Source organism: Macaca mulatta, chromosome 6 (genome assembly GCF_049350105.2).
Source record: "Macaca mulatta isolate MMU2019108-1 chromosome 6, T2T-MMU8v2.0, whole genome shotgun sequence".
Classification (NCBI taxonomy): Eukaryota; Metazoa; Chordata; class Mammalia; order Primates; family Cercopithecidae; genus Macaca; species Macaca mulatta.
Genome location: NC_133411.1, coordinates 143,096,759 through 143,168,847, shown reverse-complemented (window position 1 = coordinate 143,168,847; position 72,089 = coordinate 143,096,759). Strand labels below are relative to the sequence as shown.

The following is a 72,089-nucleotide window of genomic DNA, read 5'->3' as shown; positions in this document are numbered from 1 at the left end:
GGCCGGGCGCGGTGGCTCAAGCCTGTAATCCCAGCACTTTGGGAGGCCGAGACGGGTGGATCACGAGGTCAGGAGATCAAGACCATCCTGGCTAACACGGTGAAACGCCGTCTCTACTAAAAAATACAAAAAACTAGGCGGGCGAGGTGGCGGGCGCCTGTAGTCCCAGCTACTTGGGAGGCTGAGGCAGGAGAATGGCGTAAACCCGGGAGGCAGAGCTTGCAGTGAGCTGAGATCCAGCCACTGCACTCCAGCCTGGGCAACAGAGCGAGACTCCGTCTCAAAAAAAAAAAAAAAAAAAAAAGAATAACCCTGGGAAAGGAATGCATTCCCAGGGGGAGGTCTCTAAAATGGCCACTCTGGGATTGTCTGTCTTATGCAGTTGAAGACAAGAGATGAAATACACCCTGGTCTCCTGCAGTGCCCTCAGGCTTGCTAGGATTAGGAAATTCCAGCCTGGCAAATTCTAGTCAGACTGGTTGTCTGCTGTCGAACCCTGTTTCCTGTTAAGATGTTTATCAATGACAATGCGTGCCCAGCGGGATGTGGAACCTCATCAGTAATTCTAATTTTGCCCTGGCCTTGTGATCTTGCTCTGCCATTTGCCTTGTGATCTTTTATTGCCTTTTGAAGCATGTGATCTCTGTGACCCAATCCCTATTCATACACTCTCTCCCCTTCTAAATCCCTAATAAAAGCTTGCTGGTTTTGCAGCTCAAGGTTGCCATCACGGTCCTACCATTATGTGATGGTCCCCCGCAGAGGCCCAGCTGTAAAATTTCTCTCTTTGTATTCTTTCTCTTTATTTCTTAGACCGGCTGACACTTAGGGAAAATAGAAAAGAAAAGAACCTACGTTGAAATATTGGGGGCTGGTTTCCCCGATACTGACCTTGTGATCCATCTGCCTTGGTCTCCCAAAGTGCTGTGATTACAGGTGTGAGTCACCACGCTCAGCTCATATCTCTTTTCTTTTCTTTTCTTTTCTTTTCTTTTCTTTTCTTTGAGACAGAGAGTCTAGCTCTGTAGCCCAGGCTGGAGTGCAGTGGTGAGATCTCAGCTCACTGCACCCTCTGCCTCCTGGGTTCAAGCAATTCTCTTGCCTCAGCCTCCCGAGTAGCTGGGATTACAGGCATGCGCCACCACACTCGGCTAATTTTGTATTTTTAGTAGACACGGGGTTTCTCCATGTTGGTCAGACTGGTTTCAAACTCCCAACCTCAGGTGATCCACCTGCGTTGGCCTCCCAAAGTGCTGGGATTACAGGCGTGAGTCACCGCGCCCAGCCCATCTTTCTTAAATAAGACACCAAAAGCAAAAGCAAAAAGGAAAAACTGTTGACCAAATGTAACTGTATGTGGGCCCAGTGGTGCATGTCTATAGTCCTAGCTCCTCCAGTGCCTGAGGTGGGAAGATCGCTTGAGCTCAGGAAGGTCAAGGCTGTAGTGAGCTGAGATTGTGCCTCAGAGCTCCAGCCTGGGGAACAAAGGGAGACTCTATCTCAGAAAGAAAAAAAAAACTATATTAAAATTTAGGACTACTCCTCATACCAGAAGAGTAAAAAAGTGAAAAAGCAAGTCACAACTGGGAACTTAGAGAACTTACGTAACTTACATAATTATACCTCAAACACATGGTGAATTCCTAAAAATCCACAAACAAAAAACACAAGATACCCCAAATAAAAGTGAGCAAAAGATTGATATGTCACAAAAGCAAGAAGGTGAATGGCCAAAAATATGGAAAAAAAAAAAAAAAAGCCTCAGCTTTATTAGTAAGCAGGGAAATGGAAATTAAAACCACAGATTCTAGTTTTCATTCTCACCCAGTTGGCGAAAGTTCATTGTCAACACCAAGTGTTGGTGAGGACGTGGACCAATGGAAATGTTCACACTCCGCTGGTGGGAGTGTAAATTGGGAAGACAACCTGGCATTATCTAGTACATTGTAGATGGGCACACCCCGTGACCAGCTATTCCTCTCCTTGGTTTTTATTCTGGAGAAAGTCCTGCACGTGGACTTCAGAAGGCATGTAAGGATGCTCCCAGCAGTGTTGTTTGTTACGGCAAAATCTGGAAATAGTCCAAAAGTCTATCAACAACAGACTGGATAAATAAACTGTCATATATTATTAATATATATACACACAGACACGAACATGAATGAACTATATACATCAACATGAATAAATCGCAAACATTTTTCTTAAGAAGAGCAAGTCATATTATGGTTCCACATATGTAAGTTAAACACATACAAAGCTAAATATATTTTAAAATATACAATGTATGTTTTGATTATAAAGAAAGTCAAGGAATAATAAATACAAAATTCAGCACAGCATACCTGTCTGTTGGGGATGTGATCAGAGAGAGCATACCTGGAGCCTCAGTGTTACTGGTAATGTCATGATTTTTGAGTCAAGAGTGCAAGGGAAGGCTGGGCGCGGTGGCTCATGCCTGTAATCCCAGCACTTTGTGAGGCCAAGGAAGGTGGATCATTTGAGGTCAGGAGTTCCAGACCAGCCTGGCCAACATGGCTAAATCCAGTCTCTACTAAAAATACAAAAATTATGCATGGTGGCACGCACCTGTAGTCCCAGCTACTCAGAGGCTGAAGCATGAGAATCACTTGAACCCGCGAGGCAGAGGTTGCAGTGAGCCGAGATTGTTCCACTGCAGTCCAGCCTGGGCAACAGAGAAAGACTCCATCTCAAAAAAAAAAAAAAAAAAAAAAAAAAAAGTGCAAGGGAACTTGTTTCATTATTGGTCTTTAAATATGTTAATTGTATTTTTGTCAATATTATTTTTCACAATAGTATCTTAACAAAAACAAATCTTACAAGCTACAGGGTTGTGGGGCAGGCAGTGGGAAGAGATGGGCATAGTAGTCAATACAAGAAATGCAAGAATCTTCTAACTCATTCCTCTAGGTGATTAGTAACCTTCTGTTTCACTTTTTAATTTAAAATTTTAGTTGTGTATTTTTTCTTATGAAATATTTCATAAATACAGAAAGATATAGAGGATAATATAATCACTTATGTGTCCATGACCCAATTTAAGGTGTAAGGCTTGGCCAAGTGCAGTGGCTCACACCTGAAATCCCAGCACTTTGGGAAGCCTGAGATGGGAGGATCACTTGAGGTCAGGAGTTCGAGACCAGCCTGGGCAACATGGTGAAACCTGGTCATTACTAAAAATACAAAAATTATCCAGTTTTGGTGGGCCACTGTGCGACCCAGCTACTTCAGGGGCTGAGGGTGCTTGAGCCCAGGAGTTGGAGGTTACAGTGAGCTATGATCACACCCTGCACTCCAGCCTACGCCACAAGATGGAGACTCTGTCATAAAACAACAACAATAACAAAAAGGTCTAAGACTTTACAAAAATAGTGGAAGCCCTTTGTGTAACCCTCCCCCATGGTATTCCCCTTCCTGCATCCCTAGTAACCACATTTCTGAAATTGGTACCACTCCTTTCTATGTTGGTCTTCCTACTTTTACTGACATATGCATGTACCCTTAAAGGTTCGTATTGTATTGTTAGGCATGTTTGGCATTATATATATATATGAAATTATGGCATCATTTGGTACCTATTCTTCTGCAACTCTTTTTTCCAATGTTATTTTTAAATTTTTACTTAGAGACAGGGTCTCACTTTGTCACCCAGGCTGGAGTGCAGTGGCCTGCTCACAGCTCATTGTGGCCTGTAACTTCTAGGCTCAAACGATCCTCCTCCAGAGCAGCTGGAACTATAGGCAAATGCTACTATGTCCAGATAATGCGTGGATAATTTTTCTTTACTTTCTTTCTTTCTTTCTTCACAACACAAGACCAGGTCTTGTGTTGCCTAGCCTGGTCTCAAACTCCTGGGCTCAAGCCATCCTCTTGCCTGGGCTTCCCAAAATTGCTGGAATTATAGGTGTGAGCCACCACGCCCCACCCTCCATATTTTTCTTAATGTTTGTCCATGTTGATGTGGTAGGATTCTTTATATCCAGTTTTAATTTATGTTTCCAGTCCTCCAAAATTTTACAAACTTTTTGTTATGGGAAATTTCAAACATATACAAGAGTAAACAGAATCTCATAATAAGATTCTCATAATTCCTCCTGTTACTCATCACCGAGCTTTAACAATTAATATAACATGTAGTCAATTTTGTTTCACCTATTCCCTCACTCATTTCCCACCCTCTTGTATTATTTTGAAGCAAATCCCAGACATCGTATAATTCTTTCCTAAATATTTCAATACGTGTTTCTAAAAGCTTAGGGTTCTTTCTATAAAGATATAATCACTTATCACACCTACAAATAATTAACAGTTTCTTTTTTTGAGACAAAGTCTCGCTCTGTGGCCCAGGCTGGAGTACAGTATCGTCATCTCGGCTCACTGCAACTTCCACCTCCTGGGTTCAAGAGATTCTCTTGCCTCAGCCTCCGGAGTAGCTGGGATTCCAGACGTCTGCCACCATGCCTGGCTAATTTTTTGTATTTTCAGTAGAGATGGGGTTTCGCCATGTTGGCCAGGCTGGTCTCAAACTCCTGACCTCAAGTGATCTGCCCGCCTTGGCCTCTGAAAGTGCTGGTATTACAGGCGTGAGTCACTGTGCCCAGTCAATTAACAGTTTCTTTTCTTTTCTTTTTTTTTTTGAGACAGAGTCTCACCCTGTCGCCCAGGCTGGAGTGCCATGGCACGATCTTGGCTCACTGCAGCTGGGTTCAAACGATTCTCCTGGGTTCAAATGCCTCTGGGTTCAAATGATTCTCCTGCCTAAGCCTCCCAAGTAGCTGGGATTACAGGCGCCTGCCACCATGCCCAGTTAGTTTTTGTATTTTTAGAAGAGACAGGGTTTTACCATGTTGGCCAGGCTGATCTCGAACTCCTGGCCTCATGATCCACCCACCTCGGCTTCCCAAAGTGCTGGGAATACAGGTGTGAGCCACCGTGTCCAGCCAACAGTTTCTTTTTCTTTTTCCTTTTCTTTTCTTTTCTTTTTTCTTCTTGTTTTTTTGAGATAGAGTCTCGCTCTGTCGCCCAGACTGGAGTACAGTGGCAGAATCTCGGCTCACTGCAACCTCCACCTCTCAGGTTCAAGCAATTCTCTGCCTCAGCCTCCCGAGTAGCTGGGATAACAGGCGAGCGCCACCACACCTGACTAATTTTTGTATTTTTAGTAGAGACAGGGTTTCACCATCTTGGCCAGGCTGGTCTTGAGCTCCTGACCTCATGATCCACCCACCTCAGCCTCCCAAAGTGCTGGGATTACAGGCGTGAGCCACTGCACCCGGTCAACAGTTTCTTAATATCATCAAATATCCAGTGTTGAAATTCCCAAATTTATCATGTGTCATTTTTCACATTCTGTTTGAATCAAGTCTTTATTTTTGTTTTGTTATTGTTGTGGATTTTTTTGTTTTGTTTTGTTTTGTTTTTTTTTTTTGGAGACAGAGTCTCGTTTTGTCACCCAGGCTAGAGTGCAGTGGCACAGTCTCAGTTCACCGAAACCTTCGCCTCCTGGGATCAAGTGATTCTTGTGCCTCAGCCTCCCAAGTAGCTGGGACTACAGGCGCATACTACCATGCCCAGCTAATTTTTTGTGTTTTAGTAGAGATGGGGTTTCCCCATGTTGCCCAGCCTGGTCTAGAACTCCTGACCTCAGCAATCTGCCTATCTCAGCCTCCCAAAGTGCTGGGATTATAGATGTGAGCCACTGTGCCTGGCCAAGTCTTTTTTTTTTTTTTTTTTTTGAGACAGAGTCTTGCTCTGTGCCCCAGGCTGGAGTGCAGTGGCTCACTGCAAGCTCCGCCTCCCCGGGTTCACGCCATTCTTCTGCCTCAGCCTCCCGAGTAGCTGGGACTACAGGCGCCCGCCACCTCGCGCAGCTAATTTTCTTGTATTTTTAGTAGAGACGGGGTTTCACCGTGTTAGCCAGGATGGTCTCGATCTCCTGACCTCGTGATCCGCCCGTCTCGGCCTCCCAAAGTGCTGGGATTACAGGCTTGAGCCACCGCGCCCGGCCAAGTCTTTGTTTTATTTGTTTTATTTATTTATTTTTTTAACTTGCTGATATGCTACCCCGTGCTGAAGATCTCACCCTGAGTGAAGGGCAGTTTTCTCACTCCATTGATGGGTTAAGAATATAGACTTCTTCAGGTGGCTTGTGGGACCCTAGAGCATTTTCCACAGATACCTGGTTTGTACATCACTGATTTATTTATTTATTTATTTATTTATTTATTTATTTATTTTGAGGCAGAGTTTCCCTCCTGTCACCCAGGCTAGAGTGCAATGGCACGATCTCGGCTCACTGCAACCTCTGCCTCCTGGGTTCAAGCGATTCTCCTCCCTCAGCCTCCCAAGTAGCTGGGATTACAGGCACCTGCCACCATGCCCAGATAATTTTTGTATTTTTAGTAGAGACAGGGTTTCACCATGTTGGCCAGGCTGATCTCAAACTCCTGACCTCAGGTGATCCCCAGATCTTAGCCTCCCAAAGTGCTGGGATTACAGGCGTGAGCCACTGTGCCCAGCCTCATCACTGATATTTATTAACTCTTTAATGTTGTTGGTTTTTATGCTTCCTGTGGTCCTTGTGTAAAGAGCTCCTTTAAAGTCTTTTTTCTTAACATCTCATTAGATGGTTAGGCAGTTACTCAGTATTTACCGTATTGAGTAAAATAAATAATACTTGTTTATTAATAATTCATGCTAAGCAACTACTGATTTCCATAATCTTACCATCCTTGCTCTTCCTTAAAAGTGAAGGGTGTGGGGTGAGATGAAGGAATGAGGAAATAACCAAATAAGACAATGTTGGAGTAAGTAGACTGTGACCTGAATGGTACTGTGCAGTGCTGACAGCTTCTTAGCCTAGTCTTACATTCAGGCTCTCATCCATCATTTAGGCTGCTGCAGCGTGGCCTTAGACAATGCATGTCTAATGCATGCAGTCTTGCCAGTTGCTCTCAGTATTGTTGGCACAGTGGTGTTTCAATGACAATTTCATTATTTTCCTTTTTTTTTTTTTTTGAGATAGTCTCGCTCTGTCACCAGGCTGGAGTACAGTGGCATGATCTCGGCTCACTGCAACCTCTGCCTCCTGGGTTCAAGCAATTCTCATGCCTCCGCCTCCCGAGTAGCTGGGATTACAGGCATGCGCCACCACACCCAGTTAATTTTTTTGTATTTTTAGTAGAGATGGGGTTTCACCATATTGGCCAGGATGGTCTCGATCTCCTGATCTCATCATCTGCCTACCTTGGCCTCCCAAAGTGCTGAGATTACCAGCATCAGCATAAGCCACCGTGCCTGGCCTATTTTCCTCTTTTTAGTAAGAATAAAAATGAGTAGAATTGGAAAAAAAAAAATGAGGCTGCTGATGCTAGTGATTGGAAGCACTGCTCTCATCACAAGTGTGCTGAAAGAAGACAAAGACAAGCTCCTCAGAGGACCAAGAGCAATGAATCTTTAGCCTCATCTGAACTCTTAGTCACGTGCCAGCTGACATATATTCCGTTGTTAAGAATAAAAAGAGGCTTATGCCTGTAGTCCCAGCATTTTGGAGGGCTGAGGCGGGCAGATCACTTGAGCCCAGGAGTTCAAGACCAGGCTGGGCAACATGGCAAAACCCCATCTCTACTAAAACTATAACAGATTAGCTGGGCATGGTGATGTGCACCTGTAGTCCCAGCTACCTAGGAGGCTGAGGTGGAAGGATGACTTGAGCCCAAGGAGGTTAAGGCTGCATGGAGCTGTGATGACACCACTGCACTCCAACCTGAGCAACAGAGCAAGACCCTGTCTCAAAAAAAAAAAAAAAAAAAAAAAAAAAAAAAAAAATCTACAAATGCTAAAAATACATTGTTCAATGCTGTGACTAAAATGTGAAATACAATTGGGCATTTTATAATATTTTTAGCTTTCTGGGAATGAACTGCCCTTAACACATTTAAGCCTATTGTTTGACTTGCATACGTTTGTCTATTCAATATGTTTCAGAAACACATTATGTTCAGAAACATGAAGGGCCCATATGTGAGTAAAGCTTCCTCTCTCACAGTTACCCACAGAATTACAACTCTAGAGATAGAGTGAGGAAACCAGCCTAGGCCTATCACAAGGTCGTCATGCTCAGCCAGCCTGGAGAGAAGGACGGAGAAGAAAGGGGATGAATACCTTGCCCAGGAGAACAAGCCACTTTTTCTCCAGCAGCCCAGGGCAGTCATTTCATGAGAGGCCAACCTGAGGACATGTGCCCTGTTCACATGGTCAAAATATGCTGTCCAGCTGCTCTGTTTCCTCATGTGGTAGGCGCCACAGGTGTCATCTTTTGGTATTTGGGTGAGGCAGGAGCCTGAACAGCCTCATTTGAAGTATTGATGACATGCAGAACCTGGCAGTGACTTAAAGTGTCATTTAGTACAAGACAGAGGACCCCTTCAGCAGTTAGGATTGGAAGCCCAAGGGGGCTGTTTACCTCATGGCCTTGAGCATCTACAGACAGGATCAGAGGATGCAGTACGGGCATGCAGCCTTCACCATCTGCTCTGCCTTGAATTACAAGTATACCAAGAATGCTCATCACAACTACCTCCTTGGGAAAAGGAGGCTAGAAGTGATTTATAGCCCTATGCAATATTTTAGGTCCAACACTTTTTGTATTTATTTTGGCAAAAGCTTTGGGAGCAGAGGAAGTCGTAGTACAATGGTATCACTTGACTCTGACATCGCCAATATTACTTTTCCCTGGATAGTACACTAAGCTCAGCTATGTTAAATTATATTTCACTGTATTTGCCCCCTGCTTAATAGTAAGGAAATGGTCCTGGGCCTAAAATCTAGCTTACACTTTGAGATTCTTCTATAAAAGAGAACCTCAGAGGAACAGAAACCTATATGATGATTATGAGCCTCAACTTCATTCAACAAACATTGGTGAATTGTATTTGAATTGCTCTGTTTGCTAACTAGAAGGTGAACATTTACAAAGCAGAGAACCAAGTTTTCTTCATCTTTCATTCCCCCATGGAACTTATGGCACTTAGCACATAGCAGGGATTCAGAGCAGAGCAGAGAAGCAGAGCCTAGAGAAGATGTGTATCACAGTACAAGGCAGAAGGTAGTTAGGGCTGAGAAAGAGACTATGCATGAGCTGTGGGATCCCAGAAGAGGAGAGAGATGACTTCCAGCTGGAGGAACTAGAAAGGCTTCACAGGGTGGTATCAGCTAAACCAGGTCTTAACAGATTGAAATGTAGAGGATAAGAGTTATCATATATTGAACTGTGCCAGGCATTGTGCTAAGCATTTGACATGCCTAATCCAACTGAATTCTCCCAGCAACTCCATGAGAAATATACCCTTATCCCATTTTATTTAGTTAGTTTTCCATAAATTTAATAAATTAGAGATGGGTGGTCTTGCTATGTTGCCCAGGCTGGTCTTGAGCTCTGGGGTTCAAGCAGTCCTCCTGCCTCAGCCTCCCAAAGTGCTGGGATTACAGACATGAGCCAATGTGCTCAACCTCACCATCCTATTTTAGAGCTGAAGAAACTTGTGGCTCAGGCAAATTAAGTGATTTTATCAAAGTCACACAGCTGGTAAGTGACAGAGCCAGGATTCTACCCAGTCTGAAATAAAGGGTAGTTCCTTTTTTTTTTTGAGACAGAGTTTCGCTCTTGTTGCCCAGGCTGGAGTGCAATGGCACAATCTCGGCTCACTGCAACCTCTGCCTCCTGGGTTCAAGCAATTCTCCTGCCTCAGCCTGCCGAGTAGCTGAGATTATAGGCAGGCGCCACCATGCCTGTGTGCTAATTTTGTATTTTTAGTAGAGACAGGGTTTCTCCATAATGATCAGGCTGGACTCAAACTCCCGACCTCAGGTGATCCATCTGCCTCGGCTCCCAAAGTGTTGGGATTACAGGCATGAGCCACCACGCCCGGCCTAGGGTAGCTCTTAAATACTGCGCTATACTGACCCTAGTTCTGTAAATACATTCAGTGGTTCAGTGTTTGGAAAAATATGGACTATGTTCTAAAAGCATTTACTAGTGATATGGCTGGAGGATGGAGGATGTGGAGGGTGGAGAGCAGAGGGAAAAAAAGTTGTTTGGTAAGTCAGGGACAGGTCACAGAGAACTTTGAATGCTATGCTAAGGAACAGGGATTTTTGGAAGGTGATGGAAACATTAAATGCCTATTAGTGAAGTGGCAGGACTAGGTATGTACTTTAGGAAGACAACTCAGTATGACGGGGCGGGATCAGAGGCATAAAAACCAGTTGGGTGGCTATTGCAGTAGTGGCGCAGGAGTGCAAAGGCATGCATAGCCCCAGGAATATGTAATCCTGCCAGCCTAGTTGAGATTGTTTCATTTTAAGACAAAAAAACCCCAAAAAACTGTGTTCAAAAATCTAGACTCCAAACAATATAAATTAGGGAATAATTATTAGTTTTTTATGTGCTCTATTTTAAAGCTTTTAAAATAAGATTTGGCTTATAAAATTTTTTGCACATGAATCTTTAGGAACTGCATAAATTGACCTCTGTTTATATAACATTCTTTACTATTTATTTATTTATTTGAGACAGAGTCTTGCTCTGTCGTTCAGGCTGGAATCCAGTGGTGAGATCTCAGCTCACTGCAACCTCTGCCTCACAGGTTCAAGTGATTCTCCAGCCTCAGCCTTCCTCAAGTAGCTGGCATTACAGGCGCATGCCACCACGCCCAGCTAAGTTTTGCATTTTTTAGTAGAGACAGAGTTTTGCCATGTTGGCCAGGCTGGTCTCGAACTCCTGACCTCGGGTGAAGTGCTGTCACTTCACCTGAAGTAATTTTTCATCCCTCACTCCCCTCCCATCCTCTCACCCTTCTAAGTTTCAAAAAAGAGTTTTAGTTATAAGGGATATATGGAAATTTGCCATAGTCCTCGGTAATAATTGATTGGCAATGTTCCTTTAAAGAATGTTATGTAGGCTCTCCAGTGGCCAGCGTTTTTCATTTGCTGCCTAAAACATTATCATCTGGACATTATAGGATTATTAATTTTAAGTGTTGGAGTGATTTCATTAAAATGAGTTTTTAAGGCCGGGCGCGGTGGCTCAAGCCTGTAATCCCAGCACTTTGGGAGGCCGAGACAGGCGGATCACGAGGCCAGGAGATCGAGAGATGATCCCGGCTAACACGGTGAAACCCCGTCTCTACTAAAAAATACAAAAAAACTAGCCGGGCGAGGTGGCAGGCGCCTGTAGTCCCAGCTACTCGGGAGGCTGAGGCAGGAGAACCCGGGAGGCGGAGCTTGCAGTGAGCTGAGATCCGGCCACTGCACTCCAGCCTGGGTGACAGAGCAAGACTCCGTCTCAAAAAAAAAAAAAAAAAAAAAAAAAAAAGAGTTTTTATTCTTTAGAGATAAATATTAAAGATTTAAGTTGAAATTATGATGCCTGAGATTTGCTTCAAAACACCTTCCTCCTGCCTCAGCCTCCCAGAGTGCTGGGATTACAGGTGTGAGCCACCACGCCCAGCCTATATAACATTCTTTAAAGGAACATTGCCAAGCAATTGTTACAAAGGACTATGGCAAATTTCCACATATCCCTTATAACTAAAACTCTTTTTTGAAACTTAGAAGGGTGAGAGGATGGGAGAGGAGTGAGGAATGAAAAATTACTTAATGAGCCTGATGTGCACTATTCATGTGATGGTTACATGAAATAACCCAGACTTCACCACTACACACTATATCCATGTAACATAACAACACTTGTACCCCTAAATCTATAAAAATAAAACAACAAAATCTTCTTTCACATGACTCCATGTTTTCTTCTAACCCTTATGAATGGCACTAAATAGGTTAAATAAACCTATAAATAAAAAAGTCAAATAGATTCTTAAAATATTTTCAACAAAACAGAAACCAGCAGCATCAGGCCTGGGGAAACTCCCATAGACTGTTGCTTCTGGACTGTGCTCTGGAGGTGCAAGTACTGCCCTTGTCCACTGTGCTCACTCACATTCCTGAGCTATGTATGTAGCTCTGACACAACGTGTGACACCATGGCATTGACTTATGACATGGAATCTCTACTTCTCCAAAGGGAAATTGAGTTGTTCATGAGGAGGCAGGTTCTCTAATCTTCCTTTCATGGAGAGTTCATTCTCATGATTTCCCGCTTGAACCCGGGAGGGAGAGGTTGCAGAATAAACAAAGAATAAAAAATTAGGTTTGCTATGAAGTCTCATCACCTACTTTATGTGGTCTTATCAGTGAAGCTAGAAACATGTCCCATTTAACCGCAGAGGCTGTGAGAGTGACAGCACTTCACATCTCTCCAGTGGCCAGCGTTTTTCATTTGCTGCCTAAAACATTATCATCTGGATATTATAGGATTATTAATTTTAAGTGTTGGAATGATCTCATTAAAATGAGTTTTTATTTTTTAGAGATAAATATTAAAGATTTAAAGTTGAAATTATGATGCCTGAGATTTGCTTCAAAACAGCACAGGATGGAGGAAGTCAGTTGGAGTGCAGATAAAATAATAATGGCCATGAGTGGATGATTGTTGAAGCTGGATAATGGGTACATGGGGGATTATTATACTATTCACTATATAAATTAGTGAATGGCTGGGCACAGTGGCTCATGCCTGTAATCCCAACACTTTGGGAGGCCAAGGCAGGAGGATCACGAGGTCAGGAGTTCAAGACCAGCCTGGTCAACATGGTGAAACCCCATCTCTACTAAAGGTACAAAAAATTAGCTGGGCGTGGTGGCGGGCACCTGTAATCCTGGCTACTCGGGAGGCTGGGGCAGGACAATCACTTGAATCCGGGAGGCAGAGGTTGCAGTGAGCTGAGATTGTGCCACTGCATTCCAGCCTGGGTGACAGAGCGAGAGTCCATCTCAAAAAACAATAATAATAAATAATTTAAAAATTACTGAATAATTATTAGCTTTACAAAAGGTCTGCTGTTATCTATGTTTGAAATTATAAATAACTTAAAAATGATCACTCTTTAGGTATAGAACAGAATTAGCAATGTTTAGATTTGGGGTGGAATACTAATGAATTGTTTCTAGAAAAATGTGCATGTTCAGTAATTTCTCTTCTTTCTCCTTTTTTTTTTTTTTTTTTTTTTGAGACGGAGTCTTGCTCTGTCACCAGGCTAGAGTGCAGTGGCACAATCTGTTCACTGCAACTTTGGACTCCCTGGTTCAAGCTATTCTCCTGCTTCAGCCTCCTGTGTAGCTGGGATTACAGGCACATGCTACCACACCCAGCTAATTTTTTTGTATTTTTACTAGAGACGGGGTTTCACTATGTTGGCCAGGTTAGTCTTGAACTCCTGACTTCAGGTATCTGTCTGCCTTGGCCTCCCAAAGTGCTGGAATTACAGCGCTTGGCCAGTAATTTCTCTTCTTAATGCATAGTACACTATTCAATCCACCTACTGTCTCCAAGCCTACACTAACTCTATAGAGCTGTGATTAGTTGTGGATACATTTGTCTGTGCCTTTTATCTGTGTTCTTAGAGCTTTTTCACCTCTGACTTCCCTTTCATTAGATTAGTAACTTCATCGTGGCAGGACTTTCTATTTAACTGGCCACTCACCCTATGGCTCTAAGTACTATGATATCTCAAGTATGAGAAAATAAATTGTTGAAGACAAGATATGAGATCAAACAGTGTAAGTCAACATTTTTCAAAAGGCTGGCAAAGGGATGGTGATTATGTAAATGTCGGTTTATATGTCAGAAACATCTGAGTTCAATTCATTCACCGACAGTGATTCCCTCTGAAGCTCGGGAGAATGTATCACACTTTTTCTTCCTGTAAAATAGAAATAATCTAATCTCAGGGTAGAGAAGTGAGAGGAGAGAAATAGGAGAGAAACAGGGTTGGGGATGGCAGCCGTGTTTTCCAGTGACCCAGTCATTCCCAAGTGGTGGGGACCATGGACCTGTCCTCAGGTGGCTGTGCCCTCCATTGTGGGTCTCTTATTGGTGTGGGTCTTCTGAGTAGGTGGACTTGCCACCATAAGTCTTCTGCAGCAGCTGTAGCCCATTTTCCTCTTTTAGCATAGAGTTGTAGAAAATTTTATTGTTGGCCAAGTGTGGTAGCTCATGCCTGTAATCCCAATGCTTTGGGAGGCCTAGGTGGGAGTATTGCTTGAGGCCAGGAGTTCAGGATCAACCTGGACAACATAGTGAGACCACCCTCACATCTCTATAAGAAATTTTAGGCTGGCTCACACCTGTAATCTCAGCACTTTGGGAGGCTGAGGCGGGTGGATCACTTGAGGTCAGGAGCTCGAGACCAGCCTTATCAACATGGTGAAACCCTGTCTCTACTAATAATACAAAAATTAACCAAGTGTGGTGGCACATGCCTGTAATCTGAGCTACTCGGGAGGCTGAGGCACAAGAATCGCTTGAACCCAGGAGTCAGAGGTTGCAATGAGCCAAGATTGCACCACTGCACTGCAGCCTGCGTGACAGAGTGAGACTCTGTATCAAATAAATAAACAAACAAAATTTAAAAAGAAGGAAAATGTTATTGTTGAGAAAGATCATAGCATTATTTTAAAGGTAATCCAAAGGCTCTGAGTGTGCAGGGACTTGCTCAAGGTCATAGTTATGCACCGAGGCTCAGACTAGAAGCCAGGTCTCCTCAACAGTTCAGTATATGAGACAACTCTCCACCTCCACCCAAGTCCTAGAGACATTCCTTGGGGGCTTATTTTGAAGATCTTAGGCTGATAGGAATCAAGGGATAGGTTAACAGCTGCCCTATATTGAGAACTATAATCTCTAGTTTTGGCTTTCAAAAAGAAGTGTAGAGAGGGTGACTTACCTCCTAAGCAACCTGCTAAGATGACTGCACAAATTGCTGTAGAGGAAGGGTGATGTCATCTTGTCCTTTCTGGCCTCCACACTGAAACTGGGAACTACTCTCTTGGTAAGGAAATAAAGGAGGAAGTGAAGAAGAGTCATCAGTGCTTAAGGAACCTGGTATGTGAGCTAGGATTCCCTAGCTGTCGGCTGAGGCAACAGGGCGAAGCTCTCACTCACGTGTTCTCAGGCCCCAGCTGAGAAGGGATGGGGCACTGCTGGTTTTTGGGACTGGCCCGTTCACCTATGCAGTCTGAGCAGCTCATGGGAATTCTAGAGATGTCAGAACTTCACGGCTGGGCGCGGTGGCTCACGCCTATAATCCCAGCACTTTGGGAGGCCGAGGCGGGCAGATCAACTGAGGTCGGGAGTTCGAGACCAGCCTGACCAACATGAAGAAACCCCAACTCTACTAATAATGCAAAAATTAGCCGGGCATGGTGGTGTAATCCTGGCTACTCGGGAGGCTGAGGCAGGAGAATTGCTTGAACCTGGGAGGCAGAGGTTGCAGTGAGCCAAGATCACGCCATTGCACTCCAGACTGGGCAACAAGAGCGAAACTCCATCTCAAAAAAAAAAAAAAAAAAAAAGAGAGAGAGAGAGAGAGAGAAAGAAATGTCAGATTTTCTCTGTTTGGATTGTTCAATACTTCTGGAAAGTTTTTTTTAGTAGAAATCTTGTATAGTAGTTGGGAATGGATAACTGGCAAGTGTGGCTTGGATATAACAGGTAAGATGTGATTATTGGGAAGTTTTTTCCAACTAAATGGACATTAGCACTTAAGATTCCACCTCCCTTCGCCCTGTAAAAGTGGCTAAGAGGCCAGGCACGGTGGCTCACGCCTGTAATCCCAGAACTTTGGGAGGCTGAGGTGGGCAGATCACGAGGTCGGGATATCAAGACCATCCTGGCTAACATGGTGAAACCCCATCTCTACTAAAAATACAAAAAATTCACTGGGCGTGGCGGCGGGCACATGTAGTCCCAGCTACTCAGGAGGCTGAGGCAGGAGAATCACTTGAACCCAGGAGGTGGAGCCTGCAGTGAGCTGAGATCGCGCCACTGCACTCTAGTCTGAGCGACAGAATGAGACTCTAACTCAAAAAAAAAAAAAAAAAAAAAAAAAGAAAAGAAAATGAGTAGTGAACAGGCCCACACTCCAGGGGCCCAGAAAGCCAGACATGTCAGATCATTTGAGCTGCTGTAATCCTAGGTAGGCTTTCAGTCCTAATTATTACTGTAGAAATAGGTGCTTTTCAATCATTAAGAATACAGAATTATAGCTTGAAAATACAACACCTAGCCACCCTTCTGAAGTGTTTCCCGATATAAAAGGAGCCCTGGCTTTTCCCTGCTTGCAGGCAGGCAATCCTCGAGTCTCGACTGTGTGAGATCCCCTGCTCTGTCTCCTCCTTGAAGGACTCCAGGATGAAATGAAGTTCCCATCAAGTCCTGTGCCCATGGCCTGCTCCAACCTTGTGTTTCCTCTTTTGTCAAATACTTCCTCAGGAGCCAATTCAAATCTTCCTTGCCTTAATTTGGGCCTATTTCTGGGTTAGTCATATGGTAGCATAATAACTTCCTAATCATTATTAAGTAGCTGCTCCTTGAAAAATTTTTATGAGCTTTGAGCCTCTCAGAAGAAAGATATTTGAAATCCAATAAATAAATACACAAATAAACAAACATGGCACACCTTAGACTTGGAATCTAGTAGAAGGGAGGATAGTAAAGGTAGCCTGAGAATCCAAACCCAAACGGAGACCTTGCAATGAGCTACAGGAGCCGATTCTGGTTTACATCATTCTTCTTGATCAAAGAGCAGGGCCTGGGCTGACACGGCAGGGAAAGATGCTGACTCTAGATTCACATGAAGTAGAAGCTAATGCTGACCTTTTTAAAGGGAACATCAAGAGCCCAAAGATGTGAGTTAGTTAATGACTCTGAGGATATAGGGATGGGGATCTAACCAAGAGACACTGCAGGAATAGGTAGGCTCTAGGACCCTGAGGGGGTGATGCATTTCTGGGGCAAGGGATAGAAGGGAATAAAGCTATACTGAGCCCTTCAAAAAAGATAAGTCAGGCACCACTGGATGGTGGATGTCTTTGTCTTAGGGGAACCATCCAGGCCATTTGTGAATCTCTGGGTCTGTCTTGTCACATAGCAGCTGTCTCCAGGTTTTAACCTGTGCTCATCTTTCTGAATGCCGAGCTTATGTTACGGTTTTTATGTTTAGGCCCCCTTGGTAGTAAATATCTTCTGGATTCTGATTGTTTGTTTATGCACGTACCTTTCTCCCTCTGTTCCTTTGTCCTGTTTTACAAAGCCCACCTCCTTGCTTACTTATAATTGCCCATAATAATAGTCATAGCTGTGGTATTCAGAGTGATTCACATCCTTGCATAATGGGCTGTTACCCAGGTAAGTCCTGAGGTGTAATTCTAAGTTCACAAGCACAAGAAAGATAATCATTGTTTGATTTCTGGGATCCTCCTTCAGAAATTGCCTGAAAAATGCATTGATTCCTTCCCAAAATATCATGAATTGTGTCTTCTGTCTTCCTGTAGAAGTTCTCATTGTGATTATCCTCATTTGACATGAGAAAACATCAGCATGAAAATGAGTAACAGCTTTCTTTATAATTTAGATGTTTCATTTACCTCCATACATGGTTGTTTTCAGAGCGTTTAAATGTATCTGAATGGAATTCAGATCAATTCAAGAATTCTAAGAATTTCTGATGGGTTTTAAACCTTACCAGTTTAATAGAACTGTTCTGGATGGCTGAATCTATGCCTGCCCTGGTGTCCTTCAGTGGGAACTGTCCGTCCCTATTTGTGTCTGGCACAGGTGGCTCACCAAAGGACAAAGACAGGATGGCTCAGGACCAGAGCTCCACCACCTGTGGAGTCACTCAGAGCCGCTGACCTGAGTATATAAGGCCAGTCACATTGCCTGTGTCCTACACATGAGAAGACAGTAGTGTTAAGGGAAAAGATGTTTCTCTGTCATCTCCAAGACAAAGTGGGCGAGAGCAGTACCTTGGCCTCAGGCAGGCACATCTGCTCTACCAGCAGTGTGCTGCAGCCATACCTGACTTTCCAGTTCCTGTGGAATGCACATAAACTGTGTTGTCTGCCCATGTGTAAAGTGCTCTTGCAATATGGCACTGCTTGGTCAAATTAAGTATATGCATATTCTATGATGAGATTTTGGTGTCAATTGACACCCTCCCCTTTCCAATATCAACCAGGACAGATGTTGCGAACAGAAACCTGGTGGAAGTGAGAATGAGGGGCCACGTCCTAGTTTTACAGACTGTATCCTCAACTAGGCTCCACCTGAGGGAGTGAGTAGGAGCTGAAACCCAACCTGAGCTCCACATTGTTGAACCTTCAGCTTTACTGTTGGGGCTGCATCCTCCAGGAGGAAAAGGTGCCTTTTTTTTTTTTTTTGAGAAGAAGTTTTGCTCTGTCACCCAAACTGGAGTGCAGTGGCACAATCTCGGCTCACTGCACCCTCTGCCTCCCAAGTTCAAGTGATTCTTCTGCCTCAGCCTCCCGAGTAGCTGGGACTACAGGCATGCACCACCACACCCGGCTAATTTTTGTATTTTTTTTTTTTTTTTTTTTTTAGTAGAGACGGGGTTTCACTGTGTTGGCCAGGCTAGTCTCAAACTCCTGACCTTGTGATCCACCCGTCTTGGCCTCCCAAAGTGTTGGGATTACAGGTGCGAGCCACCATGCCCAGCCGAAAAGGTGCCTTTTCTGAGGCACATAAAGACACCATATAAGCGAGAGACTGCCTAAAGATTCCCACATGGGCACAAAATGAATCACACAAGCAGCTGCTTATGGCAGCATTGTCTTGGTGGTGGGAAGTTGGAGGCACTTGGGAGTGCCCAGTACTGGGGAAGCAAAGAGAACAAATGTGGTGGGTGCACACTATTCAGTACTCTGCAGCAGTCAGAATCATGGACTAGATGTGTACATAGCAACATGTATAGGGTCTTTTTTGTTTTTGTTTTTTGAGACAGGATCTCACTCTGTTGCCCAGACTGGAGTGCAGTGACATGATCTCAGCTCACTGCAGCCTTGACCTCCTGTTCCTCCCACCTCAGCCTCCCAATAGTTGGGACTACAGGCAGGCACCACATGCCTGGCAAACTTTTGTATTTTTTGTAGAGACAGGATTTCACCATGTTGCCCAGGCTGGTCTTCAACTCCTGAGCTCAAGTGATCCTGCTGCCGTGGCCTCCCAAAATGCTGGGATTACAGGCATGAGCCACCATGCCCGGCCTAACATATATAGGTCTTAAAAACAAAGTGAGAAATGAAAAAAAGGAAGACAGAATGAGATACATAGCACAATAATACTAATGTAAATTAAAATACCTGCAAACCAAACAACACACTTGTAAGGTACATGGATGTGCTTTGGTCAAGGATAGGCCAAGGTAAACATCCTGCATGACTCAGCGGGATTGGAGTGCCAGTGCATAACTCCATTTGTAATATAATCACAGCTATGTAGCCATAACATGGGAAGGCTTATCACCTAGCTTGGCGCCACTATTGTTCGTAAAAGGTATAACTGCCTTGCTGACACTGTGCATACAGCACGCACCCAGAGAAGGAGAGAGACAGCCAAAGCTGTCCATCTTGTAGATGGACAGAGAGGAGCCAGGGCTCGGCTTGGCTTGTGCCCAGAGAGAGAAAGAGTTAAGCTGCTGACCCTGTAGGGAGAGCTGGCTGTGCAGCTGTGTGTGGGAGCGGCAGGAGCCGCAGAGCCAGAGCAAGCAGCTGAGACAGAGACAGACAGTGTAAGAGAGCTGCTGAATAAAACCATATTTCATCTGCCTGCAGCCCCCTGAGTGTTCTTTCAGCTATCTGCCACCCATCCACCCACTGCCTTCAGACCTCAGGGCCGGAACCTGACCCTGGGCATGACAACACTTCACATGAACACATACATACAAACCAAAAATATATACATATGCATACATGTATATATAATAATTAAATATATGAGAATGGTTGCCTATGGGAAAGGACAGGAGGGAGGTCTGAGGATAGGCAGATATCTATCCATCCATCCATCCATCCATTAAATAGGAGCCTTAGGGCCAGGCATGGTGGCTCACACGTGTAATCCCAGCACTTTGGGAGGCTGAGGCGGGTGGATCACCTGAGGTCAGGAGTTCGAGACCAGTGTGACCAACATGGTGAAACACCATCTATACTAAAAATACAAAAAATTAGCTGGGCATAGTGGTGGGCGCCTGTAATCCCAGCTATTTGGGAGGCTGAGGCAGGACAATCGCCTGAACCCAGAAGGTGGAGGTTGCAGTGAGCCGAGATTGCGCCATTGCACTCCAGCCTTGGTGACAAAAGAGAAACTCCATCTCAAAAAAAAAAAATAATAAAGAAAAGAAAAGAAAGGGGCCTGGAATGGACTGATCATAGTATAATGAGCCATGAACCGAAAAGTGCGATTAACTTAATACTCTATACCTAAGGCCTAATAATTTCTCTTTTTTCTGAAGTGCTCTGGGCCTTGCCATTTGAGGTTTCCCTCAACCCAGCTGTTGACCACTAGCATGGCTTTAACAGGATAATCATAGCTTTTTAATAATCTCATTGACAGAAATTTATACCTGGATTCTGTAAGCTGCCTTATGCTGACCTTTATCAAACTCAGGGATATATGATGCTATCTTGCTCTTTTGCTATCTTGCTCTTTTTTTAAAGAGACACAGGTCTCACTGTGTTGCCCAGGCTGAAGTGCAGTGGCTATTCACAGGCACAATCATTGCACACTACAATCTCAAACTCCTGGGCTCAAGTGATCCTCCCACTTCAGCCTCCTGAGTAGCTAGCACTACTAGCTGGATGCCACTGTGCTGGCTTTTCCTGCTCTTTAAAATACTTGAAAGTTACCTTGCTTTATCTGTAGTTTTTTAAAGTTTCCTGATGCCATCCTGGCTAACACGGTGAAACCCTGTCTCTACTAAAAATACAAAAAAATTAGCCAGGCATGGTGGTGGGCGCCTGTAGTCCCAGCTACTCAGGAGGCTGAGGCAGGAGAATGGCATGAACCCGGGAGGCAGAGCTTGCAGTGAGCCGATATCGTGCCACTGCACTCCAGCCTGGGCAACAGAGCGAGACTCTGCCTCAAAAAAAAAAAAGTTTCCTGATGCCCATAAACAGAAATGAAAGCATGTACTTTCCTGGGGATCTAACCAAAATGTAAACGCTATGTTAATGAAGAATAGGCACCACCAAGAATAAAAGAAAACCCTTAATTCTGTTTGGCCTGGTTTCCTAGAAATCCTGTGCCCAGTTTTTGCATCGAGCCAAGGCTGGCAAGATGTGGATAGGGCTAGGCCCTCAGGCATTGAGATACAGTGCCTCAGCTTCTTCAAAGATAGGTCTAGAACATTCCAGACCAATGCAATCAAAAAGTACCTGGTGGAACCAGGCATAGTGGTTCAAGCCTGTAATCCCAGCACTTTGGGAGGCTGAGGAAGGAGGATTGCTTGAACCCAGGAGTTCAAGACCAGCCTGGGTAACACGAGACCCTGTCACTACAAAAGATTTTAAAATTAGCCTGACATGGTGGCACAACCTGTAGTCCTCGCCACTTGGGAGCCTGAGGTGGGAGGAGCACTTGAGGCCAGGAGTTCAAGGCTGCAGTGAGCTATGAATTGTGCCACCGCACGCCAGCCTGGGTGACGGAGTGAGACCCTAACTTTAAAACAAAATAAAATAAATAAATAAAAAGTACCTGCTGCTAAAAATTACACCATTTTAGGGCCAGGCGCAGTGGCTTATACCTGTAATCCCAGCACTCTGGGAGGCCGAGGCGGGTGGATCACCTGAGGTCAGGCGTTAGAGACCAGCCTGACCAACAAGGTGAAACCCCGTCTCTACTAAAAATACAAACATTAGCTGGGCGTGGTGGCGGTCACCTGTAGTTTCAGCTACTCGGTAGGCTGAGGCAGGAGAATTGCTTGACCCTGGGAGGTGGAGGTTGCAGTGAGCCGAGATCGCGCCACTGCACTCCAGGTTGGGCAACGGAGCAAGAGTCTGTCTCAAAAAAATAAAAAATAAAAAAAAGTTACACAATTTTAAAACAACATTTGAGTAAACCCAGCATCATTTTTGAGATACTCTAAGATATTTCTTGACCTACTTGTGTGTGCTGCTTAAACTGAAACAAGCCCTAGTATTCTCTGAAGTAGCATGTGTTCAATAGATATCCAATAATTTCAAGTTAGGTTGAATGACCTTTTACCATCCACTTGGGGACTCCCCTTGCCTATATGGTATCTATGCATATTAGAAAAGGTGCTTCTTCATCCTGGAGATGCGGCCCCACGGTAAGGCACAGGTGTGGCAAGTGGAGCTGGATTCCTCTCAGCTCATCTCCTTGGCTATTCATGGCACAGTATGTACAACTGTAGGATATGGCCCTGCAAACAAACTCCACCCTTTCTTTCTTCCACCAAACTTCCACTGTTTGCAACATCTTTCCTGGCTGGTGGAAGAAAGGCAGGCTCAATTGATGGTCCTAATCTCCAATGGGGGCAACAATATTGCCCACCCCACAGGCTCTTTTGGAACTTTGCTACTCTAAAGGTAGAGTCTGATTCCACTCTCTTTGAGTCTGGGGAAGCTTGTGACTTGTACCCAACAGAAGAGCAAACTAACACTCTGTGATTTCTGAGATTAGGTTACAAAAAGTGATAAAGCAGCCAGGCATGGTAGCTCACACCTGTAATCCCAGCACTTTGGGAGGTCGAGGTGGGTGGATCACCTGAGGTCAGGAGTTCAAGACCAGCCTGGCCAACATGGTGAAACCCTGTCTCTACTAAAAATACACAAAATTAGCTGGGTGTGGTGGTGCATGCCTGTAATCGCAGCTACTCGGGAGGCTGAGGCAGGAGAATCGCTTGAACCCGGGAGGCGGAGGTGGCAGTGAGTCAAGATGGCGCCACTGCACTCCAGTCTGGGTGACAGAGTGAGACTCCATCTCAAAAAGAAAAGTGACACAGCATCCACCTTGTGACTAGAACACTTGCATTTGTAGCCCTAAGCTGCCATGTAAGAGGTTTAACTTGCCATTCTGTGATAAAGCCAAGGCACAGAGAGAGGCCATGTGTAGGTGCTGTGGTCAGCAGTCCTAGTTTTTGAATGCGTCAGGCCCAGCTACTGACATGTGAGTAAACAGTGAGCCAAGATGGCGCCACTGCACTCCAGTCTGGGTGACAGAGTCTTCCCAGCTGAGTCCCCAGACAGCTTGGAGCTGAGAGAAGCCATCCCCAGTTGTGCCCTTTCTGAATTTCTGACCCATAGACTCTGTAAGCACAATAAATTGGTTGTTATTTTATGCCACTGAGTTTGGGGTGGCTTGCTACACAGCAATAATTAACTAAAAGACCCATTATCTTCAACAACACCAAAAAGTAGGGCTATAAAAAAAAGGAGGAATTGTTATAAATTAAGGCCAGGCACAGTGGTTCATGCCTGTAATCTCTAGAACTTTGGGAGGCCAAGGTGGGATGATCACTTCAAGTCAAGAGTTCAAGGCCAACCTGGACAACACAGTAAGATCCTGTCTCCAGAAAAGATGAAATAAAAAAATAACCTGGGCATGGGAGTATGTTCCTTAGTCCCAGCTACTAGAGAAGCTGAGGTGGGAGGATCGCTTGAGCCCAAGAGTTTGAGGCTACTGTGAGCTATAATTGTGCCACTATACTTTAGCCTGGGCAACAGGGAGAGATCCTCTCTCAAAAACAAAAGCAAAACAAACAACAAAAATGATACATACACACACATATATACATGCCCACATATATATACACACACACACATATACATATGTACGTTATAAACTAAAAAAGACGTAAGAGATACAACAAATGCAAATGATATTGTTTTGCTCCTGATTAGAATAAACTATTACAGAATGACATTTAGGAAAATCAGGGCAATTTGATTTCTGGCTGGATATCAGTTGACATTAGGAATTATTTTTAATTGTTTTATATGTGACATAGTGGTTATTGAAAAACGTCCTTATTTATCACAGAATTTATAGTATTTAAATATGAAGATAACCATGATTTACTTTAAAATTTGCTTTAAAATGATGATGAGGGAGGGGTGGGGTATAGATAAAACAAGACTGCCATATACTGTTAATCGTTGAGGCCAAGCAATAGGTAATGGGTGTTTATTATATTATTATCTCTACTTTTGTGAGTATTGGAAACTTCCCATAAGAAAAAATTTAACAAAAGAGATGAGGGGAGGACTTACTTCTCTATCCCATTCTTCCAAGCTGTAGTTATGTGCTAACAGGGGCCAATGGTTTAAATAGATTCCCTTCTTCTGAACATGCCTCTATGCATGCCTGGGGGCTTCTAAGACCCAGGATTCTACCCCAATATGGGGGATTTCATGCATGGAAACAGACTAGCAGAGGAAGTCATATTCTTAGGAAAATGTTTTGGGCACTCTTCAAATCTTTGGTGACTAGAAATCCACTTGAAAACAGAATTCCCTTCCCTGACAGTACCTAATCCAGTGTTAGGTACACAGGGCGGGGAGAGGGGGAAATGGATTTGAATTAAGAAACCTGATTAATTCAGAATTAATGCACCAGCTTCCTCTGAAGATTAGGCAGTATTCAATTTTCAGCCTTTCAGAAATATATCCGTCAGCATAAAGACAGGCGAATGGGCTGCATGTTGCTATGCAGACGACACAGTTTGGAAGGGCCTTCTGTTTGCTTATGGATTCGCTCTCCCTTGAAGAAAAACTATTAACTCATGCTGCAGCCTGCTGCTCTCTGCTTGGTGTTGGCTATGTCACCGAGCCCAAAATAGAAAGTTCTTTTACTGCAGAGAGGGAAGGAGGTTTAAATTTATCAATTCAAATAACAAAGGGTAGAATTATACTGGCTTTTCTCGGGTGGGGAGTAGGGGGAGATAATGCCTATTTCATTAGAAGAAAAAGTGATCTGACACTGGCAGGGGCTGGGACCAGAAGACAAGCTTGCACTGTGGTGATTAGGCTCGTTTCCCATCCTGGCTCCCCTCACTCCCTCCTTCCAACAGTGTCACCTCTTTTAGGACATGGGAAAGCATCTGAGCCACTGGGTAATCAGTTCCAGAAATATCACTGAAATTATCAGACTGGGAACGATTCTCTGAACCAAATCCCTTCTTGCTCAGTTTTCGAAACAGTCAGTACCTTACCACAAAGTTGAACAGCAGGGAGATGTTATCTTTCTCCTACCAAATGGTCAAAAATCTTTTAAAGACTCCCAGTGTTGGAAGGAGTTTGGGGCTACGGGCATTCTCCTACATTGCTGGAGGAGAGGCAGACTGATCTAACCACCTGGAAAGCAACCCGACAACATAGATCCCAAACCATGGAAACATCAATACCAGAGGATATGGATCCAGGGGCTCTCTCATCCATGGCTGGGGGAAGCGTCAATTGATTGTCTAGAGAAATGCTTGCACGAGTACAACAGGAGACATTGACAATAATGTTCATAACAGCAGTGTGTGCAAGAACAAAATCCTAGAAACAATGCAATTGCCCATCAGTAAGAGGGTAGATGATAAACTGTGGTATGTTTATGTATTGGATTATTTTATATCAGTCAAAATGAATGAACTACAGTGAAATGCAAGGATATAGACGGATTTTAGCAAAATATCAAGTGAAAAATCCTGAAAGATTACATACAACATAATATCCTTTTTTATGAACCTCAGAACAATTTAAAAACTATTCTTTAGGAATATGTACAGATATTGGCCAGGCACGGTGGCTCACACCTGTAATCCCAGCACTTTCGGAGGCCGAGGTGGGCCAGAGGTCAGGAGTTCAAGACCAGTCTAGGCAATATGGTGAAACCCCATCTCTACTAAAAATACAAAAGTTGTCGGGCTCAGTGGCTCAAGCCTGTAATCCCAGCACTTTGGGTGGCCAAGGCAGGCGGATCACAAAGTCAGGAGTTCGAAACCAGCCTGGCCAGTATGGTGAAACCCCATCTCTACTAAAAATACAAAAATTAGCCAGGTATGTTGGTGCGCGCCTGTAGTCCCAGCTACTCAGGAGGCTGGGACAGGAGAATCGCTTGAACTGGGAGGTGGAGGTTGCAGTGAGCTGAGATTGTGCCACTGTACTCCAGCCTGGGTGACAGAGCGAGGCTCTGTCTCAAAATAAAACAAACAAATAAATAAATATTAAAAAAAAATAAAAACACAAAAGTTACCCAGATGTGGTGGGACGTGGCTATAATCCCAGCTACTGGGAAGGCTGAGGCAGGAACCCAGGAGGCAGAGGTTGCAGTGAGCCAAGATCACGCCATTGCACTCCTGTCTGGACATTAGAGTGAGACATTGTCTCAAAAAAAAAAAAAAAAAAAAAAAAAGAAGGAATATATACAGATATAATAAAACCATATAAAAAGGAAAGCAAGGAAATGAGCACAGGATTCAGGATGGTTGTCTGGGGTGGGGAGCAAGGAGATGGGGCAGTGGGGGCAGCAGGAGCTATGGTTGGATATCGGTTTTGTCAAGGTGCTAGCTTTTGTTTGGGGTTATAAATTCACAGGTACTGATTACATTATTAAACAAATGAATTTACCACTAAATTAACAAAACCAGGCCATCTATATACCAGTTATGAGAGTGGACCATGAACCAAGCATTCTGGTTAGTCTAATTCTGTATACCTGACATTAAAAAAACAAAAACAGGGTATAGCTTTTTGTATAGTCAGTCAATTCACTTCTAAGCATTTATCTTAAGGAAATAAGCAGAGATGCATACAAAAATGTATGAACAAGAACATTTACCACAGTATTTATAAATATAAAAATAGGAAATAATCTAAATAATCTAATACCAAACTAATAGATTAGTTATATAAATTGGGTTATATCAATGTGCTAGAAAACTAGGTAGTCTCTAAAAATATTATTTTCTAATAGTATCTAAGTATATGGGAAAATGCTCATAATATGTCAGTTGAATGACACAGTACACATTATGAACCCAGCTTTTAATTTTCCCTAAGTATGTATATGCACCAAAAAAGCTGGGAAGGAAGGGCTGGGCACAGTGGCTCACATCTGTATTCCTAGCATTTGGGAGGCTGAGGTGGAGGATCGCTTGAGCCCAGGAGTTTGAGACCAGCCTGGATAACACAGTGAGACCTCATCTCTACAAAAAATGCAAAAATTAACTAGGCGCGGTGGTGAGCGCCTGTGGTCCCAGCTACTCAGGAGGCAGAGGTGGGAGGATCAGTTGAACCCAGGAGGTCAAGGCTGCAGTGAGCTGTGAACATGCCATTGCGCTCCAGCCTGGGCTACAGAGCAAGACCATGCTTCAAAACAAACAAACAAACAAAAAACAAAAACAAAAAAATTCAGCTGGTATGGCGGTAGCTCACACCTGTAATCCCAGCACTTTGGGAGACTGAGGTGGGTGGATCACTAGAGGTCAGGAGTTTGAGACCAGCCTGGCCAACGTGGTAAAGCCCCACTTCCACCAAAAAAAAAAAAAAAAATTAGCCAGGTGTGGTGACCTGTGCCTGTAATCTCAGGGAGGCTGAGGCAGGAGAATCACTTGAAACCCAGAGGCAGAGGCTGCAGTGAGCCGAGATTGCACCACTACACTCCAGCCTGGGCGACAGAGAGAGACTCTGTCTCAAAAAAAAAAAGAGAGAGACAAAAAAGCAAGAAGAAATAAAGCTGGGAATACTATATGTCAAAATGATAATAGCACTTATCTCTGTATGTTATGATTGTTCCTTCCTTCCTTAAACTTGCAGTAGTTCACAAATTTGCTATAGTGAAGATTAATTGTTTTTTCTTGTTGAAGATTTTTTGTTGTTGTTGTTGTTTTCGTATTTTTTTTTAGTAGAGACCGGGTTTCACCACGTTGGCCAGGCTGGTCTCGAACTCCTGACCCCAAGTGATCTGCCCACCTAGGCCTCCCAAAGTGCTGGAATTACAGGTGTGAACCACCACACCCAGCCGTGAAGTTTTTTTTTATAACCAAAAATAATCATATTATAAAAATAGATATTAGTAACGACTAATGTAGACAGAGTACTTATTATATGCTAATAATTTTACAGAGATTAATTTAGTTAAAGCTTAAAATAATCCTATGAGGATACTGCTATTATGATCCCCATGTTACAGAAGAAGATACTAAGATTTAAGGGGATAAACAGCTTGCATGAGGACACGGATGATAAGAAATGGTGCCCTCTAGAATCGGCTTCTAGAGAGTTCTTCAAAGAGTACCCAATGGTAGAGTCTTCGTCTCTCAAACCCAGAGATGGCTACACTCAGATGATTTCTCCCAGAACAGTACTGGGAACTGAATGGCCTGAAGAGGAACCTGAAATTCACAAGAGAAAGAGGCCCCCTTGGGGTGCCTGAGCCAGAGCCAACACAAGGCAGCTAACCAGCGAATATAGAGAGGACAGACGTGGAGGAGCCCCAGTGCCCAAGCCCCTGAGGGTTTCTTTTTCTTTCTTTTTTTCTTTTTCTTTTTTCTTTTCTTTTTTTTTTTTTTTTTGAGACAGAGTCTTGCTCTGTTGCCCAGGCTGGAGTGCAGTGGCGCTATCTCTGCTCACTGCAACCTCCACCTCCCAGGCTCAAGCAATCCTCTCACCTCAGCCTCCTGAGTAGCTGGGACTACAGTTGCCCACCACCACACCTGCCTAATTTTTGTATTTTTAGTAGAGATGGGGTTTTGCCATGTTGCTCAGGCTTGTCTTGAACTCCTGAGCTCAAGCTATCTGCTCACCTAGGCCTCCCAAAGTGCTGAGGTTACAGGCATGAGCCACCATGCCTGGCCCCTGCTAAGGTTTTCTTTTCTTTCTTTAAATGTTTATTTCTTGTACCCCTGAGGATTTCTGATGAGCCCTTGAGAGAATAGGAGATCCTACTGACTGGAGAATCAATTGGAGGGCAGAGATGTTTTACTCATGGCTCTGACCAGCCCTGGCTCCCACCAGACATTGCAGGACCGGCTTCTAGAGCCTTCGATGCAGAGGAGGAGAGACCTCTATGGATGGGACAGAGCCAAGGTCTTAGCTTTGGTCTCTTCTCATCACTCATACTTTAAATATAAGCTCTAATGTCATCAAGCCACCAGAGATAAAATGCCTTTCTCAAGCTAAGCAGACAGGATCTGGTATCCAATTTGGACAAGATAGTGGAAAACAGACTCAGGGGGAAAAAATCTCTTGGCCTCAGCACCAGCACACGGGAGTTGAATCTGACACCTTAACATTGTACAATAAACAAATGTAGGCATGGTTTCCTATGTTTTCTTCAAAACATCTAGAATAGATCTGATTAGAGGGAATGATTTTAACAATTAATTCTTCTCTCCTCAGCTGAAAAATTCTGGATTATCCTCCAAGATGTAACTAAACCATCAGCTTCTGTGGAAATACTTCCCCAGCTTCCCCAAGCAACAAGGCCATCCCTCTTCTGTGCATATTTAATAAATAATTTGTTTGCCTGTTGGACTGTGTGTCTCCCCTCAGCACAAGCTCGGTGAACTGTGTAGTGTGCAACTGCAGGCTTCCCCTCCTTTCCCAGAACCCCTCTCTACCACCTCTCCACCACCTCTCCCTCACATGCATTCCCATGCCTGCCGTGGGGTAATTGCTAATTAAATGTTGATTGCTGAAATAGACAGCTATGGAGGTTCAGCAATGGTCTTCTAGATTTCCCAGAGCTGGGACTCAAACCCCTTTTTGGATCTCTGATGCCTGAGATAATCTGATGAAAGCTAAGAACTTTTCCCCAGAAAAAAAAGCACAGGCAAAAGAAAATTCCCAATTGTACAGACTAAATAGCCATACTAACACATATACAATTATGTGCATGTAAAACTGGGGAAATCTGGATAAGATAGGTGAATTGAATCAATATCAGTTTCCAAGTTGCGATATGGTACTATAATACCGCAAGATGTTACCACTGAGAAACTGGGATCTCCCTGTATTATTTCTTATAAATGTATGTGAATCTAAAATTTGTAAGGCCGGGCGTGGTGGCTCACACCTATCATCTCAGTACTCTGGGAGGCCGAGGTGGGCAGATCATCAGAGGTCAGGAGTTCAAGACCAGCCTGGACAAGATGGTGAAACCCTGTCTCTACTAAAAATATAAAAATTAGCTGGGCGTGGTGGTGTGCACCTGTAATCCCAGCTACTCGGGAGGCTGAGGTGGAGGAATCGCTTGAACCCAGGAGACAGGTTGCAGTGAGCCGAGATTGCACAACTGCACTCCAGCCTGGGTGACAACAGCAAAACTCTGTCTCAAATAGATAAATAAATAGATATAATCTCAGCCGGGCCCAGTGGCTCACACCTGTAATCCCAGCACTTTGGGAGGCCAAGGCAGGTGGATCACCTGAGGTCAGGAGTTCGAGACCAGCCTGGCTAACATAGTGGAAACCCTGTCTCTACTAAAAATAAAAAAATTAGCAGGGTGTGATGTTGGGTGCCTGTAATCCCAGCTACTTGGGAGGCTGAGGTGGGAGAATCGCTTCAACCTGCGAGGCGGAGGTTGCAGTGAGCCGAGATCACGCCACTGCATTCCAGCCTGGGCAACGAGAGCGAGATTCTGTCTCAAAAATAAGTAAGTAAGTAAATAATTAATTAATTAATTAATCTCAATAAGAATTTCAATTAAAAAACACAAAATTCCCATACCTTATTTTTTGAGAGTTGATGGACCCCCCGCACTGAACCTACCCATGAATCCTAAATTGAGAACTCTCTAATATAGTCCAATTTTTGCATTGTTGGATGGGGAAACTGATGGGAGAGGATGTGTTCAAAGTCATTCAGATTGATTGTGACGAGGCAGGATGAACCTAGCTCTCCTTATTCTACAACTGGTTGCTAAAAGGAAGAGAATGCTGTCCACATTGTGTTGTTTACTTGATTTAAAAAGGCAAGACACGCCGGGCGCGGTGTCTCATGCCTGTAATCCCAGCACTTTGGGAGGCTGAGGTGGGTGGATCACGAGGTCAGGAGATCGAGACCATCCTGGCTAACACGGTGAAACCCCTTCTCTACTAAAAATACAAAAATAAATTAGCCGGATGTGGTGGCGGGCGCCTGTAGTCCCAGCTACTCGGGAGGCTGAGGCAGGAGAATGATGTGAACCTGGGAGGCAGAGCTTGCAGTGAGCCGAGATCACGCCACTGCACTCCAGCCTGGGAGACAGAGCGAGACTCCCTCTCATGGGAAAAAAAAAAAAAAAAAAGGCAAGACAAACCAATGTAACAGGGCAACTGAGATTCCCTGATGTGCACAGAGAACACTGAGTCTAGATAAGGCAATTTATTATTATTATTATTATTTTTAAACGAAATCTCACTCTGTTGTTCAAGCTGGAGTGCAGCGGCACAATCTCGGCCCACTGCAACCTCCACCTCCAAGATTCAAGCAATTCTCCTGCCTCAGCCTCCCAAGTAGCTGGAACTACAGGCATGTACAACCATGCCCAGCTAATTTTTTTGTATATTTAGTGGAGATGGGGGTTTCACTATGTTGGCCAAGCTGGTCTTGAACTCCTGACTTTGTGATCTACCCGCCTTGGACTCCCAAAGTGCTGGGATTACAGACAAGAGCCACCGCGCCCACCAGCAGTTTGTTTTTAGGATATTTTTTTTTTCATTGCTTCCTAGACTGTCTGTGCTCAGCCTGTGGTGGACTGTGGATGATCTCATTCACAAACAGGTGGCTTGGAAAGGTGTAGGTCAGGGACCAGCAGCCTTTTTGATTCTGAGTACCAAAAGAGGAACCAAATAGTGCCTATGAGTTATCTCAGCAGACTGGACATGTTGGGGAATAGGAGGGAAAGAAGGAGAGGAAAAAGAAAGCGGGTACATCAGGAGAAAAGAGGGCAAACGAGGATGGTATGGAGAGAAGAGAGTGGAAGAGAGAACAAGTGTATTTAGGGAGTAGAGGGCTTATGTGGTGGGGCTGGGCCACAGGCTGCTCACCAAGTCAGAGCCTGTAAGAACATGAGTTATCTGCTCTGTCCTTGGAGATTGCTAGGTATTGGAATTGTCAGGTGGTCAAAGGTCAAGATCTTTCTTTAATGAAAATCACTGTGATCTGATGCTAAAGCCTCTCCGGTAGTTAAGAGTTTGGTACTTCTCCTGAGCTAAAGCCAGACTGAGTTTGTATCCCAGCTCCTTTGTTTACTATTTTACCTTAGACAAGTTACTTAATCCCTCTGTGCCTCAGTTCCATCATCTGTAAAAGGAGGATAATAATAGTACCTACCTCATAAGTTGTGAAGTGTAAATGTATTAATACGTGGAAAACATGACCTGGCGGGGTGGCTCACGCCTGTAATCCCAGCACTGTGAGAGGCCGAGGTGGGCGGATCACTTGAGGTCAGGAGTTCGAGACCAGCCTGGCCAAGATGGTGAAATCCTGTCTCTACTAAAAATACAAAAATTAGCCAGGCATGGTGGTGCACTCCTGTAATCCCAGCTACTCAGGAGGCTGAGGCACGAGAATCATTTGAACCCGGGAGGCAGAGGTTGCAGTGAGCTGAGATCACACCACTGTACTCTAGCCTGGGCAATAAGAGCGAGACTCTGTCTCAAAAAAAAAAAAAAAAAAAAAAAAGGAAGAATACATGGAAAACACTTAGAAGAGTTTTGACATGTAGTAAGCGCTTAATAAATGCTGGCCCTTATTATTGTTACCCCTTGACAGAGGCTCATTTCCTCTTGCCTGTTCCTGCAAAGACGGAGACAACTGATTAGCCATCCTTCTTCTAAGAACTAACCATCAACTTATAGACGCTAAATCATCCATCAGTTTCTCTTTCTGAATATACTATCTGTTCCTTCTTTTGTCTGTCCTCCATTACTATCTTCCAGAATCACAATTTAAACATGAGCATAGAAGTGCTTAGTAATGGAGGGGTCTTCCTGTTTGGTGTTCCCTCTATTGGCCAGAGAACAAACACTCCTATGAGAGGAGAGTTTCTTTTCTTTCCATCAGACAGGAGAGCAGTATGGACCTATGTTTCTATCTTTGCAAATGAATTTCATAGCACCAATTAGATACCTCTGTGCTTGGAAATTCACCTGCTTTGGTGAATCTAATTTTAAATTTTGTCAGGAATCAAGGTAGAACACTGGTAAACTGCTTAATCTGGAAAATAAAGAACAAAATATAAACAGATTTCCCCTCTGGCTCCCTGCAAAGCATCTCTCTCCTCCACAGTGTTTCTGTAAGTCTCTAGGGAACAACTCACCAACAAGTCCTCCTCACCAACAAGTCCTCCTCACCAACAAGTCCTCCTCACCAACAAGTCCTCCTCCATTCACACCCCTCTGCCCTGATACCAAGTGTCTGTGCTGTCCCACCAGTCTCTAACAGTCTCCTGCTAATCTACTAAGTACTCTTGACCAAGAGAGACGTAGAGTCACCACCAGAGAAGACTTTTCAGAGTTTTCTCTGAAAAGTGGGGCCTGAACTGACCTTAAATGACAGGAAAGGTTCATATAGAAACCGGGGGGAATCCAGGGATCCAGGGCAGGATGAGCAAAGGGTGAAAGAAGGAACGGAGTTGGATGAGTACAGAATTGGTTTGGGGAGGTGGCCAGCTAAGCTGAGGAGGAGAGCTTATAGTGAGGGAGAAGGCAGGAGAGGAGGCCATGTGAGAAGGCCATAGGAGAGCTCAGACTTCTTTCCATAAGAAAGTGAGGGCCCTGGAGTAACACTGCAGGGTATAGTGGAATACTTGGCAGAACTATTGGCTATATTGGCTACATGTTGTTTGGTTCTTTGGGCCTGTGATTCTCCCAAGAGATGCCTTGTCATGTTTATTCACGTATCTAACATTTTCTTTTTTTCTTTTTTTCTGAGCTGCAGTCTCGCTCTGTCATCCAGGCTGGAGTGCAGTGGTGTAATCTCGGCTCACTGCAACCTCTGCCTCCTGAATCCAAGCGAGTCTCCTGCCTCAGCCTCCTGAGTAGTTGGGATTACAGGCATGTGCCACCACGCCCGACTAATTTTTGTATTTTTAGGACAGACGGGGGTTTCACCATGTTGGTCAGGCTAGTCTTGAACTCCTGACCTCGTGATCTGCCTGCCTTGGCCTCCCAACATGCTGGTATTTTTCTTTGTTTCTTTTTTCTTTTTTTTTTTTAGTCAGAGTCTCACTCTGTCAAAAGGCTGGCTGGAGTGCAATGGCACGATCTTGGCTCACTGCAACCTCCGCATCCCAGGGTCAAGTGATTTTCCGGCCTCAGCCTGCTGAGTAGCTGGGATTATAGGCATGTGCCACCAAGTACAGTTAATTTTTGTATTTTCAGTAGAGATGGGGTTTCACCATATTGGCTAGGCTGGTCTTGAACTCCTGACCTCGTGATCTGCCCGCCTCAGCCTCCCAAAGTGCTGGGATTACAGGTGTGAACCACCACGCCTAGCCCCCCCGCCTTTTTTTTTTTTTTTTTTTGAGATGGAGTCTTGCTCTGTCACCCAGACTGGAGTGCAGTGGCATGATTTTGGCTCACTATAACCTCCGCCTCCTGGGTTCAAGCCATTCTCCTGCCTCAGCCTCCTGAGTAGCTGGGGTTCCAGGTGCCCGCCACCACACCCAGCTAATTTTTGTATTTTTAATAGAGATGAGATTTCACCATGTTGGCCAGGCTCGTCTCAAACTTCTGACCTCAGGTGATCCACCCGCCTTGGCCTCCCAAAGTGTTGGGATTGCAAGTGCGAGCCACCGTGCCTGGCCATTTTCTTTCATAATTATAAAAGCATTATGTATTCATTACAGAAAAATCAAGTTAGCAAAAAGAAGAAACAAAAAACCATCCTACTCACTGGAAGTAACCACCATTAATACTTCACTGTGTGGCTTTCTAAAGTTTCTTATAAACGTATATTTACAACATATGTTAATGAATTTGGGGTTATATCACACATACTGTTTTATAAGGTATTTTTAATATTTAATATGTTATGAATAATATTATATATCAAACATACTTCCATGATGCAGTTTTTCATAGCTACAGAGTTGGTGACAGTATTATTAAGATTTTCTCAACCTTCTGGAGTGATGAACTTTGCCTACCATTTCAGAGTTTTTTTTTTTTTTCCTGTAACAGAAAAATGTCTCCTTTTGTAACTGAGAATACTATCCAGGCATCACGGGCATTACCAGGGGACATGGTCATTTCTCTCTTTTTTCTTTAGCCAGACAGTAGAAGCTGGGGGAAAGGGCAGTATATCTGTGGCAAAGTTCCTGGTCACAAAATTTTGGCTACATTTATAAAATTCTAATTCCAGGTGAAAGGGGAATATAAACTTAATTTTTCTGAAAACTACAAAGAACAGAGACAGATGCCAATGAGTTGCAGGCATCATTGTGTAAACTGAGTGCAGAAATCATCTGGTAGCTGGGCAGGTGTCATTGGTCAGAGCATGGCAGGTTTTCCATGGCCAAAGCCACTGAAATTTTGACTGCTCAGGACTTCATTTTGGGGCTTCTGGGGCATAAAAGGCCTTGGTACAAAGAGCATGTTATCCTTTTCAACTATGGCACCCTTTTCAGATGTAAGATTCTGAGTTGACAGGAGCATGAGACTGATTGTATTAATTCTTGGATTTAGTCCTAAGTAACTTTTTCTCTATATAACAAGTCTGAATGGATGGCAAGGCGAGAGAGGAGTTGTTCTGTTTATTCCATCTCTACCTCTCCTTGAATTTCTTCCCCCCATCCCCACTTCATCAAATGGCTTTGTGTTTACATGATGTTTTTATTTTACTTATTTATTTATTTTGAGACAGAGTGTCACTCTGTCCCCCAGGCTGGAGTGCAGTGACATGATCTTGGCTCACTGCAACCTCTGCCTCCCAGGTTCCAGCAATTCTCCTGCCTCAACCTCCCGAGTAGCTGGGGATTACAGGCACCCACCATGATGCCTGGCTAATTTTTATATTTTTAGTGGAGACACGGTTTCACCATGTTGGCCAGGCTAGTCTTGAACTCCTGACCTTCAGTGATCCACCCACCTCGGCCTCCCAAAGTGCTGGGATTACAGGCCACTGGGCCCGGCCTACATGATATTTTTGATACCTCTATTTCTGTTTCCAAACACCATGATGTATTTCACTGCAGATATGAGGGACTCCAACTGGCATTAGAGGATATGTATTTAAAATCTGAGCCCACTTAGAAATTATAATAAAAATAACATCTACCACTTATTGTACATTAATTAATACTATTTTGGTGTTATTTATTTATTTATTTATTTATTTATTTTTGAGACCAGAGTCCTGCTCTAGGCTAGAGTGCAGTGGCGCAATATTGGCTCACTGCAGCCTCCGCCTCCCCGGTTCAAGCTATTCTCTTGTCTCAGCCTCCTGAGTAACTGGGATTACAGGCACACACCACCACACCCAGCTAATTGTTTTGTAGTTTTAGTAGAGATGGTGGTTTTGCCAGGTTGGCCAGGCTGGTCTCGAACTTCTGATCTCAGGTGATTTACCTGCCTCAGCCTCCCAAAGTGCTGGGATTACAGACGTGAGCCATCGCACCCAGCCTGGTTTTATTTATTTATAATTTCATTTAATTCTCAGAATAACCTCATTATTTGTCTATTACTTTTATTCCCACTTTATAGACGAGAAAACCAAGACTCAGAAAAGTTAGGTAACTTTCCAAAGTTCACACATGTAGGCAGTTGCAGAACCAGAATTCAAACCCAGTTCCATCTGACTCCAGAGTCGTTTCTGACACTGGTCTACTTTCTGTCTCAGTAAGTTTAGAAGTCAGGGAACTGGAAGGAACAACAACAAAATAAACCTGATTTAATGCCAAGATAATTGCTGACAAGATACATCTCATTCCTACTCCATGTTTAATGTCAATTTTTATATCTTGGGTAAGGGAGCCTATTATAAAGCTATTTGCTCAAGGTTATCCTCCTCCTACCCCGCCCCCATCATCAGATGATTTTTATTTATAGCTATGCTTAAACATCATGGGCAACAATCAGACTTGCTGTATATTGAATTTGCCATCTGAGCAAAGATTCTTTCTCAAAGCATATTTGCTTTATTTACTTTCTGGTGTTTGCCAATAAATTAAAAAGACAATTCTTTTTGGTTTGCTTTAAATTTTTTGTTCCAAATATTCTTCAGCTCTAGAATTTAGTCAGTGAGGTCAAATTAGTCAAGTCCAGATAAGTCAAACTTAATTTTTCTTTTCATGTCCATTAGATATTTTGAGTTCTACAGAATACACAAACATTCTGGATTTCTTCTAAAGAAAAATATATCCTGATTTAGTTCTGTATTGTTTATGATCATGTATGCTTTACTTCACTGTCTGATGCTAAGAGCTTCCTAGAATTCATTCCTTAAGGAGTTAAGTCATGGCATTTAATTATTTGGCAGGATGTTTTAAGTACATATAATTATTATATCTTCCCTACATTTTGTGATGGTGGTGAGCCAAGTAATCTGCATCAAGAGAAAATAAATAACACCTACATTAATGCTACCAACAAGGAGCTCACAGTACTTTGGAAAAACTGATTATAATTTTAGCACATAGTGGGTGTTCAATACTTCATCATCTACCAAACTAACATCACCACACCCTTTCCAGGTAAGAGAATCTAGGCAGGCCAAGTGTGGTGGCTCACGCCTGTAATCCCAGCACTTTGGGAGGCTGAGGCAGGTGGATCACCTGAGGTCAGGAGTTTGAGAACAGCCTGGCCAACATGGTGAAACCCTGTCTCTACTAAAAACACAAAAATTAGCCAGGCATGGTGGCGGGCTCCTGTAATCCCAGCTACTTGGGAGGCTGAGGCAGGAGATTTGCTTGAACCCGGGAGGTAGAGGTTGCAGTGAGCCGAGATTGTGCCACTGCACTCCAGCCTGGGCGACAGAGTGAGACTCCGGCAAAAAACAAAACAAAAAACAGACAATCTAGGCAAAGAGAAATTATGTTGATTCTGTTCCTTAAGTCAGACCTTGGAAGGTCAACTGCATGACTGTGACTGAGACTTTGTACTTGGGAGTAAGCAGTTTTAAATCCTGACCAATATCTCGGGCAAGTCCCTTCTCTTTTCTGAGTGCCCGTCTGCTTCTTGCCCTATTAGACATTTCTCACATAGGTTCATGGCAATGGTAAAGAATACGATTAGACAGCACACTGGGTATGGCTTTATAATCACGGGCATTAAGTGATGATTTTTTTTCCTTGTTCATTCCACTTGGTCTTAACTCTTCCCTTCTATTGTTTGGGGATGTTAACTGCAAAGCAGGGACAGAATTTGGGCTAAAGTGTCTTTTTCCCAATCTGGTAAATTAAGTATGTGGTAAGACTTCTGGAAGAGTAGATCTGAGGTACTTTCTTTGGTGCACACTAATAGGAGGTGTGAAGGGAAAGCAGAATTGCAATTTCCAGCCTAAGGAGGCCAAGCCAGTCGGCCTCGCCAAACAGGTTGTCTTGGATAAAGAAGGATTTTCAGTCCTGCTATTGGCTGATGGGACCTCCAGTGCCTTCTTCAGCCTGTTGGTGGGGATGACGCCCTCAGAGTGGCAGGTTGAGCACTCTCCTCCCAAGCATCGCTGAGCACTTGGGTGTGGAAGGGTTGCCTGATACTGAGGGTGGGGCGCCTGGAAGATAGGCGATCAGGTTCAGCTCTTGCCTTGCCCTTTATGGTTAAATGTTCTTTGGAAAGCTTCTATATCTCTCAAATCCTGGGGGCATTATGATCTTTCTTCTGCCTATCCTAAACCATCTTCAGCCAGTACTGTTGGGAGAATACAAGCTCCAGGGCAGGGTCCCTGGTCCGTCTGGATGACCCCTCTGGTTCTGGCACATAGCTGGCGTTCTATGGAACCAGGTATTTATCTAAAAGCAGGGACAGTGGAATGTGAAAACGTTTTGCAAACTCCAAAGCGATTCATAACCAGACAGAGGTCCAATCCTAGGGTATACGAGCTCTCTTTTAAGCACGGATCACAGCTGCTTCTAACGCCACCGAGACGCGGTCAGGACAGGTGCATCCATCTTCTCTGGGCTTCCCCTCTTAAAAGTAGGCCAGGGCGCGCAGCGGTTGAGGGTTTCTCATTCCCAGGGGGGAATCAAACTTGGAGGAAAGCAACCACGGGCGAGGAGCTGGGCGCGTGGAAGCGAGCCGCGGTCCGAGGCTCAAAGAAAAGCCCAAACCTCGCCCCCGCCATCGCGCCGGACGAGACACCTAAGTCCGGGGACAGGTATGTGCCGGGGAAGTCAGGTGCACTGCACGGCACTCCCCCGGTAGGTACACGCTCCTCCACCTACGAGTGACCTAATTACAAGGTGCCAGCCGCGCCCAGAGGTGGAGGTGGTTAATCCAAGCGGCCACTCGCTGCCCGTTCCTGCCCCCAAAGATGAGGGAAACCCACACGTTTACAGCGCCGCTGCACCCCGGATGAGCCATGGGGTCGCAATTCTCGTTTCCGTGATCGGGCTGCCAGGCCCCAGGTGAGGAGCTGAGTTCATCACCAGAGCAGCCTTCCCATGGGAACCAGTTCCAGGCCGTCAGTAGCCCCGGTTTCCACCCGGTCTGCGCCTGCGCGCGGTCCAAGTCCTCTCCTCTCAGGGTTTAGCGCTAAGGGATTAGTCCAGTTCGCCGCTGTGCGCACTGCGCATGCTCCAGCTCCATCCTTCCCTTCCCCCACCACCCCGCCCTCCGGGAGCCACGCCCAAAAAGTCAAGGCGCCTCAGTTACCAACCGGCTACGTCGCGCCTGCGCTTTGACCCCCAGTTTGCGCCCCAACTCCGGTTGTGCGGCCGCCCGGGGTGGGCTCTGCAGTTGCGCAGCTTGCTCCCCGGCCCTCTTCCCCTCCGCTCCCCGCCGCCTCCTGACGCCGGGCGTGACGTCACCACGCCCGGCGGCCGCCATTACAGAGAGCCGAGCTCTGGAGCCTCAGCGAGCGGAGGAGGAGGCGCAGCGGCCGACGGCCGAGTACTGCGGTGAGAGCCAGCGGGCCAGCGCCAGCCTCAAAAGCCGCCAGAAGTACAGGAGGAACCGGCGGCGGCGTGTGCGTGTGGCCCGTGTGCGGGCGGCGGCGCGGGAGCAGCGCGGAGCGGCAGCCGGCTGGGGCGGGTGGCATCATGGACGAGAAGGTGTTCACCAAGGAGCTGGACCAGTGGATCGAGCAGCTGAACGAGTGCAAGCAGCTGTCCGAGTCCCAGGTCAAGAGCCTCTGCGAGAAGGTGAGCTGTACTACGGCTGCGGACAGCTGCCGCGGGGCCAAGCCCGCCAAGGAAAAGGCGGCCGTGAGGAGGGTGCAACATGGCGGAGGCCTCCGGCCCGGGTCCCCCGAGCCTCCGAGACCGGCGCCCATCCCGGCCGGCGGCGGCTTCCGAGCGACCCGGCGCCCCCTGCCTCCCGCGCAGGGATTGGTTGTCGCCGCCACCGCCGCCTAAAATGGCGCCGTTCACCCGACTCCTGGGTTTTTGAGTCTCCCGGCCTTGGCGCCAGACGAGGTGGCAGGGGGAGCGGAGACCCTGTGGGTCAGCGTCGTGGACGGTTTTGAGGGTGAGCTGGCTTGGATTCTGCGGCTTGGGAATGGAGCCTGGGCCTCTACGGTGGGCTGAGTAAGAGTCTTTCCGCTTGTACCCAGGCCTAGTTAGGTCCAAAGCTGCCCAGAGGATCCCCACAGGCAGTCTTGTTAGACCATATCCCAGAACATATCTAAAGGTCACACAAGTTTAGTACCCCTTGGTGGCTTGTATTAAACTCACTAAGCGATCTTCTCCAGAAACCAAAGGGGTGTCTTTAAGAATTTAAAAATTATTCTCTTAACCTAATTTCTGCGAAGGTCATGGTGGTAGGTATAAGATAGGAGTTTAACTTATTTTTCATAGTTGGAAGAAATCGGGAATTTGGTGAGTCATACTACATAAGGAGCTTTTGGATTGGCAATCAAGTGTCACTTGAATCTATGATTTATATGCTGACTCAAAGCCTTCTCTAAGCTTAACACACTTGGCATTTTGCCATTTATTTTTAAAATGAACAACATAAAATGGAAGAGCGGTAAATTTTGTATCTTTGTTGCAAAAGTTACTTCATAGTATTTTGTGACTGCTGGTAGTAGTAGTAATAACTGTCGACTGAGATTGTATTCCAGACATTGTGCTTAGTGTTTAAATAATGTCTCACACTGAAAATAGAATGTTGTAGTCCACTTAACCCTAAACTTTATATTAGCTAATTCCGTTTTGTTTTCCCCTAGGGATTGGGGAAACAGGTAGCTAATTTAACTATTAGCTGTGTGTTGTATTTTTAAATTCTTGTAACTCAGTTTTCTAAAGTACACAAAATGCTGATCTCTGCTGTGAACATTTTAGCTTCCCTTTTCAAAATTAACTTTGCAGCATGTCGCTTTAGTACGGAATGGTGGAGTATCATATTAGCATTTTGTATTCGTGAAAAGAATCAATGGAAAACTATTACCCTGATCTGTTTGTGGTTTGATGTGAAAATTAGGTTCATGAGTTTGATGTATATGTTTTCAAGACAGGCTTTTTTAGAAGCCATGTTGTGAACAATTGGAATTTAAGTAAGTCAAATTTAGATTTATTTCTCCCAAGCCTGAACAAAACTACTACTAGTGGATGAGGTGGTACATCATTTGTTGGAGATGGCTTTTAATGGTAGCGATGTATTAAATCTCCTGTTTCTTTACCCTCTCACATCAAATGAGGTTGGTGTTTATTTTGAAGGTTTAAAATTGGCCTTTCAAAATGAATGTATATTGCCAGGTCTTAATTTCTAGGTACTATACATATGCCGATTTTTGGAACTCAGTGCATTATATGACTTTTAAGTCAATAGTTGGCCAGTTGACTAGTCTTTTGAAGAAAACATGGAAAGGAGGGAGGTAATGACGTAACTGAAAGACTGGACTGCGAGTTAGATTTGGACATGAATCCTTCCGCTCCTACTTGAGTAATTGGGAGAGACTTTGGGACAACCACTTAACTTGGTCCTTGTTTTCCTGTCTATAAATTAAAATGTGTTCTGAGATTATACAGTCAATTCCGTTTTAAATTAGTGTGTTTAATATTGAACACCTATTGAATATCCAAGATTGCATACTCTCTTGAGGGAAATGAAAAGCAATGAAGAATAAGTATGCTTACTGTCAAGGAGTTATAAATCTAGTTGGAAAGAAAAGCGTGGTATGAAAAGGTGTGGGAGATGGAGCATGGAAGTAGAGGGTTTGTGCTGGAAACTGTTGTAGAAGATAAGATATATCATACTGGATGCTAAAGTGGGGTGAGTGAAGCTAGTGCATCTAATATTGCTTTCCACATCTTTGTAAAACTAAGATGTAGTGAGGTGAATCTCCATTGCTTGCTCTGCTTACGCAAATTTTAGTTCTGAGTGCCAAAAAAGATGGAAATAATATTTGAGAGTAGGTGTTTTATATAAAAGTTTCCATGGAATGGATCCGTTTTGGTGGATGTCATTACACAACCTTCATACTGTTTATAACTGGTATTTCAACTTTGAGGATGATATTAAACTTCCAAACTAAATTAATTTGAAGACAGTTTTTTTGAGTATGTGGAATCCATGAACTGATATTTTTTGTACAAGTCTTTCTAATAAAACAAAAGCTGTCTTTCACTGTTAATGTTTGTGTGCCAATGGCATCTGTGGGTAAAAGCTACGTATGTGCTCTTTGGTGTGATTGCCTTCTAAAGAGTAATTTTGAAAATTTGAGGGCTAATTTTTTTCATTAGTATATAAGATACTTGTTTGATAATAGTTGATAATTTTTTCAATCATAAGAAGGAATGATAATGTAAAAGCCTTCCTTCTACCCACCTAAAGATGCCTGATTTGAAGGGGAAATATTTAAATAGTAAAGCTGTATACCATAAGAGGTCATTGTTATTAAAAAATCCTGAGGCCATTATTTTGTTATCCCATCGACAATTAACAGTGTTATGTGTTCAAAACTGAGAAAATCTAAGTATGCATTTATAGACAAGGGTGAACATGGTTTTTAAATTACTGACTAGCTAAAAAGAATTTTAAGATGCGATTAAGGTTTATATAAAAGCCAAGGTTGTAGTGTATCGTATATTTTGTCATATTGAGGATCATAATTTGTTGATAGTTTAATAATTTGGTGTGCAGTTTTGTCTCAGGCTCAGTTCTATAGTCAGCATTATATCAGTATGACTGGCCTGGTATGTTTCAATCTACAGATTGAAAGGACTGAATAGTATCAACTTGTTTTTGCATTGACCACAGTAAACTTTTATCATGTGACTTCAGCTTTGGTTTAGTGTGGGTATGATTCTTGGCTTTGTGCTTAACAAACATGTGGAGAACGTTGTTTGATAGCCAGACTTTTTTTTTTTTTTTTTCAAAGAAGTTCTTTACCTAGGTATGCTGTTTTCCATTGCTCTGCAAGCACTATAAATAAAGTGCAGTCATTAGTCATTAAAATGTTAGTTTTAACATTTGTTACGTGAGTATGGAAATAACAAACTGCTTGCTTCTAATTACATGAGCTGAAAAATATTTGACCAAGATGACATTCTTATATGAAGTGGGTAATATATTGGTGTATGTGTGTACATTTCATTTTAAAGGCTGTTTGGCTCATTTACCTAGAAGTGATTTGAATGTTGAGGACAAACAGGTGAGGGAATCTTGTTACAGAACATTATTTTTATCATACTTTTATAAGATAGTTATTGTTCTCAGTTTCAGATACAAACCAAAGACTCAGAAAGGTAAAGTGACTCGACTAAAGGGGCTAAAAGTGAGATTGCCAAGGCTTGTGGATTCTAAGCCTGATGTTCTCGTATTGCTTCACAGATCCCCTTCTCTTTTCAGAGGTACTGTTAATAGTGAAAGATGTAGGTGAATTGGGGCCAAGCTAAATTGGGAAGTCAACACTTTCGTAAAATGAAACTTTTTTTTTTTTTTTTTCGAGACAAGATCTTACTCTGTCGCCCAGTCTGGAGTACAGTGGTGCAATCTTGGCTCACTGCAACCTCCACCTCCCAGGTTCAAGCAGTTCTCTTGCCTCAGCCTCCCTAGTAGCTGGAATTACAGGCACCCGCCACTGTGCCCAGCTGTTTTGTATTTTTAGTAGAGATGGGATTTCACCACGTTGGCCAGGATAGTCTCGAACTCCTGACCTTCAGTGATCCACCTGCCTCAGCCTCCCAAAGGGCTGGGATTACAGGATTGAGCCAGCACTCCCGGCCAAAACATTATTCAAAACATTATTTTTATTTTCATTGCTTGAAAGTTTCCTGTTCATGTTACGTACTGTTGTCCCACTTTGTCCTGGAAAGAGTAATTATTATTCAGTTTTGGATGTAGCTGACAACATTTGCCCCTCAAATAAGATTGGTGAGATGAAAACCCTAGATAATTTCCCTTGTATTCACAGTATAAATCATGATCCAGAGACTGAGCTCTAAACTATTCTAATAAAGTATAACTGACTTTTTATATTGTTCATTGCAGCTGAAAAATGCCTCTTTTCAGCAGGGCGAGGTGGCTCACATGCCTGTAATCCCAGCACTTTGGGAGGCCGAGGCAGGTGGATCACAAGGTCAGACAGAGACCAATCCTGGCTAACACGGTGAAACCCCATCTCTACTTAAAAATACAAAAAATTAGCCGGGCGTGGTGGCACGCAACTGTAGTCCCAGCTACTCGGGAGGCTGAGGCAGGAGAATTGCTTGAACCCGGAGTCAGAGGTTGCAGTGAGCCAAGATGGTGCCACTGCACTCCAGCCTGGGCGACAGAGGGAGGCCCCCCCCCCCCACACACACATGCAAAAGCCTCTTTTCATCCTCTTAGCTTCCACAGTCAAATGTCATGCATGTGTGTATTTGTTTCATGGTCTCCTAGGCAGGAAGCTGTAATGCATCTAGTTTGGAGTTGACTTCATGAGGAAACAGAAAAGGTGAACATTCCCGCTATTCAGAAACAGGTTCCCCAACCCTCACTATGTTCTCCATTGGGGCCAGAATTGTATGTTTTCACAAAATTGGCAGTAAGGCTAAGTTGAAGCTTGTGTACTGTAGAAAGAATGAAGGACCCTTCAGGAGTATGTGGGATAACATTTGTATTACCAGTCTGGTGTGGCCCTGTTTTATGGCAGCAAATATGTTCCCTATCTCATGGTGAGTCAGGTTTGTCAGAGTTACCTGTGAGATATCCTTTGCTTAGTTTGGAAGGGGTGAGTTAGGAAAACTAAGAGACTGGGTTTGGTGGGGTCATATCAGGCTACTGAGGAGAGAGGCAAAGTTATATGCAACAGGGAGACACTATTTACTCTTTCTACTTTGACCCATTTATCTTATATCATTATCGTCCTTGCCTGAAAAAGCTGTCAACCTCCACTCATACACAAACAGATCTGAATTGGATGAGAACTATGAAGGAGGAAGATTTTTGTTTTTGTATGTGTGTGGTTTTTTTTGTTCTTTTTTTTTTTGAGATAGTCTCACGGTCACCCAGGCTTGAGTGCAGTGGTGTGATCTCGGCTCGCTGCAACCTCTGCCTCCCAAGTTCAAGCAGTTCTCCTGCCTCAGCCTCCCAAATAGTTGGGATTATAGGTGTGTGCCACCACGCCCAGCTAATTTATGTATTTTTAGTAGAGAGTCTGGTTTTACCATGTTGACCTTGCTGGTCTTGAATTCCTTACCTCAAGTGATCCACCCGCCTCAGCCTCCCAAAGTGCTGGGATTACAGGCATGAGTCTCTGCACCCAGCTAACTGCTTAATTTCTTCACAGTGCAGTATTATTGCCTGTTTATTTATTGGTCTGTTGTGGATTGTGGTTTAGAATGGATGAACAAGGCAGTGGTGCAGATATGTGTATATCTGAATCTGGGCATTTTTTAAACTAAACGTGACCAGTTGGCCAGTCCCTCTTGCACCCTGTGTTGCCACTTCTGCCTTAGTTTAGTCACGTAGTTACTACTACAGATGGGGATTTTTACCCTGCTGGTGTTGGGGCTGGAAGAAGGTTGCATACCTTTGTGCTAGATTGGGACCAGGAGTAGAATGGGAGACAAGCAGTAGCATGTGTTTACCTGGCCAAAGGCATGCCAAGTGTAGTTCACAGGGGTTATGGAGTGTCAGTGATGCTATCGTGTGACAGTGTACATTTGTTTTTGGAACCAATATTTAATAAACCTTCATTGATGCATTACTGTCTCTACTGAACTTTGTCTAAAAAGCACTACCTTGTTCTTGTGTATAAGCATTTCTTAGTTTGGTTTTGCTCTAATTAATAGTACAGTTTTGGATTAGTCAGAAGATTGACTTTGTAGTTAATTCCAGATAGGGAATGTTTTAGAATGCTTGTGCCGGCGGTGGTCAAGTAACTTATTTTTCTGCCGCTCATCATCTGTAAATGAGCAATAATGCCCACTATCTATTTCTTTTGGCTGGCTTTACTTAATAAAATAGGCTTAAGGAATGATTTAGGATGGGGTAGAATTCTAGTAATGAAATCAACCTTAAAGACCCATCTACGCTGGTGGGGCACAGTGGCTCACGCCTGTAATCCTGCCACTTCGGGAGGCTGTGGCAGGTGGATCACGAGGTCAGGAGATGGAGCCCATCCTGGCTAACACGGTGAAACCCCGTCTCTACTAAAAATACAAAAATTTTAGCCAATCATGGTGGCAGGCGCCTGTAGTCCCAGCTACTCGGGAGGCTGAGGCAGGAGAATCGCTTGAACCTGGGAGGCGGAGGTTGCAGTGAGCCAAGAAACTACATATATAGCAGCATTTCTCAGTTGTATAAGTAGATGAAAACTTTTTTTTTTTCTATGCAGGAATGATTGGGAATGTTTAATTCATTCACATATGTAGGTTAGTTGGTAAAGATTGAGTTTAGACTGTTGTGCATATGAGACATAGGGCTTTAAGGATCTTTCCTTTTGGTCAGAGGCAAAGGTGATTATATTGCAGAAACAGACAGGAAAACTCACAAATTTTATATTTTTCTTTCATTACAATTTTAGAATTATCCCTCATTGCCAACATTTTTCTTTTATTTAGGTCCTAAGCCTTAGAGCCAAACAGAAAATCCTAGTTACTAGAGTATTACCTGGAGGGTTAAACTTTTAAAGTACAACCATACTGATTTTAATCAAAGAAGATTGAAATGTTTCATCAGATATTAGCAGTATCTGTTTAGTGTAATTAATGAAAGACAAGTAGTCGTGACATATTGGTCAGTGGTGGACTGCATATGATGGTGGTCCTATAAAATTATAATGGAGCTGAAAAATTCCTATCACCTAGTGACCTTGTAATGTCATAGTGTAACACTTTATGTTGTTTATGTTTAGTTATACAAATACTTCACATTATGTTAACAGTTGCCTGCAGCATTCAGTACAGTAAATGCTGTACAAGTTTGTAGTCTAGGAGCAATAGGCTATCCAATAGCCTAGGTTCGTAGTAGTCTATACTATCTAGATTTGTGTAAGAACACTCTGATGTTCACACAACAACTAAATCATTTGATGTATCCCTGTGGTTAAGCAACACATGATTAGTATGAAGAATGTTTTGATAGTTGAAGGAAATTAACTCAAGACTCATTTGCTTCCAGGGCTAGTAATGTGTTCTACATCATGTATCACCCCACCCCTCACTGCTAGCCCTATATACTAACTTACCACAAACCTTGGATTTTTTTGCACCGTTATCAAAATGACATATCAAATCAACCGTTCATCTTGATGTAAAAACAGTATGAGACAAAATGAAATTCTCTTGGAATATTGAAAAAAATTTTTTTGCCTGTGAATTTAGTAATTTTACTTCTTAAGAGTTTTCAAATGATTTCAGTTCTTAAACTGAAAAGTAAAATTCAAAAATTAATTGCATTTTTTCCAGTTTTTCTTCTATGTCTTTATATTGGTGGAACTGTCCAGCTATATGGTAAGGATATGAAATGTTAAATTTACTTGAGCTAGAGTTACAATGAACATTAGAATTAATAATCAGACTTTTTTTTTTTTTTTTTTTTGAGAAGGAGTTTTGCTCTTGTTGCCTAGGCTGGAGTGCAATGGCACAATCTTGGCTCACCACAACCTCCACCTCCCGGATTCAAGCGATTCTCCTGCCCCAGCTTCCCGGGTAACTGGATTACAGGCATGCACCATCATGCCCGGCTAATTTTTGTATTAGTAGTAGAGACGGGGTTTCTCCGTGTTGGTCAGGCTGGTCTCGAACTCCCGACCTCAGGTGATCCGCCCACCTCGGCCTCCCAAAGTGCTGGAATTACAGGCATGAGCCATCTCGCCCGGCCAATAATCAGACTTTTAGTAGTAAAATCACTTTCAAAAATGGAGATTCCTTTGTCAAATAGAACTATTAGTAGTACTAAGATTGTAAAGAGGTTATTTGTGTCTGATTTTGAGTTTGATCCTACAGAGAAGACACGTTAGGCCAGCATTGACATTTTCCATCAAGGGCAGAATTGATGATACAAAAACTTGATTTCTGTCTAAGCATGGTGACTCATACCTGTAATCCCGGTGCTTTGGGAGGCAGAGGCTGGAAGCTCACTGGAAACTAGGAGTTTGAGACCAGCTTGGGCAATGTAGTGAGACTACTGTTTCTACAAAACAAAAAATAGGTTTCTTTAGTTAAGTATAGATCATTGATCTGTGATGAATCTGAACGCTTTTTCCTCAGTATAGATCTTGGGGTTCTTCTGTGTTTGACTACCTTCTTTTGAAGGAAACCACCTTTTTTTTTTTTGAGACAGTCTCCCACTGTCGCCCAGGCTGCAATGTACAATCTCAGCCCACTGCAACCTCCGCTTCCTGGGTTCAAGTGATTCTCCGGCTTCCGCCTCCTGAGTAGTTGGCATTATAGGCATGCACCACCATGCCCAGCTAATTTTTGTATTTTTAGTGGGGAGCAGGGGGTTTCTCCATGTTGGCCAGGCTGGTCTCAAACGCCTGACCTCAAGCGATCCACCCACCTTGGCCTCCCAAAGTGTTGGGATTACAGGCATGAGCCACTGTGCCCAGCCGAAACCACTTTTAATATATTATACCTTTAGAATATTAGTTATATCATGATTCCTTTCATGTAACTAACAACAAAAGTGAATATTAACCCCAAATATTGGAACTAGTATTTTGAAGCAAGTTATTTCTTGGTATACTTGAGTGCCAGAATTGGTACTGCTATGTGATTAACTGTTTTTGAGACTGAGAAAACATTTTGCTGGACATCTGATGAAATTATCTTAAAAACAGTGCTTGAGTGTTTTCCCTGGAATATAGTGGCAAGAGTACTCTGTTGTCCATCAGAGCCACTTGCTGCTCTCAAATGGCCTTGCTGTTGAATGGCATAATATGATTTTATTGGAGTACCCAAGTCCTAAGACGTGAAGAATAAGGGTTATTATCTCAGTCTCATCTTTTCTCTGAGATAGCATTTGTTCAAGAATGTTACCTGTTTTCAATGGTGAAGGGAGTGAGAGTCTGTTTAGGAGTTACTGTATACATTAAACATTGGTGACCAGCTTTTAAAGAATTAGAGGCTAGGCCTAGTGACTTACACCTATAATCCCACCACCTTGGGAGGCCAAGGCAGGAGGATATCTTGAGCCCGGGAGTTCCAGACCAGCCTAGGCAACGTAGTGTGAGACCTTGTCTCTACAAAAAAATTTTTACTTTTTAATTTTAATTTTTATTTTTTGAGATGGAGTTTTGCTCTGTCACCCAGGCTGGAGTGCAGCGGCATGATCTTGGCTCACTGCAACCTCCATCTCCTGGGTTCAAGTGATTCTCCTGCCTCAGGCTCCTGAGTAGCTGGGACCGCAGGCGAGGGCTACCATGCCCAGAATAATTTAAAGTTAATGTCATAATGTTAACGATGCAGGTTTAAGATGCTGATATAAAAAGAAGCTTGAGTAGTTGTCGTGTAATCCTAGGATTTAAGTATAGATTTTAAAATGAAAAGCTCTTAGAAAATGGGGAGATGTGATAACTTTTCCTAACACTTGTAGGAGAAAAATTACAAAGCGAAAATGGGCATAGAAAATTTCTGGCTATGTATTTAAAAAATAAGAGAAAATGCCAAAAAGTTACTTAAAATAACAGTTTGAAATAGTTTATACACATACTTAAGAACATCATCTAGCTCTTAATGATTAGATGTTCAAAAATATACACGGACAACTTGTATAAGAGGAGAAATAACTGATGGTAAATAAACATGGAATAAAAAGTTTGTACTCAGAAATGAAAAATGCCAATTAAATTAGTGAGATCACCTTTTATATCCGAAATAACTGAGAATGAGTATATTCTTTCATTTATTTACTGTATAACAAATTGGCGTAATTGAGTTTTATAGTACATATGAAACAAAAAAAAGTTAATGCGCTTTTGCCCCATAATCCCACTATTAAAGCTTTTTGAAAGGAAATAATTCAAATGAGCAATAATACTGTACATGTATAAGTCTATTTAGAAGGGCATTATGTAGTTTTAAAAAAATCACTATAATGTAGAAACTTGAGTTAGTATGAAACTTTAGGACACAATGAGATGCTGATCAGTTATAAATAAGAGGTTTCTGTGGGTAGAAACTGAAAGGTAATAGAAATGAAAAGAGTTCTGGTTGGTAAGAATAAGATAGTTGTATATCTTAAAGCTTTCATTGAAATCTTAACATTTTAATGGTTTTTTTTTTTTTTTTTTTTAGCATTTTTTTGTTTGTTTTGAGAGAGAGTCTTACTGTGTTGCCTAGGCTGGAGTTCAGTGGCATGATCTCAGCTCACTGCAACCTCTACCTCCTGGGTTCCAGCAATTCTCATGCTGCAGCCTCCCAAGTAGCTGAGATTACAGGCCTGTGCCATCTTACCTGGCTGATTTTTGTATTTTTAGTAGAGATGGGGTTTTACCGTGTTGGCCAGGCTGGTCCCAAACTCTTGACCTCAAGTCATCCACCTGCGTTGGCTCCCAAAGACATAAGCCACTGTGTCTGGGCTTTTCATTCAGCTTTTTTTTAATGCAAAGAATTGTAACATGGTTGTAATCATTTTGTGCTTTTATTTACTTATTTTAAGATAACATCATCATAGCTCATGGGAACCTTGAACTCCTGGGCTCAAGCGATTCTTCTGCCTCAGCCTTTCTAACAGCTGGGACCACAGAGTTCACTACCATCCCTAGCTAATTTTTATTTTTTGTAGAGACAGGGTCTTGCCACGTTGCCCAGGCTGATCTTGAACTCCTGAGCTCAAGCAATCCTCCTGCCACAGCCTCTTCCAAGTAGCTGGCACTACAGATGTGTACCAGTATGCCCAGCTAATATTTTAATTGTTTTGTGGAGATGGGGTTTTGGTATGTTGCCCAGGCTGAGCAGTAATATTTTGAAAGGAATCTTTTTTTTTTCCCCTGAGCAATGGGTCTCAACAATACACTTAAAATATTCAGTATACCATGCTGTAAGCAGATGTGCTGTCATCCAGGCTTTGTTGTTCCATTTTTGGAGCACAGGCATAGTAGATTTAGCATAATTCTTAAGTGCTGAAGAATGGCTTACCACTTAAAAATGGTTTTCAGAATGGTGAACGAGCATTGGCTTCAACTGAAAGTCACCAGCTACATTAGTCTTTAACAAGAATCAGCCTGTCCGTTGAAGGTTTGAGGGCAGGCATTGACTTCTCTAGCTAGTAAAATCCTAGGTGGCATCTTCTTCCACTAGAGGACTATTTTGTCTACATTGAAAACCTGTTGTTTAGTGCAGCCACCTTCATCACTTAGGTAGATCGCCTGGGAAACTTGTAGTTTCTGTATCAGTACTTGATGCCTCATCTTGCACTTTTATGTTAATGGAAATGGGTTCTTAAATCTGTTGAGCCAGTCTGCTAGCTTTAAGCTTAACTTCTGTAGCTTCCTCACCTCTATTAGCTTTCATAGAATTGAAGAATTAGGACCTACCTCTGAATTAGGCTTTGGGGTTTTTGTTTTTTTTTTTGAGACGGAGTCTCGCTCAGTCGCCCAGGCTGAAGTGCAGTGGCGCAATCTCGGCTCACTGCAAGCTCCGTCTCCCGGGTTCACGCCATTCTCCTGCCTCAGCCTCCCGAGTAGCTGGGACTACAGGCGCCTGCCGCCACGCCCAGCTAATTTTTTGCATTTTTAGTAGAGACGGGGTTTCACCATGTTAGCCAGGATGGTCTCGATCTCCTGACCTCATGATCCACCCGCCTCAGCCTCCCAAAGTGCTGGGATTACAGGCGTGAGCCACCGCGCCCGGCCAGGCTTTGGCTTTTAAGCGAATGTTGTGGCTGATTTGATCTATCCAAACCACTAAAACTTTGTCTATATCAGCAATGAGACTGTTTGGCTTACTATTTGTGTGTTCACTGAAGTAGCATTTCTAATTTCCTTAAAGAACTTTTTCTTTGCATTTATACCTTGGCAGTTTGGTGCAAGAAGCCTACCTTTAGGCCTGTCTTGAGTTTCCATATGCCCTCTCCTAAGTTTAATAATTTCTAACTTTTCATTTAAAGTGAGAGATATGCAAGTCTTCCTTTCACTTGAACATTTGAAGGCCATTGTAGGGTTATTAATTGGCCTAATTTCAATATTGTATCTCAGGGGATAGGGAGCCCCAAGGAGAGGAAGAGACAGAATGGCCGGTCAGCAGCAGTAAGAATATATACGACATTTATTAATTTCATTATCTTATGGGCACGGTTTGTAGTGCCCCAAAACAATTAATAATAGTAACATCAAAGATCACTGATCACATATCACCATAACATATAATAGTAATGAAAAGGTTTGAAATAATTTTAGAAGTACCAAGATGTGACAGAGAGACAAGAAGTGAGCACATGATGGTGGGAAAATGGTGCTAATAGACTTGCTCCACACAGGGTTGCCACAAAGCTTTGATTTATTAAAAAATGCAACATATGCAAAGTGCAGTAAAGTGAAGCACAGTAAAATGAGGCATGCCTGTAGTTATTGTGTGCTCTTAAGGAAATTACTGTTACTATTTTTGAGACGGAGTCTCGGAGTCTCGCTCTGTCACCCAGGCTTGAGTGCAGTGGCGTGGTCTCTGCTCACGGCAACCTCGCCTCCCAGGTTCAAGTGATGATTCTCCTACCTCAGCCTCCTGAGTAGCTGGGATTACAGGTGCCCGCCACCACGCCTGGCTAAGTTTTTTGTATTTTTAGTACAGATGGGGTTTCACCATGTTGGCCAGGCTGGTTTCGAAACTCCTGACCTCAAGTGATTCATCCGCCTTGGCCTCCCAAAGTGCTAGGATTACAGACGTGAGCCACCGTGCTCAGCCAAAAATGATAAGTGGTTAGTGAATCTGTTTTCGGTTCATGTACTTTTAAAAATTGTCTTCCGCTGGGCGCAGTGGCTATAATCCCAGCCTTTGGGAGACCAGGGTGGGTGGGTCACCTCAGGTCCAGAGTTCAAGACCAGCCTGGGCAAGATGGTGAAATCCTGTCTCTACTAAAAAAAAAAAAAAATTAGCTGGACGTGGTGGCATGCACCTGTAATCCCAGCTATTCAGGAAGCTGAGGCAGGAGAACCTAGGAGGCGGAGGTTCCAGTGAACCGAGATTGCGTCATTGCACTCCAGCCCAGGCAACAAGAGCGAAACTCTGTCTCAAAAACAAAAACAACAAAACAAAAACAAAATCGTTGTCTTCCATGAAAAACAGCATGGATGATTTATGAAGTCTAGTTTAAGCCTGCTTTGTTTGTAATTTCATGTTACTACAGTGGTTATGATGGCCTGTATTCAAGAATGTTGAGTCTGTGGGTCATTTATCTTATAGCTGATTAATAGTGGATTGGAAATAAGGTTGTGGGATTTCTGAATCCAAACCAGAATGCCGAGAGGATACTGGTAATAAGATAGTGTCCTCAGTAGTGCATGCCTGCAGTCCCAGCTACTCCGGAGACAGGTGGGAGGATTACTTGAGCTTGGGTGGGAGATCAAGGCTGCAGTGAGCCATGATAGTGCTTTTGAGACCTTGTCTCAAAAAAAAAAAAAAAAAAAAAAGGTTTTAAAAAGTATCCTTAAAGATTGCTTTCCTTCAAGTGAATCTGCAAATTTTTTGGATTCTAGGACAGTGCGAAATGTTTAACTTCCCACAGTTACTTTGATAAGGTGTTATTAAGAGAATAGCCTCATTCCAGTTTTAACCTTGTTCTTGGAAGTTTATACCAAATTTTTGTTTGCTTGAAATTCATTCATTTCAGTCTATACCCTTTGACTGAATTTCAGAAGGGTTCTGATAAATGAAAACCAGTATGGTACTAATTATATTCTTTTTTTTTTTTTTTTTGAGATGGAGTCTCGCTCTGTCACCCAGGCTATAGTACAATGGCATGATCTTGGGTCATTGGGTTCAAGTGATGCCTCTGCCCTCAGCCTCCTGAGTAGCTAGGATTACAAGTGTGTGCCACCATTCCTGGCTTTTTAGTAGAGCCGGGGTTTCACTATGTTGGTCAGGCTGGTCTTGAGCTCCTGACCTCAAGTGATCCACCTGCCTTGGCCTCCCAAAGTGCTGGGATTATAGGTGTGAGCCACTGTGCGCAACCCTAATTACATTCTTTTAAAAACTTTATCTTAATTTTTTTCCCAGATGTTGACCATATTACCTAAGAAATTTGAGATTCTGGAAAAATGTTTTAGGGGAAGCAAAAGGTTTGGTATGTGTGATTTGCTTTTGCTTGTCCTTCAGTTCTTAATTCAGGTGACATGAGACTTTATAGAAGTCAAAATGCCACAGTAAAAAGGTGGTTATTAAAAATAAAAAACCTCAAATGTCAAAATTAAGTTACTTAAAAGTCTGGTTCTACCATTTACTTTGAGTATTAAGTTAGACAGTTGAGATTGTGTAACCACCTTTGAAAATGATGGTTGCTAAAGGTCTGGAGGCTCTGGAGGTGATCCATAAAGCCACTCTTATTAGGTGCTTTCAGGATTTACAAGGCCTAAGTCCTTGTGATAGCACAGCTTATCTTTATTTTATTTTTAATTTTTTTTTTTTTTTTGAAATGGCTGTCTACCAGGCTGGAGTGTGGTGGTATGATCACGGCTCACTGCATCCTTGAACTCCTGGGCTCAGGCGATTCTCCCAGCTCAGCCTTCTGGGTACCTAAAACTTCAGTGGCTAATTTTTTTATTTTCTGTAGAGGGGTCTCAATATGTTGTTGCCCAGGCTGGCCTCTGAACTGCTGACCATCCTCCTGCTTTTGCTTTCCAAAGTGTTGGGATTACAGGCATGAGCTGCTGCACTTGCCAAAATGATTTTTTTTTTTCTTTTTGAGATGGAGTCTTGCTCTGTCACTCTGGCTATAGTGCAGTGAAGCCATCTTGGCTTACTGCAACCTCCGCCTCCCAGGTTCAAACGATTCTCGTGCCTCAGTTTCCCAAGTAGCTGAGATTACAGCCATGCACCACAGCACCCAGCTGTTTTGTGTTTTTAGTAGAGACAGGGTTTTACCATGTTGGCCAGGCTGGTCTGGAACTCCTGACCTCAGGTAATCCACTCGCCTCAGCCTCGCAAAGTATTGGGATTCGGGATTACAGGCATGAGCCACCGCACCCAGCCCAAAATGATCTTTTTTTTTTAATTTTTTTTTTTTTTTGAGACAGAGTCTCGCTCTGTAGCCTAGGCTGAAGTGCAGTGGCCGGATCTCAGCTCACTGCAAGCTCCGCCTCCCAGGTTTACGCCATTCTCCTGCCTCAGCCTCCCGAGTAGCTGGGATTACAGGCGCCCGCCACCTCGCCCGGCTAGTTTTTTCGTATTTTTTAGTAGAGACGGGGTTTCACCGTGTTAGCCAGGATGGTCTCGATCTCCTGACCTCGTGATCCGCCCGTCTCGGCCTCCCAAAGTGCTGGGATTACAGGCTTGAGCCACCGCGCCCAGCCCCAAAATGATCTTTTATATGAACATCTGTAGCTTTTATTGTTCTAGTGTTCTGGTGTAGTCTGTTTTATTGTAGTAGTAACTATTTGAGAGCTGGTAAGTTGAGACCAAAAAAGAAAAAAAAAAAAACAACAAAGCAACCAAAATCATGCTTAAAACTGGTTCTTTCCAAGGTTGCATTTTTGTTAAGATCTACTTAATAGTTGATTGGGTGATTTTTTAATTTAGTTTAATTTTTATTTTTCTTTCTCTGGTCTGAGGGGTGGTTGCTTCTACTGTATACCACTGTTAACGCCAGTGTTTAATTATACTTGTTCTGATCTGTGAAGTTTGGTAGGAAGGGAAGAAACAGCTTTGGTTAGCTTTTCTGGATTCACAAGTTAGAAATTTCACTTAAGAGTTAACTGTTCTTTTTATTTTAAAGGACAGTTTGGTAATGTCCACATTTAAAAATCAAACTACCTGATACACTAGTTAAATTCACTTCATAGTATCTTCTCTCAGGAAATGTGCCTGCATATGTATACAAAGGAGAAAATACTAGGATATATATTGCTGTCGTTTCACACTGCTCTGCCATTGTAATTGGTCAGGGGATACTCTGCCTCCCCTATGAGAAATTGACCAGCTGTCTCAATAAATGTTATATATTATTATGTATTGTTAGAAAAGCAGGCTGCTGAACAATATTGTTTCTAGTTTAAAAATGCAAAGGAAAACTACTGTTTCTGTAGACATACAGTATGTGTGTAAACTTTGTAAACAAAGTTTTAAAAGGATATACAGACAGTCCCCGATATTTTCGACTTAATGATGGTGTGAAAGTGATAGACATTCAGTATACCCCTCAGTTTATGATGGGACTACATCCCTACATCCAGATAAGTGTATCATAAATTGAAAGCATTGTAAGCTGAAAACACACTTTTGACTCGATTATGTTTACAATAGGATTATCTGGATGCAGCTGTGTTACAAATTGAGGAGCATCTGTACATCAGGATTTTATTGGTAACTGTGCCCAAAGGGGTTGGGATTGTGCAGGGTGCTCAAAGGGAACATTTCATTTTATCTGTGCCAAATTTTTTTATAAGAATGTATTACTGATTTGTATAGTTTAAAAAATAGATGTGTTTATCGTTGTGATTTGCCTAAATTGAAATAACAGCAACAAATAGCATTTAAACTTAATTTTCCTTCATGATTTGAATAGAAATTTTGAGTCACTTTTAGTAAGGAACTTCAGGCAGTCCTGAAAGTCAATTTTTTATTACTCATACAGAGGAGAGCCTTGCAGGTAAACAGATATTCACAGATGTATGTTAACATTTAACTTCTGATAGATTTAAATGTGAAAATTACATCAAGGCAAGATGTACACGGTATATAACCATCTGTTTTCTTATGTCATGCCCTTTTAAAACTTCTGAATAACTTTGGCAAGTTTCTTCTCAGTGTAGGACTTATTTCATTCAGTTATTTTCATTAATATATGATAGGTGCTGAAAAAACACTAGATGTGGTATTAATGCCAGACAGACTTGGTAATGGAATATGCCTAGTGAATTTGTGTTTTTTCGTGATAATTAATGGGAAGCTGGAATTACCCTGGAGAGAAAAATTTCAAAATGAAGTAGGATTTGATAATAATGGGTTGTACATATTTCTTAATAGATATCTCAGGCCGTTGTAGTGGCTAACACCTGTAATCCAGCACTTTGGGAGGCAGAGGCGGGCAAATCATTTAAGCTCAGGAGTTCGAGGCCAGCCTGGACAACATGGTGAAACCTCACCTCTACAAAAAATACAAAATAGGCATAATGGTGCACACCTGTGGTCCCAGTTATTCATGGAGACTGAGGCAGGAGGATCGTTTGAACCTGGGAGGTAGAGGTTATAGTGAGCCGAGATCACGCCACTGTACTCCAGCCTGGTCTTGAACTCCTGGGCTCAAGCCGTCCACCCTCCTTAGCCTCCCAAAGTGCTGGGATTATAAGCATGAGCCACAGTGTAAATTGAAAAAAGCACAGTGGAAATTTCTTCTAAACTCAGTAAAATGTTAGGTCACTTTAGGGATGTCACTGGTTGGTAGGCATCCTGAAATAGGCCCCCAAAAATGTTTGAAGACTTGAAAATAGTGGTTCTTAAACTTGGTTGCACACTGAGGAAAGGAAGGGTTGGGGTGTTTAAAAATTATTGATGGTTTGATTCCACTCTCCACAATTCTTACTTGATTAATTAGGGGAAGGGATGGGCGTTGGTGTTTTTGTTTTTGTTTTCAGACAGAGTCTTGATCTGTCACCTAGGCTGGAGTGCAGTGATGAGATCTTGGCTCACTGCAACCTCCACCTCCCAGGTTTAAGCAGTTCTCCTGCCTCAGCCTCCCAGGTAGCTGGTACTACAGTCATGCAGCTCCATGCCTGGCTAATTTTTTTGTATTTTTAGTGGAGACGGGGTTTCACCATGATGGCCAGGCTGGCCTCGAACTCCTGACCTCAAGTGATCCGCCCACCTCGGCCTCCTGAAGTGCTGGGATTACAGCTGTGAGCCACTGGGCCTGGCTGGGCATTGGGATTTTCGATGTGCAGCTAAGATTGCATTACCAATGCCTTGAACCCAGTCCTTGTCATGTGTGGTTGTCATGGCTTGTTAGCAACAATTCTCTGGTACTTTGTTTTGGTATCTTATGTAAAGAGGTCTCTCCAAGAGGTCTCTCCCAGTTACCCTTTCCCTTTCCTTTGTGACACTTAACACAGTGTACTTTTGGCTTGGTTACTTGTTTGTGGTCCTTCTTCCCTCTATGGTAGTGGGAATGAGCCATCTTGTTCACCACTGTATATCCAGTTGCTAGCACGGGACTTGGTACATAGTAGTCACTCAGATGGCTGAGCAAATGATTTTCTCATAGGCATGGGCCACGGTGCCTGGCCAAAAACATGTTTTTAAAAAGTCAAACAGGGCTGAGGTGAGGTAGATTATGCATGTAATCCCAAGCCTTGGGAGGATGAGGTTGGAGGATCACTTGAACCCAGGAGTTCGAGAACACCTGTGCAACGTGGTGAAACCCCATCTCTACAGAGAAGTTTGTGAAAATTAGCCAGCCATGGTGGCGTGTCCCTGTGGTCCCCGCTACTGAGGTGGGAGGTGGGAAGATTCCCTGAGCCAAGAAGATCCAGGGTATAGTGAGCTGTGATCATACCACTGCACTCCAGCCTGGGTGACAAAATGAGACCCTGTCTCCAAAAAAAAAAAAAAAAAAAAATTGAATCTTTGAGTGCTGTATTGTAGTTAGAACTCTAAAGGTAAGGAAGTAGGTACCTGAATGTCCTGTTCCATTTTCATTGATTTTATGTGGCTGCTAACAATTAGTATTTACTTAGATGGCAATTTGATAGGTTTTTTAAAAACTCCTGGTATTGATGATAGGAATGCACATTTTTTTCCTAGGTAACAGGGTGAGATACCTAATGGATTATAATCATATCTCGCTTATTTTAATGGGATCATAAATGCCTGCAATTTTATCTTAGACTGAGTCTGCCCCTTAAGTTACATTAAGTGTAAGTAAGCAAATCTTTGTTAATATTGTTTAATGCCAAATGTATTGCCTTATTTTTGTCTCCCATCTGTAGGCTAAAGAAATCCTGACAAAAGAATCCAACGTGCAAGAGGTTCGATGTCCAGTCACTGTCTGTGGAGATGTGCATGGGCAATTTCATGATCTCATGGAACTGTTTAGAATTGGTGGCAAATCACCAGATACAAATTACTTGTTTATGGGAGATTATGTTGACAGAGGATATTATTCAGTTGAAACAGTTACACTGCTTGTAGCTCTTAAGGTAATTTCAGTTTTATGTTGGGGGTTGTTGAAATGGGTAAGACAGTCCTCTTGAATGTTTTTTTCCCAATTATTTTCTCTATCTGAATGTTAAATAAAACAAAATTCCACATTTGGGAATGCGTATGTTCAGGTTTCAGACTTACAAATCATAGGCGTCTGCATTCTGAGTAAGGGGATGGTACAGAATCAAAACAAAAGGAAAAAAAGAATGCGTCAGTCAAATTGTTTGAAAAAATAGGCTGGGTGTGATGGCTCACGCCTGTAATCCCAGCACTTTGGGACACTGAGGCAGGCAGATCACCTGAGGTCAGGAGTTCGAGACCAGCCTGGAGAACATAGTGAAGCCCCATCTCTACTAAAAGTACAGAAAACTAGCCGGGGGTGGTGGCGGGTACCTGTAATCCCAGCTACTCTGGAGGCTGAGGCAGGAGAATTGCTTGAATCCAGGAGGCGGAGGTTGCAGTGAGCTGAGATTGTGCCACTGCACGCCAGCTTGGACAACAGAGTGAGACTGTGTCTCAAAAAAAAAAAAAGAAAAGAAAAATGTTAGAGGGCTGGTCAAATAGATATTTTAGTTCAGTAAATTGCGGTATGGAGAGATAATATAATTAGGTTTGTGTTTTTAGATACTTTTGAAGTATTATAAATGTATAAACATACCAAATGTCAATGTTTACATCAGCTGGTCACGGTGAGTCGTGGCTGTAATCCCAGCACTTTGGGAGGACAGGACAAGGTGGGCGTATTGCTTGAGTCCAAGAGTTTGAGACCAGCCTGGGTGACATAGTGAGACCTTGTCTACAAAAAAATAGTAATAATAATTAACCAAGTGTGGTGGCACAGGCCTGTAGTCCCAGCTACTCAGGAGGCTGAGGTGGGGAGAGTTGCTTGAGCCCAGGAGGTCGTGGCTGCAATGAGACTTGATCTTGCCACCCCACACTGTAGCTTGGGTGATGGTGAGACCCTGTCTCAAAAAAAAAAACAAGGAAGAATCTTGTTCAAGTAAAAAAGATTTTTTCTGAGGAAGAAATTCAAGAAAACATTTGCTGTAAATATTTAACAGTGAATATGTACATTATAGTTTATCTCAGTTGAATAGTTTCCAGCCATTAACCATGACAGTAATAATCTAGAATAGGCTGGGTGCAGTGGTTCGCGCCTGTTATCTCAACACTTTGGAAGGCTGGGGAGGGCGGAGAGGATCACTTGAGTCCAGGAGTTCAAGAACAGCCTGGTCAACATAGACCCCATCTCTACAAAAAGTTAAAAAAAAAAAAAAAAAAGCCAGGTACAGTGGTGTACACTTGTAGTCTCAGCTACTCAGGAAGCTCAGGTGGGAGGATCACTCGAACCTGGGAGGTCAAGGCTACAGTGAGCCATGGTGCACCACTGCACTCCAGCCGTGTGACAGAGCAAGACCCCTGTGTCTTCAAAAAACAAAACTCTAGAACAATAGAAATGATAACTGAAAAAAGCAAGTTCCAAAATTACATGCATTACATGCCAGTTGTAGCTTTGCAGAATGTACCGATGATGATCTGAACATGAAGCAAAACATGGTAAATAGCTGTTAGGGTGGCAGGCTTCCGCCTTTCCCTTTAAATAAATTGTTTGACTTTATCTTTACCTAAAAATCTTGGGGAGATTTTTAAAAAAAATTTTCCTAGGCAACAGACTGATTTTTATTAAATAATATTCAAAATGATAAAATGACTGTCACAGACTTTCCTAATATTAGAGAAGCATTGAGATGTGGTTTTAGCTTGAGCTGAATTTTCGTGATTAATATCTGAATTGTGTAAAATGCTACAAAATATTTTTGGAGGTTGTTATTTTCTGCAGCTGTAAAATGAAGGAGTTGGACTAGATGGTGGAAGGTTTCTGCGGTGACTCCAAATACTATGAAAAGAGCTAACCTGTGCTAAAAATAAAAACCCAGGATGAATCCAGTGCTCAAAGAGGAATGAGTGTGCTACCTTTAAGAGTTTATGCAAGCAGCCTGGGCAACCTAGTGAGACACCATCTCTTCAGAAAACAATTTTAGCCAGACATGTTGGCATGTGCTGTAGTCCTAGCCACTCTGGAGGCTGAGGTGGGAGGATTGCTTGAGCCTAGGAATTTGAGGCTGCGGTGAGCTACACCAGTGCAGTTGAACCTGGGTGACAGAGTGAGACCCTATCTGGGGGGGAGAAATTACTCATGGAGGTGTAATGGGCTGAATTGTAGCCCCCAAAATTCATTTGTCTAAGTCCTAACCCACAGCACCTCAGAATGTGACTGTATTTGGACAGGTAATTAAGGTAAAGTGATGGGGTCACATGGTTGGACCCTAATCCAGTGTAAGTGGTATCCTTATTAGAGATTAGGACACAAATGGGGAGAAGATAAGAGAGATGGAGATGATGAGCATCCATAAATCAAGGAGAGAGGCCTTCAGAAGAAACCAGCTCTGCTGACACCGTGATCTTGGACTTCTGCCTCTGAAACTGTGAGGAAGTAAATTTCTGTTGTTTAAGCTGCCTGTTCTTTGATGCTTTGTTGCGGCAGCCTTAGCAAAAGAATACCGGGAGAGAGGATGTTTCTTTCAGTAAATGGTGCTGAAGCAAATGGATCAGAATGTATCGTAGATCTAAATGTAAGAGCTAAAGCTACAAAACTTCTAGAATAAAAAACCAGAAAATCTTTCTCAGGTTAAGTAAAGATTCTTAGATATAACAAAAGCACAATCCATAAAAAATTGAAAAATTGGACTTTATCAAAATTAAGATTCTGTTTCTTCAAAAGATGACACCAGAAAAGAAGTACTTGTATTCAGATATTAGAAAACAAAAGCAAACAACAACAAAAAAACAACTTTTATAGCTCAATAACGAGACAGATAATTGTTAAATGGAGAAAATATTTGAATAGATACTTTACCCAAGAAGATGATACATGAGTGGTCAATGAGCACATGAAAAGCTGCTTGATATCAATTGTAATCAGGGAAATGCAAATTAAAGTAGCTGAGATACTACTTCACACCTATTAGAATGGTTGTAATCAGTAAGGTTGATAATACCAAGTGTTGGTTAATACCGGAGATTAAACTCTTCATGCATTGCTGGTGGGGATATAACATGGTCTAGCTACTTTGAAAAACAACTTGACGGTTTCTCAAAAAGTTAAACATTACCACATGATCCAACAATTACATTCCTAGGAATCTTCCCAAGAGAAATGAAAGCATATGTCCACAGGAAAACTTCCACGCATATGATTATGGCAACATTATTCATAGTAGCCAAAAACCTCAATAACATAATTACCAGTTCATCTTACCTGTGAATAGAGAAACAAAAAATGGTATAGGCGTACAGTGAAGGACTGTGCAACTATGAAAAGGAACAAACCACTGATCTATGCCATTACATGGGTGAGCCTCAAAAATATTCTAGGTGATATTAGCCAAAAGACTACATTTTGTATTCCATTTATATGACATTTCTAGAAAAGACAAACTTAAGACAGAAAGTAAATCAGTGGTTGCCAGGAGCTAGAGTGGGAGTGGAGAGTGACTGCATTAGGGATCTTTTTGGGATAATGGAAAGGTTCTAAAACTGGATTGTGGTGATTATTGCATAACTATAAATTTGTGAAAAATTATTGAACTGTAAAGTAGTTTATGTGGTTTTGTATGCCATTGATTATGTTTGGTATAAAGTTGGTGGTAGAGGGAGTTTGATTTTAGTTGAGATGATGTGGGCAAACATCCCATGGGCATTTAAACACTGTGTAGAGCTGTGGTTTTGGTTCAGTATGATATGAGGATGTGTGTTGTTTTTTCAACAAAATTGTAACTCTGCATTTTTTGCTATAGAAAGTTTCTTGAATTTTCATTGGTTTTTGAAAGAGCTAGTTGTTTATGTTTTGCATTTTGTTGTTTTAGGTTCGTTACCGTGAACGCATCACCATTCTTCGAGGGAATCATGAGAGCAGACAGATCACACAAGTTTATGGTTTCTATGATGAGTGTTTAAGAAAATATGGAAATGCAAATGTATGGAAATATTTTACAGATCTTTTTGACTATCTTCCTCTCACTGCCTTGGTGGATGGGCAGGTATGTGGATCTAAAACTCATTGCTGATTATTTCAGAGAATCAACTTCCTTTAATGTTCAGGTGCTCCTGACTCTTTCCACTGTTATACCCCTTTAGGGATATTTTTTAGTAGATATTGATAGCATTCATTCAAATTTTAAAAAATTAATTTGACAAATGTGTCCAGCTTTTTAAAGTGCATTATTCTTTATATCAGGCACTGAACTATATGATGGGATCACAGGGGTGGATGATGTAGCCCATTTATTCTCTCAGACTGTTTTTGGACAAGTCTGGGAGATGTAAGGAACTAATTATTGTGCACACAAAAGAACTTATAATAAAATTTTATGAGCATGGAGATACTAGTCTCTGGCAGGGGGCAGGAGTGATATCCAAAAAGTTTTCTCAAAGGAGCTGTTTGAGGTGGAGTCTGGGTGTGACAGTGATGTTCTATTAGGAAGAATGGGAGTGTACTCAATCGTTTAGAGTGGGCTGGAGCAAAGCTGAATCCTGCAAAGTCAGGCCTCATTCAGGCAGAGCACAGAAACACCAGAGGGGCCAAGTGATGGGGGCGTCCAGCTCATTTTTTAAAAATTTTTATAGAGACACAGGGTGTTGCTGTGTTGCTCAGGCTGGTCTCAAACTCCTGGCCTCAAACAGTCCTCCTGCCTCAGCTTCCCCAAGTGCTGGGGTTACAGGCATGAGCCACTGTGCCCAGCCAAGAATGTTTACAAATTTTTTAGGTGAGGTTAACCTTTTAAACCACTCTTTTCAGATCTTCTGTCTACATGGTGGTCTCTCGCCATCTATAGATACACTGGATCATATCAGAGCACTTGATCGCCTACAAGAAGTTCCCCATGAGGTATGACTTTTATTTGATAAAATCTTTCCAGAAAACTTATTAAAGAGTGGAGAGGTTTAATTATAAGATCATTAGATGTATTCTCTCTTATAATTCTCAAAAACAACTTGAGGTGTGAACACTCTTGTCTGCCCTATTGTTCAGAAGAAGCTGACATTAAGAAACCTGCCAAGATCACAGCAGCTGTAGAGCTGGGCTTATTAGGACCTAGGTTGTCTGTCTTAGACTCTGAAATTTGCATAATATAGGCAGATTAATTAAGGCATGTTACTGCTGGGTCCCATGGATGTCAGCTGTGTCTCATAAAGTCTACTGGAAAATACATATTACTTGATGCAGATGTTTGACTTCAACTGCATAATCTACTAGCGTTGTCCACAAACATCACTCAAAGAGGGTGACTTAGGGTGCTGCTTCTGATGAATTACTCAAATAATGTGTTAACCATGTTTGTAAAAGGCATTTTATAACGAAGTTATTTTTTAGGGTCCAATGTGTGACTTGCTGTGGTCAGATCCAGATGACCGTGGTGGTTGGGGAATATCTCCTCGAGGAGCTGGTTACACCTTTGGGCAAGATATTTCAGAGACATTTAATCATGCCAATGGCCTCACGTTGGTGTCAAGAGCTCACCAGCTAGTGATGGAGGTATGCTTCTATTATTTGAAATATGACTTGTTTTTTAGTAAACTTAAGGAGAGAAGATATTAGGGAGTTTTAAATTAATGACATTTGTGAGAAATTCCATCTATTCCTTCTGATGAGTTTACCATTATAGCCTGAGCCTTTTCAGTAGATGCACACTACTAGAATTAAAAGCTCAAGTTGTTGATTACAATGAATCCATTAACATGTTTCCAGAGAAATCTGAATGACTAGGAAGTACTTGGGATCTAAGAGTGGGAAAGTAAGATGTAGGGAGTTGGGGTGTGTATATAATATTTTATGATCCCAATGTCATTTCATATATTTAACATGTATGTATGTAGGAGAGACTGGAAAGAAATACACCAAAATGTTCTAAGTGGTCCTTTGGATGGTAGGATTACAGGTAATTTGAAAGAAGAGAAGGGAAAGAGGCAAAGGTTCTTGACATGCACACTGATTAGCATGTTTCTAAAATAAGGTGCTAATTAGATTAATACTAGTACAACTCTGTGGTTATCAATAAAATCTGACTTTGCTAAAGATAAATAAATTTGTGAACAATACTAAACAAAAAGTAACAAAAGTAGCTCATGCATTCAGATGGATGGATTTTGAGGAAACAAGGCTGGAGATCCTAGAGGCATATCACATTTGTTCCTGGGCAGTGAATGACTTACAGGCCTTTACCTGTAACTGACGAAATTGGTAAGGTTCTGATCTCCAGGATTAGGTATCTACTTCTCTAGGGAATGGCCACTTAAATACTCATTCTTAAATCATGTTTTAAGACCACTGCAATAGAAGAGGCTAATGAGACACCATCATTTACAGCAAGGCAGATACATGAGAAGCAGTTCATTCTTCGGTGGTCGCCACTGTTTGTTAAAGGCTTTTTTTTTTTCTTTTTAGTACTAAAAGCAAATTTTGTAATTAGGGGGAAAACAAATACGTATGTATCTTACAGGTTGTATGAAGTACAGCAAATTATTAAGTCAACCAGAAAAAAAGTATTAACATTTCTTAAGCCCCTTTGGCAGGGGTGGGAATGAGTAGAGATTTTTTTCTCTCTTGAGTGAAGTAGCATTTAGTTGAATTGAGGGAGTAAAGTAAGATTTTTGCCTCCTTTTCCTTGTAGGGATATAACTGGTGCCATGACCGAAATGTAGTAACAATTTTCAGTGCTCCAAACTATTGTTATCGTTGTGGTAACCAAGCTGCAATCATGGAACTTGACGATACTCTAAAATACTCTTTGTAAGTATTTCTACTTGAACATTTTATTGCATTACTGAATATGTAGGTTTTTGGTTTGTTTATTTATTTTGAGAGAGAGGGTGTCACTATATTGCCCAGTCTTACCTCAAAACTCCTAGGCTGAAGTGATCCTTTCACCTTGGCCTCCCAGAGTGTTGGCGTTACAAGTATAAGATAACAGTGCCGGCCAGGCACGGTGGCTCAGGCCTGGAATCCCAGCACTTTGGGAGGCCGAGGCGGGCAGATCACGAGGTCAGGAGATTGAGACCATCCTGGCTAACATGGTGAAACCCCGTCTCTGCTAAAAATACAAAAAATTAGCCAGGCGTGGTGGCGGGTGCCTGTAGTCCCAGCTACTCAGGAGGCTGAGGCGGGAGAATGGTGTGAACTTGCAGTGAGCCGAAATCGCACAACTGCACTCCAGCCTGGGCGACAGAGTGAGAGTCTGTCTCAAAAAAAAAAAGATACAGTGCCCAGCCTGAATACATAGTTAAATGTGAGGTTTAAGAGTTTAAGGGGGCCAGGCACGGTGGCTCACGCCTGTAATCCTAGCACTTTGGGAGGCTCAGGTGGGTGGATCACCTGAGGTCAGGAATTCAAGATAAGCCTGACCAACATGGTGAAACCCCGTCTCTACTAAAAATACAAAAATTAGCCCAACGTGGTGGCACATGCCTGTAATCCTAGCTACTTGGGAGGCTGAGGCAGGAGAATCTCTTGAACCTGGGAGGCAGAGGTTGCAGTGAGCCAAGATACCACAACTGTACTCCAGCCTGGGCAACAGAGCGAGACTTCATCTCAAAAAAGAGTTTATTAAGGGATTATACTATGTTAGATTCCAACTTTTATTTTTAAGTTTTTGAATGGACCTACATTGAAACACACCCACAGGAACTTATTATATATAGATCCTAGTATAAATTACTAGGTTTTTCACTTTTAAAACCATGTTTTGTGTTTTTTTGTTGTTTGTTTTTTCTTTTTCTCCCCCCCCCCCCGAGACGGAGTCTTGCTCTGTCCTCCAGGCTGGAGTGCAATGGCGCGATCTCAGCTCACTGCAAGCTCCGCCTCCCGAGTTCACGCCATTCTCCTGCCTCAGCTTCCCGAGTGGCTGGGACTACAGGTGCCCGCCACTGTGCCCGGCTAATTTTTTTGTATTTTTTTAGTAGAGATGGGGTTTCACCGTGTTAGCCAGGATGGTCTCGATCTCCTGACCTCATTATCCTCCCGCCTCGTCTTCCCAAAGTGCTGGGATTATAGGCGTGAGCCACCACGCCCCGCCAACCATGTTTTGTTTTGTTTGAAATTTCAGTCAAGGTAAAAACCATATTTTTATAAAAGCATAGTCTCTGTGGCTGAATTTGCCTTGACTCTTTCAAGGGGAGTACGGTTAACAGACCATTATCATTAGGGTTCTGTTACATTAAGACAAGCTGAAATTGGATAGGAAGTGTAAAGTTTGAAAGACTCATGTTCTTGATTTTGATTGTCAGTACATGGAGGTCTTGGAACATAAACCATGAATCTGTCTTGTTTTTCAGCTTGCAGTTTGACCCAGCACCTCGTAGAGGCGAGCCCCATGTTACTCGTCGCACCCCAGACTACTTCCTGTAATGAAATTTTAAACTTGTACAGTATTGCCATGAACCATATATCGACCTAATGGAAATGGGAAGAGCAACAGTAACTCCAAAGTGTCAGAAAATAGTTAACATTCAAAAAACTTGTTTTCACATGGACCAAAAGATGTGCCATATAAAAATACAAAGCCTCTTGTCATCAACAGCCGTGACCACTTTAGAATGAACCAGTTCATTGCATGCTGAAGCGACATTGTTGGTCAAGAAACCAGTTTCTGGCATAGCGCTATTTGTAGTTACTTTTGCTTTCTCTGAGAGACTGCAGATAATAAGATGTAAACATTAACACCTCGTGAATACAATTTAACTTCCATTTAGCTATAGCTTTACTCAGCATGACTGTAGATAAGGATAGCAGCAAACAATCATTGGAGCTTAATGAACATTTTTAAAAATAAGTACCAAGGCCTCCCTTCTACTTGTGAGTTTTGAAATCGTTCTTTTTATTTTCAGGGATACCGTTTAATTTAATTATATGATTTGTCTGCACTCAGTTTATTCCCTACTCAAATCTCAGCCCCATGTTGTTCTTTGTTATTGTCAGAACCTGGTGAGTTGTTTTGAACAGAACTGTTTTTTTCTCCCTTCCTGTAAGATGATGTGACTGCACAAGAGCACTGCAGTGTTTTTCATAATAAACTTGTGAACTAAGAACGAGAAGGTCAAATTTTAATTGTATCAATGGGCAAGACTGGTGCTGTTTATTAAAAAAGTTAAATCAATTGAGTAAATTTTAGAATTTGTAGACTTGTAGATAAAATAAAAATCAAGGGCACTACATAACCTCTGGTAACTCCTTGACATTCTTCAGATTAACTTCAGGATTTATTTGTATTTCACATATTACAGTTTGTCACATTGTTGGTGTGCACTTTGTGGGTTCTTCCTGCATATTAACTTGTTTGTAAGAAAGGAAATCTGTGCTGCTTCAGTAAGACTTAATTGTAAAACCATATAACTTGAGATTTAAGTCTTTGGGTTTTGTTTTAATAAAACAGCATGTTTTCAGGTAGAGCTTAACAAACTAAATGATGTGTTTACTTAGTGCAGTTTCTGGTTATGAATATTATATTGCTATGTATATTATATGGACTCTTTAAAATGATTGACAGATTGGCAAATTCTTAAATCTTTGTACATTGTTGAGTCATATGTTCTTAGAGTTAAATTTGTCTCCGATAAGAAAGTGTTAAAGCATTAGCCTGTGTCAAGTTCTTTGAGTGATACTAGTGAAACCAAATAGAAAACTATTGTTGGATCATGGTTTAGTCTTATGTACGTTCACCTGAAGACAAAAATGGTACTTAAAGTGGCAGTGTTCAACATTTGAGTTTTTCCACCCTTTTATCCTCCAAATAGGATTAGATGTTAAAAAACAGTTCTTCTGTGGGAACTAATATTTGATATTTTAACCTACCAGAGTAAACAGGAACACTTAATCATACTTGTGAGTGTAGTAAATAAAAGTTTTCTTGCTTTGTGCTGTGTTGAATCTGGAACCAACAGGGAAGTTATAGCATATCCCTTTTCTAAAATGCTTGAGGAACACATACATACCGAATGTCTTTTCTGATCTAATTGATAGTATTTTTAGTGGCTTTTGGAGTTAATTTTCCAAAGCAAAAGGCCGTTAGGGTTTCTACATTTCATTCTTTTCTTTCACAAGAAATGCATTCTGTGTCTTTTTGTTGCTCTGTCACTCTATATGCCCTTTCTCTCCGACTGAACAAATAGCTTATCCATGTTTTAATACCCAAGTAATCTAGACACCAAGCAGCTTTTTTTTGGGTCCTGTGATACCAGAATTGACTAAGGAATATGTATATTGTAATTGACATGTGGTGTTATCTTCCAGGTACAAATGTGCTAAATTTTGTGGTTAGCGGGATGGGACTTGTGACAAGAATAGCTTGGTTTTAGAATAACTAGGGTTTGAAAGAATTGTTTAATTAGAGACTGACTGGGCTTTGGCCATCTAAACTAGAAAGTGTTAGTACCCTAACTTCTTTTGAAAATGGCTATGGTAAGGAAAATGTGTTAGTAAGTATAGTAATTTTCTTTAAAAATACATAATCATGGTTGGATGAGAATCACCAAGTTGGGTGTTAATTGACGTCTCAAGGCCGGGCGCAGTGGCTTACACCTAATCCCAGCACTTTAGGAGGCCGAGGTGGGTGGATCACGAGGTCAGGAAATCGAGACCATCCTGGCTAACGTGGTGAAACCCCGTCTCTACTAAAAATATAAAAAATTAGCTGGGCGCAGTGGTCGGCGCCTGTAGTCCCAGCTACTCCAGAGGCTGAGGCAGGAGAATGGCGGGAACCTGGGAGGCGGAGCTTGTGAGCCAAGAGAGCACCACTGCAGTCTGGCCTGGGTGAAAAGAGCGAGACTTCCGTCTCAAAAAAAAAAAAAAGTCTCAGTAACATTAGAATGGGATTTTCGTTGATAAACTTTCAAAAAGCTTGCGCTAAGAACAGGCCTGGGGTAGTGGCTTATGCCTGTAATCCCAACACTTCGGGAGACCGTGGCGGGTGGATCACTTGAGGTCAGGAGTTGAAGAGCAGCCTGGCGACATGGCAAAACCCCATCTCTACAAAAAAATACAAAAATTAGCCGGGCTTGGTGGCATACCGTATGCCAGCTACTTGGGAGGCTGAGGTGAGAGGATCGCTTGAGCCCAGGAGGCGGAGATTGCAGTGGACTGAGATCGTGCCCCTATACTCCAGTCTGGGTGACAGATCCAGACCCTGTCTCAAAAAAGAGGATTCTGAGTTTGTATAGTGAGGGCTTGTAGAAATTTTGAAACTCATTGTGTAAGATTACGATGAATTTGTACATGATGTGCTCATGTTTTGGGTTGAGTATCCTAGACATTTTTTCGTTTGCTGCGTATTAAACATTTGTTGGTTGTAGTAGGTATTTCTTAAAAGGAAGTTTGTCAATATTAGATTAGTTTCAAGAAGGACTTAGCTCGGGAAAAGGATAGTTATTTCTGTGGTTCTCAGCTTTGATGCCTACAGAGATTCTGATTTAAATTGCTGGAGGAGGGCCCAGGCATACATTTTTAAATTTCCCAAGTGATTCTAATTTACATCTAGGGTTAAAAACAGCCGGGCGCGGTGGCTCACGCCTGTAATCCCAGCACTTGGGGAGGCCGGGGTGACTGGATCACCTGAGGTCAGGAGTTTGAGACCAACCTGGCCAACATTGGGAAATCCCCGTCTCTATTAAAAGTAAAAAACTTGGCCGGGCGCGGTGGCTCAAGCTTGTAATCCCAGCACTTTGGGAGGCCGAGACGGGCGGATCACGAGGTCAGGAGATCGAGACCATCCTGGCAAACATGGTGAAACCCCGTCTCTACTAAAAAATACAAAAAATTAGCCGGGCGAGGTGGCGGGCGCCTGTAGTCCCAGCTACTCGGGAGGCTGAGGCAGGAGAATGGCGTAAACCCGGGAGGCGGAGCTTGCAGTGAGCTGAGATCTGGCCACTGCACTCCAGCCTGGGCGACAAAGCGAGACTCCATCCCCAAAAAAAATACAAAACTGACCGAGTGTGGTGGCAGGCGCCTGTAATCCCAGCTACTCAGGAGGCTGAGGCAGGAGAATCACTTGAACCCAGGAGGAGGAGGTTACAGTGAGCCGAGATCGTGCCACTGCACTCCAGCCTGGGCAAGAAGAGCAAAACTGTCTCAAAAAACAAAAACACCTAACTGCCCTGTTTCCTAAGTACATATTTAAGAAACTTGGGATACACGGTTGTGGTTCATGGATGTAGATAAGGAATTAAAATGTAC

At 42.8% G+C, this 72,089-nt stretch overlaps 1 protein-coding gene across 2 annotated transcripts; it reads left to right on the top strand.

Annotated features, from left to right (window-relative positions):
- Nucleotides 1-39,918: 39,918 nt before the first annotated feature.
- Nucleotides 39,919-68,951, top strand: PPP2CA (protein phosphatase 2 catalytic subunit alpha). Of its 2 annotated transcripts, none has more exons than XM_015140928.3 (7): nucleotides 39,919-40,231; nucleotides 59,593-59,802; nucleotides 63,733-63,906; nucleotides 64,665-64,754; nucleotides 65,241-65,402; nucleotides 66,538-66,656; nucleotides 68,198-68,951. In XM_015140928.3, the coding sequence occupies exons 1-7, from the start codon at nucleotides 40,130-40,132 to the stop codon at nucleotides 68,268-68,270; spliced, it is 930 nt and encodes a 309-aa protein (XP_014996414.1). In that variant the 5' UTR covers nucleotides 39,919-40,129; the 3' UTR covers nucleotides 68,271-68,951. The 2 variants fall into 2 exon arrangements, with proteins under 2 accessions (XP_014996414.1, XP_028705562.1); XM_028849729.2 differs by lacking the exon at nucleotides 39,919-40,231 and adding an exon at nucleotides 40,424-40,556.
- Nucleotides 68,952-72,089: the final 3,138 nt, after the last annotated feature.

What these genes read in the sequence shown, in the direction of transcription:
- PPP2CA (XM_015140928.3), top strand. Translation starts at nt 40,130, where the DNA reads ATGGACGAGAAGGTGTTCACCAAGGAGCTGGACCAGTGGATCGAGCAG. An exon ending in TACAAGAAGTTCCCCATGAG is followed by an intron (nt 64,755 to 65,240) that starts GTATGACTTTTA and finishes GTTATTTTTTAG; the next exon opens with GGTCCAATGTGTGACTTGCT. An exon ending in CTCACCAGCTAGTGATGGAG is followed by an intron (nt 65,403 to 66,537) that starts GTATGCTTCTAT and finishes TTTTCCTTGTAG; the next exon opens with GGATATAACTGGTGCCATGA.